Source organism: Perissodus microlepis, chromosome 5, assembly GCF_051167445.1.
Source record: "Perissodus microlepis isolate ML-2025 ecotype Zambia chromosome 5, ASM5116744v1, whole genome shotgun sequence".
Classification (NCBI taxonomy): Eukaryota; Metazoa; Chordata; class Actinopteri; order Cichliformes; family Cichlidae; genus Perissodus; species Perissodus microlepis.
In genome coordinates, this window is record NC_140465.1 from 34,550,479 (window position 1) to 34,621,682 (window position 71,204).

Here is a 71,204-nt window from a genome sequence, read left to right on the forward strand (position 1 = left end):
ACAATAACACCACCATTAAACAAAACAAAACCAACAGCACAGAACAAAACAGACAACCCGGCTCAAGAATACAAATAAAAAAATAGAAAATCCGGACACTTTCATTATGAGATTAGCAGGATTCATATGTAAAATAGCAGTGACATGCTTGTATTATACCAGGGCACGTGAAAAAATAGCAGAAATATCCAAACCAATGTACGCTATAAATGGGTCCCATATTTTATGAAACTTCTTTTCAAGTCTGGTGCAAAAGCCTTAAAGATGGTCCATCAGCGCCATAAATAAATAAAGAATATTCAATTCAAATCTACCTGATGTCGCACTCTAGTCCCGACGAACTATCCTATAATTAATTGTTTTAATAATTCTTTGATGACACAAACACACTTAACCAAAAATCATATAAATCATTCACGGATATTGTAAATATGTCATAACTCATCCTTCTAAAATCTCCGTAAATTTCATTGTTGATTTTTCGAACTCCAAGATTTGAAACATTAAAGTCTGCGATCTTCTTTTTGATCTTAACAACAAAATATTCAGTCTCACATCACTGACCTCCCAATTGTACAAATTCTGTGGATGCTAACAATGAGGAGCGCAGTTAGACACATTGGTCTTACTCAGAAATACATCCTGGCTTATGAGACAGTTCAATAGGTACTCTGACCCAGTGCTGCATAAAATGGCGAATACGGAGCGACGGAAATGCCAAAAAATACTCGAGGAGAATGAAGCTCCACATCGTTATTCCCTTGTTTTACACCCAGAAATGTGTTCAATAAGATCCATCACTACAGGGTTCAGTTAAACACAGCTAGCAAATAATATGTTGCAAGAACTTTCCCATTACCTGTTTAAAATAATAATACTGAATAGTCTTTACTCACTCAAGAGTTGATCTACGTTGACTAACTTAAAAGACTAATTTCCTCAGTGCAGTTTTTATTTTGTTACTGAAACGTAAGTCAACTAAACAACAGTAAAAATCCTTTGTTAACATATTTCTTATTCCAATATATATATTAGGGCTGCCACGATTAGTGACTAGTCACGATTACGTCGACTATCAAAATCATCGACGGCTAATTTAATAGTCGACGCATCGTTTGAAGCTTTGTAAGATCCTGAAAGACGCACGCATAAGTAGGTTTTAAGAGTGTAATAACGGACTGAAACAGAAGATGGCAGCAATACATCTACGAGGATGCCAGCTTCCGTTAAACCCCGAAGTAGAAGAAGCAACCAACTTCGTTGCTATGTTCAAATTCAGGGGCCGCATCCTTCGGAGGCTGCATTTGTAGGCCGATTACTTTACAGCGATGCGACGAAGGCTGTCCAAATTCAAGGACTCCTCCAAATGCGTCCTCCTTTTCCCCAGATTTGAAGGATGGGTCTGGTGTAAAACCTTCGTGGCCCAACCTATCCCAGCCAATTCCTGTTTCCAACAATGGCGGCAACTACTTTTACTTTTTTTAATATTACACTTAATACTCTTTCTGGGTCACAAAATAAACTTTTAACATATTTTCAGGTGAGAAAGTAGCTGTGTAAACTTCAAATATTTGCTCGTTTTATCAAGATATTACATACTTGCAAGACTGCTTTGACGTTTTCTGAGACATCTGTTATCCACCAGCTCGATAGCTAGCCGGGAGCTCCAGGGTCACTAGAGCCGCCGAGAACGGCACAACTCCCAGCATATCATTTTCAGATCACCGCGGTCTTTCGCTACTCAGGTTAAACGTAAAATATAAGTGACTTAGATAATCTAAGTCACTTGGATAATTATCTAAGTGACTTAGATTATCTAAGTCACTTACATATTATATATTATATATTATCTAAAGTCATTAGATTAGATATAGATAAAATAAAACTTTATTAATCCCTCGGGTGGGTTCCTCCTTTGTTTTCACACAGCTGAATAAACGTCAAACAAAAAACTGATTAAACAGAAGTGTGAGATGGTCGAGATAATACACCAGTGTCCTGTTATATTTTAGATAGCAAGAAGCAGACAGCTGAGTTTATTAAACTCCACCGAGACAGCGGTGACGCAAATCTGAAGGCTAGACTGTCTAATTTCACAGCCATTTACTTCTGGCCTACCGGACCTCCTGAGGACCCGGCCCACGTAGACCGCGAAGACCGGGTCCTCAGGAGGATGCAGCCCATGAATTTGGACACGACCAGTGTTGCCAACATAGCAACTTTGTTGCTATATTTAGCGAGTTTTCAGACCCCCTTAGGGATTTTTTTTCTAAAAAGCGACTAGCGACAAATCTGGCGACTTTTTCTGGTGTTATTGGAGACTTATTTATGACGACAGTCAGTTCTTCTTTTACTCTTATGCTGTTTTGTGGATCACAAGGTTTGAAACTATTTATAAACACACACACACCCACACACACACACACACAAAGTAACTCCACCAGAGTTATTTTATTGAATAAATCTTTAAAGTTTTAGTTTTTTTCAGCTGCAGTGCCAGTGATGTTTAATGCTCTAAGAGTAAAGGATAAATATAAAAACTCAAGTCTACGTGTAAACCTGATGTAAATATGCGCTTTGTTTTAATATTGTATATTACGCTAATGTTTAAAAAGCAATAAAACTGCTGTAACATTTTCCCAGCTAACAGAAAAAAATCAAATCAAATAAAGTTTAGTGTAATCATTTCTTGCTAATAATCGGGAAAACGCAGAAATATTAGACTCTACTGGAAAACCGACGGACGTTCATGTTTGCACAAAAACCTCTGACAGATCTTCCAGGAATAGCGACACTATTTTTCGGAGAACTGACAGGAGAGTGGGTGGTGATTTCATACCTGCTGATCTCTAAGCGCCATAGTCACCCAGGTAAGAAGTGAATCATCTTCGTAGAAAACAAAACCTCGAAATTACCAGAATGAAACAAAATCCTACTTTCTAGTAAAGGCCTCAGATGCAGGTGTGCCACAAGTAAATCACAGTGCAGCACTAATGGATTAACACTGTATCTGAGTGAAGAAGTTATAACGTGCATGCATTAGTTGTAGGGCTGAACATCCTCAAATCATATCCTCCAGAGACCCCGCCTGTTCATTATGTCCTCTGCAGTGGGCACGCAAATCACATAAAGTTACTCTGACAAATACTTTTTACCTCAGTTCTCAGGAGGATACAAAAGTGTGTGCAGAACAATAACATTTAGCGAACCGTTTAATTTATTGTTTTCGTGTTAGTGGAGAAGTGTGACTACCGACCGCACAGCAGACTATGTGTCGTGTTAAAAACCATTTCTCTGGTCCCCTCCCCAATCAGACCAGGAGTGACATGTTCAGCCAGATGTTCTCCTTAAATTGCTGGCTGTGTGAGTGGTGTCCAAAAACCGATGTGAGCTTCACAGATAATTGGCAAACCTTCTGGAGGAAACCTGATCTTGTTAGGAGAGACGGCATCCATCCCACTTTGGATGGAGCAGCTCTCATTTCTAGAAATATGGACAAATTTATTAAACCCCCCAAAATTTGACTATCCAGAGTTGGGACCAGGAAGCAGAGTTGCAGTCTTACACACCTCTCTGCAGCTTCTCTCCTCCTGCTATCCCCCCCCCAAAAAAAACCATCTCCATAGAGACTGTGTCAGCTCCCAAACAGACAAAAAACAAACTAAAAACCAGCAACAAACAACTTAAACATAAAAAATCAAAAAGAAAGAACAATACAGTATCCACATCTGAACCAAAGAGTAAAACAGTGAAATGTGGATTATTAAACATTAGGTCTCTCTCCTCCAAGTCTCTGTTAGTACATGACTTAATAATTGATCAACAAATTGATTTACTCTGCCTTACAGAAACCTGGTTGCAGCAGGATGATTATGTTAGTTTAAATGAATCAACACCCCCGAGTCATTCTAACTACCAGAAACCTCGAAGCACAGGCCGACGGGGCGGTGTGGCAGCAAGTTTTCACACCAGCCTGTCAATCAATGACCAAGACAGACTTTTAATTCATTTGAAAGCCTGATGCTTAGCCTCGTCCACCCCAGCTGTGAAACTCAGAAACCAGTCTTACTTGTTATCATCTATCGTCCACCTGGGCCTTACACAGAGTTTCTCTCTGATTTCTCAGACTTTTTATCTGATTTAGTTCTGAGCTCAGATAAAATAATTATTGTGGTGATTTTAACATCCATGTAGATTCTAAAAATGACAGCCTCAACATGGCATTTAATCTGTTATTAGACTCAATTGGCTTCTCTCAAAATGTAAAAGAACCCACCCACCACTTTAATCACACTCTAGATCTTGTTTTAACATATGGCATAGAAACTGAACATTTAACAGTGTTTCCTGAAAACCCTCTCCTGTCTGATCATTTCCTGATAACATTTACATTTACAATAATTGATTACACAGCGGTGGAGAGGAGACTTTATCACAGTAGATGTCTTTCTGAAAGCGCTGTAACTAAGTTTAAGAATATAATCCACCCACTGTTATCATCTTCAATGCCCTGTACCAACATAGAGCAGAGCAGCTATCTGAATGCGACTCCAACAGAGGTCGATTATCTTGTTAATAATTTTACCTCCTCACTACGTACGACTCTGGATACTGTAGCTCCTGTGAAAACTAAGGTCTCTAATCAGAAGTACCTGACTCCATGGTATAATTCTCAAACACGTAGCCTAAAGCAGATGACTCGTAATCTGGAGAGGAAATGGCGTGTCACAAATTTAGAGGATCATCATTTACCCTGGAGAAATAGTTTGTTGCTTTATAAGAAAGCCCTCCGCAAAGCCAGAACATCTTACTATTCATCACTGATTGAAGAAAATAAGAACAACCCCAGGTTTCTCTTCAGCACTGTAGCCAGGCTGACAAACAGTCAGAGCTCTGTTGAGCCAACCATCCCTTTAACGTTAACTAGTAATGACTTCATGAACTTCTTCACAAATAAAATTTTTATCATTTGAGAAAAAATTACCAATAATCATCTCACAGATGTAATATTATCTACAGCTACTCTTAGTACCATTGATGTTAAGTTAGACTCTTTTTCTCCAATTGATCTTTCTGAGTTAACTTCAATAATTACTTCCTCCAAACCATCAACGTGTCTTTTAGACCCCATTCCTACAAAACTGCTCAAAGAAGTCCTGCCATTAATTAATACTTCGATCTTAAATATGATCAACCTATCTCTAATAATCGGCTATTTACCACAGGCCTTCAAGCTGGCTGTAGTTAAACCTTTACTCAAAAAGCATCTCTAGACCCAGCAGTCTTAGCTAATTATAGGCCAATCTCCAACCTTCTTTTCATATCAAAAATCCTTGAAAGAGTAGTTGTCAAACAGCTAACAGATCATCTGCAGAGGAATGGTTTATTTGAAGAGTTTCAGTCAGGTTTCAGAGCTCATCACAGCACAGAAACAGCTTTAGTGAAGGTTACAAATGATCTTCTTATGGCCTCTGACAGTGGACTCATCTCTGTGCTTGTCCTGCTAGACCTCAGTGCAGCGTTCGATACTGTTGACCATAATATCCTATTAGAGCCATTAGAACATTTAATAAGTTTTCTTCGTCCCACTCCTTTTCAGGTAATTTTTGTTTTTTGTTTTGTGCACTTTATGTTCAATATATGTATTTTGTTGTGCCTGAAATGAATAAATAAATGAATGAATGAATGAATGAACATGCTGTAGGTATTGCAGGTACTGTGCTGCAGTGGTTTGTATCATATCTATCTAATAGACTCCAATCTGTTCATGTAAATGGAGAGTCCTCTTCACACACTGAGGTTAATTATGGAGTTCCACAGGGTTCAGTGCTGGGACCAATTCTGTTTACATTATACATGCTTCCCTTAGGCAGTATCATTAGAAGACATAGTTTACATTTTCACTGCTATGCAGATGACACCCAGCTCTATCTGTCCATGAAGCCAGATAACACACACCAATTAGTTAAACTGCAGGAATGTCTTAAAGACATAAAGACCTGGATGGCTGCTAAGTTTCTGCTTCTTAATTCAGATCAAACTGAGGTTATTGTACTCGGCCCTGAAAATCTTAGAAATATGGTATCTAACCAGATTCTTACTCTGGATGGCATTACCTTGGCCTCCAGTAACGCTGTGAGGAACCTTGGAGTCATTTTTGACCAGGACATGTCCTTCAATGCACATATTAAACAAATATGTAAGACTGCGTTCTTCCATTTGTGCAACATCTTTAAAATTAGAAATATCCTGTCTCAGAGTGGTGCTGAAAAACTAGTTCATGCATTTATTACTTCCAGGCTGGACGACTGTAATTCATTATTATCAGGATGCCCTAAAAACTCCTTGAAAAGCCTTCAGTTAATCCAAAATGCTGCAGCAAGAGTACTGACAGGGACTAGAAAGAGAGAGCAGATTTCTCCTGTTTTGGCTTCCCTTCATTGGCTTCCTGTTAAATCCAGAATTGAATTCAAAATCCTGCTCCTCACATACAAGGTCTTAAATAATCAGGCCCCATCTTATCTTAATGACCTTGTAGTACCATATCACCCTATTAGAGCACTTCGCTCTCACACTGCAGGCCTACTTGTTGTTCCTAGAGTATTTAAAAGTAGAATGGGAGGCAGAGCCTTCAGTTTTCAGGCCCCTCTTCTGTGGAACCAGCTTCCAGTTTGGATTCAGGAGACAGACACTATCTCTACTTTCAAGATTAGGCTTAAAACTTTCCTTTTTGATAAAGCATATAGTTAGGGCTGGACCAGGTGACCCTGAATCCTCCCTTAGTTATGCCGCAATAGACATAGGCTGCCGGGGATTCCCATGATGCATTGAGTTTTTCCTTTCCAGTCACCTTTCTCACTCACTATGTGTTAATAGACCTGTCTGCATTGAATCATATCTGTTATTAACCTCTGTCTCTCTTCCACAGCATGTCTTTATCCTGTCTTCCTTCTCTCACCCCAACCGGTCACAGCAGATGACTCCGCCCCTCCCTGAGCCTGGTTCTGCTGGAGGTTTCTTCCTGTTAAAAGGAAGGTTTTCCTTCCCACTGTCGCCAAAGTGCTTGCTCATAGGGGGTCACATGATTTTTGGGTTTTTCTCTGTATCTACCTTACAATATAAAGCGCCTTGAGGCGACTTTTGTTGTGATTTGGCGCTATATAAATAAAATTGAATTGAATTGAAAGAAAAGACATGCATCGTCCTCGTCATCCTGCTATGTCTGCAGCGGCTCCTGAAATGCAAGTCTATGACCCATCTGTTTGATCAACAGCTGTTGTAAAACAATGTTAACATCACAGATGAAAACAACAAGTGTTGCACCCATTCTGGCGTATTCGTACAGAAGGTAGTCTGTCTGAGGTTATTCCAGCTGCACCTGTGTACTACCAGTGAAATAATTAAATTCAGATCAGGAGAATGATTAACATACCAGTGATCTGTGAAAGCGGAGGCTTCCCAGGGAGTAAAAATCCACTGAGTAACAACAATCTATTATACTGAGACCGAGGCAGCAGAGAGTCAATGAGACTGATACCTACCATAGTTAAGGGAAAAGGATGTACAAAAGGATGTGAGGAGGAAATTACAAAGACAACAACACCTGGTATTTCCTGTTTGCTTCAATCCAAATTACTTAATATTTTCCTAAAATGTTTGAGCCTTTATGTCAGCGCCTGTCAAAGAGAAGGTTCCTTTTTACGGACATTCAGGATGTTACAAAAGAACTCAGGATAACACAGAGGCACCTGAAAGGCCTCTTAGGTCATTGATTGAAACTGTCAGGGAGTTCAGCCTCTGAAGGACACAAGAAAGTTGCGTTTTCACCGCTGTTTTATTTAAAGTGGGTATGTTCAGTAGGGTGTACATATTGTGCAGCACACTCCTGTTAAAAGTGAGTTCTTTTGTCCCATCCTGGCCAAGTGCTACTCATAACATGAAGCAACTTGTGAATTAGGTTCTTTTTATTGAACATATTTTCTGTGAGTGAATGATATCCAAAAAAATTACCTTGAGCTAATGGACAGAAAGGTTCTGAAACTAAGTAATACTACTCAACAAACCGTGAATACTAAAAGCATAAAACTTTCTTAATGAAGACCAAGCCAAATCATTAAAATAGAGTTAATAAAATTAAACTACTGACTTAAAATGCAAAATCAGAAGTTATATGGCCTGTATTTGTATAGCGCTTTACTAGTCCCGAAGGACCCCAAAGCGCTTTACACATCCAGTCATCCACCCATTCACACACTGGTGATGGCAGCTACATTGTAGCCACAGCCACCCTGGGGCGCACTGACAGAGGCGAGGCTGCCGAACACTGGCGCCACCGGGCCCTCTGACCACCACCAGTAGGCAACGGGTGAAGTGTCTTGCCCAAGGACACAACAACCGAGACTGTCCAAGCCGGGGCTCGAACCAGCAACCTTCCGATTACAAGGTGAACTCCCAACTCTTGAGCCGCGATCGTTAAGTAAAAAGGTTCCTCGAGACATGAAAACAAAATACAGCCAACATACAAACACTAAGCTACAAAGAGAGTAAAGAGGATGGAAAACAATGTTTGCGTGTGAGACCAAATTTTTTTCATGTATAAAAATCAAAGCTTCACACACACTACCTTCCTCAACAACGTCCTCAAGAATCATTTTGGCAAACACTGTGACGTTACACTGTTTCCTTCCTGTCATATTTTTAAGGGAAGACTGTGCAGCAACAATGGCAACAAAGTGACTCATGACACTTGATTTCTTCCTGGCTTCTGTTTGGCCACAGCAATATGTGGTACTCATATAAAATGTTGTGATATGGATAGGTAGTGTGAGTATTGTAATTTCACAAAACATATAATCATATGGAAGCATATTTCTGTCAATACAGTTAACGCTTAAATTTAAAAAACAAAAAACAAACAAACAAACAAACAAAAGCAAACACTAAAATAGAACCAAATCAAACATGCTGATCTACCTGCTATGGTGACCCGTCAGAATAATCCCTCACAAAATATGTGGGTATTCTTAAACTTCAGTAGAAACTCAATTATTCAAGTACAGTCGATTTACAAATAAAGGACTAGTCATAAGTGGCACTCATACATCTGTTTTCTCGAGTACCCCAGCCTGCCCATGGTTATTGTAAAAAATAAAAACAGCAAGAATTGGTTTAATGTAAACAGTCATTTAATTGCATCAAATATGAAAAAACAGTCCATTATTATTCAACTGGTGGAACAAAATATGCTTCAATCCCTCCATTCCTGGTTATTTAGGCAGATTCTCAATTTAACAGCTGAAATGAATCTGCAAATATTTTCCCAAACAAAACATTTATTCACTTATCAGCATGCTCTTCAACAATTTATGGTCATTTCCATTATTAAAAATGTTAATACATTTTATTTCCTGCTAATGCCCTTAGCTCAGAAGTAAAATATTTATACATACGTTCCCACTCTAAATAGAAAAATAGCCCAAGGTAGACCGTGTAGGGTATGCTATCTATACAGTGACCAAGAGAAACCAAAATAAGTTCATGTTTACCATGGAAGGTGTCCGGAAAACATATAATAAAACAACAATTATTTCTTACATAGTCTAACCTAATTTCCATGTAGTACTAATATCTTTACACTCATTTGTCTTTTCCACAGTAAATTCAGTAAAGAAGAAAAACAGAGTTATTTTTTTTATCACGTTTAACCACCTGATGTGGTTTTCTGTTAAATCTGAAGAAAAACTGAGTTTAAAAATTAACTGGAGTAACACAAATTTTAAAAATTAATAGCAAGATTGTTAAAGTTTAACACTAAACAGCCCGCCGTCCTCTCTTGGTTGGCATGTTGGATGCTTGTCCTTGCTTTCTTTTTTGCTCCTGTTGTCCTGTTGTTAATATTAGAAAGAGGAAATACAATGGGTAAAATAAGTATTGCACATGTCAACAATTTTCTAAGTTAATATATTTCTAAATGTGCTGTTGTCATGAAATTCTCACCAGATGTCAGTAACAACCCATTAAAGTTATGTGTAATAAAGAGAAATGACAAACGAAAAGGTATTGAACACATGAACAAAGGAACAGGCAAAAAGACCCTTTTAGTTTTCTTACTGTCCTTCTTCCCTGCTGTTTTTCTTTCCCTCCCCTTTTCTTGAACTTGTCTACGTCTTTCCCTTTTCTATCCCCTAGCCCTGTCTGTTCCAATTGTAATAACTGAAAAGTAAATAAATAATAAAGCTCAATCAAGTGGACCAGCATGGCAAAGCCGGAATGATCCACTTGTTTTGCATTTTAATTGGCCTTCAGACAATAATTCTGATTACTGCAGTGCCAAACGGGACAGGAACGAAAAAAAGCCATTTAGTGCAAATTAAAATCAGCTGGTTTAGTCTCAACTGATGGCTTATAGAACCATGTTTCATTACTAAGGTGTCACACAGGAAACATCTCATGAAGGATGAAGCCAATGAGCAAACTCTACACCTTTGCAGCCTTGTTGTTGCAAAACATACTGATAACACTGGTTACCGAAGAATTTCTAAACCACTGAAGGTTCCAGTTCAGGATTTGAAGACTGGGTGTATGAAAGAATGGGACAAAATCACACCTGCACCCAATGCATGTGACTAGTTTCTCCGTGCAGTAGGCATCTTGATGCCGTCATCACCAACAAAGGCTTTTGTTCAAAGTATGAAATAAAATTCAGTGAGCATGTTGAAAACATTTTCCCCGTGTCATTATTAGACATAAATTATGGACATGTATACTTTGATTTCATTGAATGTGTGCATTGGATGGGCTGTTACTGACATCTGGTGAGAATTTTATGTCAATAGCACCTTTAGAAATATATTTCCTTAATTCAGTTTTATTTATACAGGGTCAAATCACAACAACAGTCACTTCAAGGTGCTTTAGATTGCAAGGTAGACCCTGTAGGGTACATACAGAGAAAAACCCAACAATCATATGACCCCCTATGAGCAAGCACTTTGGCGACAGTGGGAAGGAAAACCTCCCTTTTAAGAGGAAGAAACCTCCGGCAGAACCAGGCTCAGGGAGGGGCGGGGCAATCTGCTGCGACCGGTTGGGGTGAGTTTGAAAATCATAAAAAGTGTTCAATAGAGTGATGTTAAAGCTGACTGAATGCCGATCCCAGCCCAATAGCCAGTCCCTGATCTGCCACAGGTAGCAAAAGCAGTGATGAGTAGTCAGGATGTAGCTTCCACTTCTCCTGGTTCATGTTTCTACAGTAGACTCACGTGGCGATTGTTTTAAAGTGTCTTTGGTCTGGTTTTCATCTTTGCTTTGTGTTGCAGGCCTTGTGTTCATACCTAAAAACCAAATACTAGCACTGTATGTGTGTCCTCATTAGGATAGGGATTTATGCTGGTTCGTGGGATTGTAGCCTCAGGTTTATCCTGTTACAGTGAGATGCAAAAGCTTGGACAACCTTGTTAATAGTCATTATTTTTCCTGTATAAATCGTTGGTTGTTACAATAAAAAATGTCAGTTAAATATATCATATAGGAGACACACACCGTGATATTTGAGAAGTGAAATGAAGTTTATTGGATTTACAGAAAGTGTGCAAGAATTGTTTAAACAAAATCAGGCAGGCGCATAAATTTGGGCACTGTTGTCATTTTATTGATTCCAAAACCTTTAGAACTAATTATTGGAACTCAAATTGGGTTGGTAACCTCAGTGACCCCTGACCTACATGCACAGGTGAATCCAATAATGAGAAAGAGTATTTAAGGGGGTCAATTGTAAGTTTCTCTCCTCTTTTAATTTTCTCTGAAGAGTAGCAACATGGGGGTCTCAAAACAACTGTCAAATGACCTGCAGACAAAGAATGTCCACCATCATGGTTTAGGGGAAGGACACAGAAAGCTGTCTCAGAGATTTAAGCCGTCTGTTTCCACAGTTAGGAACATATTGAGAAAATGGAAGACCACAGGCTCAGTTCAAGTTAAGGCTCGAAGTGGCAGACCAAGAAAAATCTCGGATAGACAGAAGCAACGAATGGTGAGAACAGTCAGAGTCGACCCACAGACCAGCACCAAAGACCTACAACATCATGTTGCAGCAGATGGAGTCACTGTGCATCGTTCAACCATTCGGCGCACTTTACACAAGGAGATGTTGTATGCGAGAGTGATGCAGAGGAAGCCTTTTCTCCACCCACAGCACAAACAGAGACGCTTGAGGTTTGCTAAAGCACATTTGGACAAGCCATTCTGGAATAAGGTGCTGTGGACTGATGAAACTAAAATTTAGTTATTTGGGCATAACAAGGGGTGTTATGCATGGAGGAAAAAGAACACAGCAAGAAAACACCTGCTACCTACAGTAAAATATGGTGCTGGTTCCATCATGCTGTGGGGCTGTGGGGCCAGTGCAGGGACAGGGAATCTTGTCAAAGTTGAGGGAAACATGGATTCCACTCAGTATCAGCAGATTCTGGAGACCAATGTCCAGGAATCAGTGACAAAGCTGAAGCTGCGCCGGGGCTGGATCTTTCAACAAGACAACGACCCGAAACACTGCTCAAAATCCACTAAGGCATTCATGCAGAGGAACAAGTACAACGTTGTGGAACGTTCATCTCAGCCCAGACCTGAATATTATTGAAAATCTGTGGTGTGAGTTAAAGAAAGCTGTCCATGCTCGGAAGCCATCAAACCAGAATGAACTACAGATGTTTTGTAAAGAGGAACAGTCCAAAATACCTTCAACCACAATCCAGACCTTAATTGGAACCTACAGGAAGCGTTTAGAGGCTGTAATTTCTGCAAAAGGTGGATCTACTAAATATTGATTTCATTAATTTTTTTTGTGGTGCCCAAATTTATGCACCTGCCTGATTTTGTTTAAACAATTCTTGCACACTTTCTGTAAATCCAATAAACTTCATTTCACTTCTCAAATATCACTGTGTGTGTCTCCTATATGATATATTTAACTGACATTTTTTATTGTAACAACCAACGATTTATACAGGAAAATAATGACTATTAACAAGGTTACCAAACTTTTGCATCCCACTGTATATGGTATTTATGAGACATTTTGTTTAAGGTAATTTTATAGAGAATCGCAAAAGAAATGTAATGTGTAGTATAAGTACTTAGTTTCTCCTGGAAGTAATGGTAGTAATGTACTGCATTACTTTTAATAAGAGTGTTCTGTGTAATATGTGTAATATGTTACTCTTTTGAGTTATGACCTCAATGCTGATCATAGCATTGAGGTCAGCATGCAAAACCTTTGACCACACAGCATGTAATTAATTTGCACAAATATATTCATTTAGAGACGGTGGTGACCCTTAAAGCGGAGCCAATGAGAACTCAATGATATCGATAATGGCATCAGAATCACTAAATTTTTATCAATCTCCATTCCTGCTGTCAAATATAAATAAAGTAAGAGTCAGAGATGAAAAAATAATAACCTTTTTTCTTAGATTGTCCTTCCCCAGACGCATCTTTGGTCTTCAGCTCCACCTCCACAGGGTAATGGTCACTGATGCCCAGGGCCTTAAAAAGTTGAATGACAACACTCATGGTGTCCTTTAAAATGCTAAAACCTGTCAAATTATTTCTATCTTTGAGCTTAGAAAAAAACTCACCTCCTCATCGGTCAGGTCAAACTCCTGCTGGAAGTTGAAGGACTTGGCCGAGTTGGGGACGATGGCGTTCAGCATGGTCTGTCCATACACAACAATTCTGTTTGACAAAGAGGAGACGCATTTCTTTTAAACAGTTAAGAACTTCATTTCTGTCTGTCTACTTTATAGCGTGAAGCGCCAATAGTTTTATTTCTCCATTTTCTGTCTCAAATTGAAATTCACTGATGCCAATATTATTTCTTATGTGAGAGGCACTCTGAGAAAAAAATCTTTAAAATATTAAGAGTCTGAGACTACATACCTCCACTACAGCTATACTGATTTATTTCCTGAATTCCTGCACTTTTTTCGCACAAATTTAATGTAAAGACAGGTAGATTTAATCAGAATTCGTGAGTCATCCAGCCTCATGTGCACGTTCTCAATACAGACAAAACAGACAAACTCTAACAAACAAATAACAACTAACTCTTATTTCCTTTTGGTCATTATGCACAATTTTTCAAAACACCAGAAGCAAAGAAATAGAAATTAGAAATATCCCAAAAGGTCGTGCCATTATATAGTGATTATATAAAGATTTTTAAACTCGGGCATAGAAAGTGCTATGTGTGTGTCACCTGTCGTAGGTGTTATCATTTTTGTTGCTAGCTGTGGTGTCGACATTGTCATCAATGAGCCAGTTGTAGGAAGAAGAGCAGATGCGGATCTTTTCCTTCTTCTTCTTGGAGAGATATCGTCCATCAGCATTAAAGTCCCCCAAAATTATTATATTCTGCCAAAAAATGCCAAAAGAATGCAGAACTCACTTAGTACAATGACAGATGTTTGTTACAGCCAGTATGTGACACTCTAATGTCTAATGGTATTAATGTATTCTTTAAATAACAGCACAGAGATTTATATGGTAGGATATATTCATTATTATGCGATCCCGTGAAGAGCTGTCATTTATTGAGCATCACTTCACTGTAGGATACAAAGATTTATGCACTTATGTTTTTAAAGTTTTCTTTTCATTTGTTAATGAGCAAAGCAGCTTGAAGACATCCTTCCTTATCGGTCTGTCTAAAGGATGACAAAATCAAGTAGTTAAAAATATATTATAATCTGAGTCACTATATGGATTAACAAGGTGAGATATTCAGGATCTTCTTTAAAACAAAGGTCAGATAAAGTTATTTATTAAGATTCTGACTGAAGGGAGTTTGATCCGTGTCCTGTTTTGGAGCTTAGTTCACAGTTCGTTGTTTATTCACTGCTTGGTTAGGTTTAGGAACTAAAAGTAATTGTTTAGTTTTAGAAAGATATTGTAGTATTGTAGTATTTCAGCTTGAAGTTTTCTGCTGTAAGAGAAAATATTCAGCTATATTCTACAAATATTCTAAAAGGCAACAAATCCCAGGTAATTTCATGCACATACGTGTCACACACCAGGCCGCATAGTCAAGAACTTAAACTTACTATGAAGTATGTAGTTAGTATAATCACTGCAATACCTGGCCAGGTGTTGCTAGTGTTGCTTATTTGAAATAAGCCAAACCCTCTCTTTATTGCAGAAACAAACTGTGACTCAAGCAGGCTGGGGAAAGGCAGGGTGGAGTGGGTCATCATGCATTTTTTTTAATTTACTATAACGCCCCTTGAAACAACTGTTGTGTTGAATTGGCTCTATACAAATAAAACTGAATTGGTCTGAATTTTTTAATCAAAACATAAAACTTACATCAGTTTTCCATTTCTTCCTGATGTCTTCAACTACATCATGCAGCTCGTCCAGCTCCTTCAGAGAGTCCTCTGGCTTTGTGTGGACTGGGATCAGGACCAGATCGTCCACAACTGAAATACAGTTTTTTATATTTAGATGAGAAGGTGGAGTGCTACACTATCAGGCATCACTGTCAGGCTCAGGTAAGAGGCTCCCTCTGTACAGAGACACCTGCCAGTATAATAACAAATTTAATTAATATCAGAGTGATGTAATTATGTTATTCTAGTCAATGAATTCCAAAACATAATATCAGTGTTATCCTGACTGTTGACTGTTTGACTACACTGCCAAGGTTGTTAGTGTGAAAAATATGAAGTAAGAATCTAAAGGACAGAAATGGCTAATACAGGGTATAACCTGTGTTTATTGGGCACTGACCCACTAGTGATGTTGTAGGGCTCCAGTAGGAGGAACCACACTTTTATTTCCCTCACAGGACAGATGAGTGAAGGTGAAAACTGTGTTGTGGGTCTTTATTGGTCTCCCTTTACTGTTTCTCCTGTTTAATGTAACTGCCGTACACAAAGGCCAATGAACTTAGCAACACATGTTATTATTAAGTGTTACTTCATTGTTATTGTTAATTGTGAGAGAAAGAGGGGAATTTTGAACTTTTTTTTTAGCATTTTATTTTTCAGACAAACTCTTACTGTGTTCACTATGTTACGTCCCTCTGCAGCCTCTAATCTGCTCAGTGTGTTCAGCTGGTGCTAATTGGCCACACCTAGTCAGGTGTGGATAAAAGCATACCTGAGGCAAGCGTCCAGGGAGCTCACTAGTCTTTGCCTTGGTGGTACCAGCCATTTGAGCCAACCTGCTATGCCATTTTAAGACAAATGGCAACACTCTGGTATTCGTCTCCTTTTTTATGTTGCGGCTTTTGAGCCGGGTCGTAACATAAGTGGGGGCTCATCCGGGATAGGTCCCGGGATCTTTGGACATTTTAGTGGAGATTGAATATCAGTTTTTTGTATTTCTTTTAAGTGGGTGAGTGAAGGTGTTCACTGTGATTGAGCAAACTCCCTTTAGTCAGTGTGTTTCAGCTGGGTGGCTGTGCTGCCCTTCCAGCGAAGCACTTGTTTGTTGTTTTGCTTTGTTGTTTTAATTTGTTGTGTTTGGTGGCTATCCTGGGTGGGGGTACGCTTCAGAGTTTGGTAGGAGACTATATCTCTGGTCTGCTGCCTGCTCTCAAGTTCGCGTTTAAAGTTGCCTCGAGCCTGGTACACCACTGAAGACTAGGGTAGGTAAAGTTAGGGTTTTGTTGTTTTTTGTGTTTTAGGCTGGGAGTTGCACATGCGGCTTTTGAGCCGGGTCGTAACAACTAGCTCTTGCTTTTGTTTCACAGATAGTCATCCTATCATGGCTTCCATTTAGGCACAGAGAGAGATTTACTATGACACTCAAACATAATTTCTTTACTGTAAGAAGTCAAAATGTCAGCTCAAATAGACAAGTTAAAATGATGCGTTTGTTCCAACTTACAGTTCATGTTACGCACTACCTAAAATAATGTTTTTGTGAAATCTATATGAAGTATAATAACTCGGTGTGGAAACTGTGCTACTGACTCTGTATTCATGTAAAGAAAATGTGGATGAGGTTGGACTGTTTCTAACTGAAGCTTAGTAGCTGCTTCTTCATCTCCCCTCCCTATGCCCCTGTTTAAGTGCACAACACTGATTAGTTTGAAGTAAGAGACTGATAAAATACCAGGATTCAGTCATCAAAACTGGGGGCAGACTTTCTGGACAAACAGTACTATACAAATGTTCCAAAACATACCAACAACACAGAGTCCATCTGAGCAGTTCAGTTACTCGAGTACGTGAAGGTGAAGTCCAAAGCCCAGTCTACAGATGGTGGGAAAGAACAGTCCTAATACTTTGTTATTGTACTTAAGTAGAATTTTTTTAGGTATCTCTACTTTATGTGAGCATTTATTTTTATGACAACTTTTTACTTTTATTCCCTACATTTTCAAAAAATTATCTGTACTTTCTGCTTTACATTTTCAAAGGGGACTCATTAACTTTGGTTCATCTATAGCTTTTATTCTCAGGGGTTAAAGTGGGCTGGAAGGAGTGAAGGTGTCCGTAAGTCGTGATTGCGGTATTACAGAATCTAGCTTGTGCTAGAAGCATGAAGTGTGGTTTTTTTTAAGTGGCAGGTAGGGCTGCCACGATTAGTCGACTAGTCACGATTACGTCGACTATTAAAATCGTCGACAACTGATTTAATAGTCGACGCGTCGTTTAAAGCTTTGTAAGATCACAAAAGGCTTCAAGGCTCACTAGAGCCCGTGAGAACACCGGACTCCCGGAAAATCGTTTTCAAACCCCCGCCGGCGTTCGCTACTCAGGTTAAACATGATATATAAGTCACTTAGATAACTTAAAAATGTTATTGTTTGGCTTTCTTTAGTATTTTATTTGTTAAAGTAAATCGGTTTGGCTGAGAAATAAAGTTATAGTTTTTACACAGCTGAATAAACGTCAAGCAGACAACTGATTATCAGAAATGTGAGATGCTCGAGAATATACTCCGGTGTCCCGTTATATTTTAGATAGCAAGGAGCAGACGAGACTGAGTTTATTAAACTCCAACGAAACAATCTGCAGATTTCATTAAACTTTAATAAACTATCATCTTGTCTTTATTTTTAGTTAGCACATACCTTAAACACTTCAAGCTGTAAGCTAATGATAGTTATATAAGAGCAGATGCTGCTGGTGCAATAAGCTGCACGTTTTACGTCCAGTGGATGCATGATCTGATTAGTCGACTAATTGCAAAAATAATCGGTGACTAGTCGACTATCAAAATAATCGTTTGTGGCAGCCCTAGTGGCAGGTAATTTTAAATGCAGCGCTTCTATCTGCTCAACACATCAGCACGTACACAAACTGTTTGTGTGCACTGTGTCGCTAGTTAAAGATCCAGCGGCTCTATTTCAAAGGGAGAGAAAAGAAAGAGAGCTAACTTCACTCAGAGATGGAGAAAGGTAAGAAAGACAAGACAGGAGAAGAAGAAGAGAGCTTAGATTTAAAGGTAATGGTGTTCAGTGGTGCTTGATAAACTGCAAATTTAAAGCTTGCGTGTAATATCATCATTTTAATCAAATATTGGATTCGTGTATTTTGATACTGGGAAACATCCAGCAAAACAAACTAAGCTATACTAATATTGTGTTATTCAAATGTTACATGAAAATATTAGGTAGTGCTTTGATTCCAAGAAATGTTGTGGTTTGTGATCGCATGCCACCTGTTTTGATGTGTGGCTCCTCCCATTGGTGTGTGTGTTTTTGGCTGTATCCCAATTCAGGGTCTGCAGCCTTAAAGGCCACATTTTAAGGCCGATTACGTCACAGCGACGAAGGCTGTCCCAATTCAAAGGCTGCTCGAAATGCAGCCTCAAATGCAAATCCTACATTTCACTGAATTTTAAGGATAGGTTGGCGTATCCTTCATGGACCAACATATCCCAGACTTCCTAGCGCAGCGGTGGGTGTGGATAATTTTGCCAAAAAAAACGGCGGAAGAGTAAACTTTCAAATGTAAGTGCTGAATATTATGTCACTTATTTATGTGCAAATGTTTAATAATGAAGAACATTAAAACATTATTGTTGGCCACATGTCGGCAAAGTTTTGTGACATTAGCGATGTTTCAATTCAATTCAATTTTATTTATACAGCGCCAAATCAGAACAAAAGTCGCCTCAAGGCGCTTTATATTGTACAGTAGATACAGAGAAAAACCCAACAATCATATGACCCCCTATGAGCAAGTTGTACTTACTTGGTTTTAAAGCCTTTAAAATATACGCTGTTCAATAGTTCTTACAGAGAATGTGACGATTTTATGGATAATTAAATTACATAATACACAATGATTGTTGTGTAAAACATGATTACACAACAATCATGTTTTACAGTTCTGTGGTCTCAGCCTCAGATACTTACAAATCACACAAAGCTCGTGTAGAAACAAACAAACAAATGAACAAAATGTGTTCTCTTTCATTTCTGTATGACACGTTTATTAAAATAATCAAATTACAGCATTTACATTTATGTTAGATTACTTTTAATTAACTGCTTTAGCCCAATTACAATGAAAATGTGAAAGAATCTTGTTCACGACCTGTGTAGTATGTTAACACCATTGGAAGTAAAAATAAAATAATAAAGTAAAAGTAAAATAGTTTTTTTTATAAAGCTCTGACTTGTATTATGAGTCTGTGGTCTGGGAGAGAGTCTGTAACTCTCTGTCTGCAAAATACATTTATTTATATAGTTACTTCTTCAAAAAAGTAACTGAGTTTTGCAAACAACAAAGTTTTTTGCAGCTGTTTACCTAAAAATGCAGCCAAGGCGGTTTTTTAAATAAACATTTCAAACTATTTACAGAACAATCAGCTGTTCTGCATCAAATTTGATGCCACACAAATTATTTGTGCCACTCCAAAAAATAATTTCTGTCCACTATGAGATAAAGGAGAACAACAGCCTGATACCTGCAGGCCTGACAACAGGAGATGTATCACTGCTGTAACACCTGTAACATTCAGCAGTCACCTCATTGATCTGACACACACAACAAAACTACTGATTACACTACACACTAACTACACAAGACAACACACTAACTTTAGACTCCAAACACAAAACGTTGCAAATCTCTCACATCTCAAAACACCGCTGTGACTCCTAAAACTAAGGGACAATTGGTGAAAAGTAGCAATAGCTATAAACCTATGTGCGTTACATCAGCTTTATGTTTTGTACTTGGACTAAGTAAAACTGCACTCTCCCTTTTAACCCCCCCCCCCCCCAAATAAAACGTATAAAACGCTGATTTTACCGTTTCTTCCCGCAGTAAAAATAAACAACGATAGTAATCAGGAAGAAAACCAAACACTGCATATATTTTTTTTATCATAACTCTGGTTTTACGTGACCGATCAAAACAATTTAAAAACTGGTATAAAGTCCACACTTTTCCAGTCAGTTGTTCCGTCTGTCCTGCTCACATCTCCAATGGTTGTACACGTTGTCATTCACTCCACATCAGCCACGCCGCTTTGCTCGCTAAAACACCGGTGTCGGCACATAAGGACGCTGTCATAGCCTGTCGACGTTGCTTAGCTGCGTATATACGAATGTGAATCGCATCATTGGCTGGAGCAGCCAGTCACCGGTCACTCACTGACTCACACTGCGAAACAACATGAATTTTAACTTATTTATTTAAATTTTAGTTCCGGTTAGATTTTTTTGTGCGCAACGATTGCGCACGCGCGCAGCTTAGCTGGAACGTTGCCCCGAGGCCGGGTCGTAACAGCAGCTTTGTCCAGGATAATAAGGTTAGGTTGCGTTAATGTGGATTCACAGCAAGACTGTAGTGCTCGTGGTCAGATTTAGGTGAAATTTAAACTGATAATAAACAGTGTAGTGTCAATGCAGGGGATAGACATCAGCCGTTATAGCTTGTCAAACTGTGTACATCTTATTGAATTCAGTTCTGTAAATCCACAAAGAGCAGCAGGTCAGCTGATCACAGCAAATACACTAAGAAAATTAGAAATGATTGTGAGCTGTGATTCTTTCCCCTTTGCTGAGCCAATACACAGATCTTAGGGTGTTTGGCACTTCCACTTGTTTTGTTTTGTAACTTAAAGCGTTACTCAAACACAGTAAAAAGCACAAACCTGTAGTTGGACAATCAAACCGCAGGATGAAGGGCTCTCTGGCAAAGGCATCTTCATCTCCAGCCTGATTATCTTCATACTGGTGTGAGTCCTTCAGCGTCACTTCATCTGGTCTGAGAGATAAACACGTATAGTCAGACATCAGTGTGTCTGGCCATGAACCTCACAAATTAAAGTCTGATTAATAACCACTGAGATGTTGTATTAGAGTGAACTTAGACTCACACACCTGTAGAAACAGACATACTGCTCCTTGTAGGTGTCTCGTCCCAGTTGTTTGCTGGCAGTTTTTTTGTAGGGGCGTTTTCTGTTTGTGCCGAGGAAAACAGAAGCAACTTAAACATGCAGTTTTCTACATAAAATATTATAAATAAAATAATTAAATTCACACACTATCACTGCAGGGAACTCACTCAGTTTTGTTGAGTTCTTGAAGTAACGTTTCCATGGCTTTGCCGCTCTTATCCACCACCTCCAGCAGGACAATCACACTGTACCGAGATATGATCTGGAGGAAACACATCATATAAGTGTTACACATTTTGTCATTGGTGTTGTATTTAAAGCTTTCTGTTGTAAAGGTAAAATTATTATCACCTTGGTGAGGTGTTTGACGACAGACTTGTCATGGACTTTCTTATGTCCCAGGTTCTTGCCATTAAAGGCTGCTATCTTCATTCTGACTTGATTCTGCAAGAGATCAACTCTGTTTTAGACGATCAACACACAGTGTGTGATGAGTTGTTCAAACTTCTGCTGAATCAAAACAGAGGAAGAAAATGGAGAAGCGTGGCAGAAAAAAGAAGAAACCAAAGCAAAGGGAAGAAAGAGAAACTAAAACTTAAACACTGAAAAAACTGTGGTTGGTTATTTTGCATCATGAATATACTAAAATAAGTCACTGATGACTTTCAAGCTACAACTTCCCAGGTGAAGGCCTCTACTTAACAGCACAGGAGTAACATCTGGAATTGAAAATGGAGAAGTTCCTGGCACTCCAGTTCCTCTAATGCGGTTTCTCATTACAGTAACATTTTTAAAAGTAAGTAAATTCAGAGAGCGGGGATAATATATTTTTAGGTTTTACACTTGTTTTTGAAAAAGAAATTCTACTATCACACAGTATCGTGTCCAATGTAGCTAAAACACGAAAGCCTATTATTATTATATAATATGTGATGACTGTTAAACTGTATTCTCACTGCTATATCTAAAAAACTTAATCTGAACTACCGTTTTCAAACTACAACATGAACTAAAACATAAAATCACTTATTCCAAACTAGTCTGGGCCTTCAAAGCAGTGTGAGGAGGTCGTGTGTGGTTGGGTCCTGCTCAGAATAAATGGATTTGGGCTTTCTGTACATTATTTATTAGCTCATGGGTGCAACTATAATGTCGTTACTTTGATGTATTGCTTTTTTCACCTTACTAGTGTTACTGATCTCTCAAAGTGCTTTTAACTACAAGTCACACTCAAAGGCAAATGGAGAACATTCAAACCTCACACTGAAAGGCCCGGCTCGAGTTAGCTCAATGTAGCAAAAGTAAAAATATTGCTTATGCAGCGTGGAACATTTTAATGGTTTTCAATGACAGAAATAGTTTAGTATCAATAATGCATATGTAGTATTCTGAACTACTCTAAACACTTTCAGAAGTGCAGCTCATACTACTTTCAAAAATTGGATATCTTATGAGTAAGATCAAATACTTAAAAGTTATTTAGTGCCTTTTATTTCACTTGAATAAAAACTTTTTAACTGAGGGATTCCCTGAATGCACATTAATTAACTGGCAGGATGTAACATCTTCAGCTCTTTGTTCAGTCACAGACACTGTGGGTTTTCGAGCATTACAGCAGCACAAACAGCAGTACTCAGGTTTCATTTTGACTCCCCTTATAATGAAAGCAAAAACACTGTTGCTGATTTTAAAAGCGAGTAATTCTAACTAATGCAGATACGTATTCACTTTATAAAAGCAGTAAAACTAAAAATTTTAAAATAATACTCACGAGTGTGGCTAAAACAGCAGAATGAAAAATGAAAGAAGCGGCTAATCTGCCAGCAAACAGACTGACACTGACTTCTGCAAAGACAAACTGTCTAAGCAGCAGGAAGTTCTCAACCACACACACACACAAACACACACACACAAACACACACACGCACACACATACAGCATATTGAATTTTTTGTTTCAGTTAGATTTTGGTGATTTCTAGTTCTTTGGTATTGTTCTTTGCCTAACCTGTGTTAGAAGTTTCTTGTATTTCTGTTACAATGTTCTCCTGAGGGGCTTACTCTCTCTATTTTCAAAATGTTTTTGAACTTATCTAAATTGGTTACAATTGCATTTTTTCTTAATCAACTTCCCGTCAGTGCTGACTGCTCTTCTGCATTTGGGGGCAGTGACGAGTCCATTAACATTTAATGCACTATGCAAAACGAGACAGAATACAGCACTGCTGTTCTTGCGATCATCCTTTAAACCATTACTGGGGAACAAGTTACAGGGAGTCCTTCATCAGAGCCCCTAATCAACAGGCTCCAACGTGAAGAAAAGCAAAATTTGTAGCTGCTCCATCCACCACTGTTTGTTTTACACAGAAAACAAAATCAGCAGTAATGCTCCAGACGTTGTATTAAAATATACAGATAAACTGTCAACTAGTCTGATACCATGTTTAAGCCTGCTGAAGTTAATCAAATGCTGCCATCCCATTTCACATGGAGGCGATTTCTGCAGCAAACTGGTGAATCTTAACATTTTTCAGATTAAAAGAAATAAAATAAAAATATTGTGTTAACTCAATTATATTAATATTTAAAAGAAACACTTTTTTCACAAACCAATAGACATGTACATGGACCAGTAAACCTCAGAGGCAGAGTGAAGCTCAATTTTTGTGCCTTTGTTTAGATTTAGTATATAATTTTATTTATTACTTTTTTTGCCTTTGCCTATTGACTGTGTGAGATTATTTGTATGTTTATTTGTGTTTATTTTATAAGGCAATGTTTATTTAATATTGCACGGTCTTCAGAGGGATGCAGAAAATTTGGACGGCTTGTGCCCAATGACAGGAGAGAAGAAAAGAAAAGGAGAGCGACCGTCCTGCCTGACATCACTGATCACACTTTAGACGCTCTGATTCCCCGACCAGAGTTCGTATCTAAGCCAGTGGCCATCTCTGTCTCTGTGCATCTCTCTGCAGCAGCAACAGGAGGCAGATCCTTCTCCGCCTTCTCTCACCTCACCTGCACCCTTCTCAGTTCTTTTTTTTGAAAAGGCTTCTTACATCCATTATAGAAGTGTTTTAGGTAACTTAATCCCAACTAGATCCACCAGTTTTATAGCACAGCTGCTGGAGTCCCGCGCACTGTTGAATCCAGTTTGTTGGACCAATCAGCACAGCACTGATGTTAGGTTGGACCTGCCGGTGGAGCTGCACTGGCAGGTGTGCACACTAGAGATCAACAAGCATGAAATCACCGCCCACTCTCCTGTCAGTTCTTTGAAAAAAACAAAACATCACTATTCCTGGAAGATCCCTCAGAGCTGTTTGTGCAGACAGCATTTGAAGTTCTCCAGTAGTTTTCCGTGAGGATTAGTAGGAAATTGTTAGCGGCCACTTTATTTTGTTTTGTGTGAACTCCAAGTGACAGTTTTTTAAATATAGTATGATATAGTAGCTCTGTTACGGTCTTATAGATCAAAGCGTTTAAATTCAGTGTTGTGGGTAACTGTTGAAACCTCATTAATTTAACTGGAGCAGCTGTGTTGCATTCATTCTGTATCATGCGTGTAACATCTTTGTATTATTTCTATAATTATAGTTTACTCTTCCATCCTTACTCATCCAGTAACTGCTGGTACATCAGTCAGTGTGATTGGTCAGATGTTACCTGCATGTTAGGGTGATGCAGATAAAGGAAAAAATACCCTGGGTTTGTTGAACTGTGTACAGGGTCCTGGATTCATTTGACAGGTTTTAGCTTGACAATTCCTTTTTCGTGTTCAGACATGACCTCTGGAACTGCCGCTGTTCTTATGTAGCCTACTACTCCCTTACAAAAACTACACAACTATGCATCAGGTGTTTACTTTCCTCCATCCATTTTCTTATGCTTATCTGGGCCAGCAGCCTAAGAATGGAATTGGAATTGAATAGAATTGAATTACTTTATATTCTAAAATAGTGGATCATTGTCTTAACTTCACCAAATCACAAATTAAGTCATAATAAAATACTGGTAGTTATTATCCCACATTCTTACAAAAACATGCATATGAAAAACATCAATAGAACTATTGTATCTTATTATTTAGTATATTGTATCATGTAGCTACATGTCATTTACATAAACACAAAATAACAATGATGAAAGAAAACACCCTCGAGAGGCTCCAGACTAACAAATGTGGGTTGCATACCACATTATAATCGTTTTAAATGTTGCCATAATATCAGCCAAGAATCCTTGTAGAACGAGTTGGACAGTCAACATATTGTTGTAAGATCAATATACTGTTTATACTTTCTGAAGTCTCAAAAAAAAAAAAAATCCTGGGTGATCAGTTGATTGTGCCTGCACAGAATTGTATGTGTCCAATATATGAACTTACTGTAGGGACCTGAAGCATACACCACCATGACTGTAAGCTGTCTAAATTCACTGTCTGAAGATTTTTTGTACAGGTCTGCTCGTTTCTGTAAATTATGTAAGTTTTTATCAATAAATATACACACCACCACCAGCAGCTGACTTTCCTGTTTATATCTCATCTCTGACAGCTCAGATTAAATGCACACAGTTCCAAAGTCTGATTACAGTTTAGCCACATTTCAGTGAAGCAGATCACGTTGTTGCAAGTATAATCCTGTTCGCATTTGATGTGTAGTATTGGCTCATTAATTTAACTGTTGAGAGCTCACATTTGATAGAGTGATTATTGGAAGCGGATGCCCTCTTCCTCATCTCCTTAGCCGGTGTCTGATACTTCATCGAGAGCCTAGCTTTTTTCCTTTTAGTTTCTTCTTGCATCATAATATCTTCCAGTGGAAGACAATGTTCACCTCCATCATTAATCCTGAGGGCAAGCATTCTCTCTTGAGTAAGTAAGCAATCATTTGTGTTGGAAACCAGTTTACTTGGTTTCCACGTGCCACACCATTATGGGTGTTTCCTCTCAGTACCCATATGAAGATGATTTAAAAAAAAACCCTCCAAAACTGAGGCATTTATCATAACAAGAATCTTAAGAATTACATAAGAAGAATTTTTAAATTACTGGCTGTATAGCAGTGCAATTCAAACCTGCATAAAACACACACACAGAGAGAGAGTCGGTAGCAGACACCCCCAGTAATATTTAGGATCATTACTAGTAGATCTGCACTGGGACAAAAAAACAAAAATCATCAGCATTTTTGGTCCAGGCGGCCCACTGTGCTCATTCAAAGCAGCACACAGTGCAAATATTTGTACAATTCCACAAAGCAGTGGTAAAGCTGAATAGTACAAGCAAAAAATTGAAATAGAATAAAAAAACTGTCATATAATATTCAAATTCTACTTCGAAAACCTGGCTCGATTAGACAGAAAGAAACAGGACTGATGTCAATTAAATGTTTTATTCCCTGAAAAACAAAAGAAAAAATAGTTAAACCTAATTAACTAATAGTCACTTAATGCTTTATTCTCTCTAATTACACTTTCGGTCTTTTTCTTGCTCTGTTGGTGGAAGTATGTGTTGAATCGTGGGGAAACAAGTGTATCAGCATATCAGGCAAATGACAGATTACCAGTTCAGCCCTGTATGTAAGGCCAGAAAGTACAAATGGGTGCTGTGTTCATGCTTATTTAAAAATATAAAATTGTTAATCAGATGATAACGTTGCCTCTAAGAATTTCGTATTAACCCCCTGGAAAACGCAAAGTATTTTCACGCTAGTGGAAAACTTCAGACGCTGCTCCTGTCTGCACAAAGATCTCTGAGGCTTTTTCCAGGAATTGTGATGGGGGTTTTTCGGAGAACTGACAGGACAGTGGGCGGTGACTTCATACCTGTTGATCTCTAGTGTGCATAAGATACTGTGGGATGGACCGCGGCAAGAAGTGAAACACTTTAGCCGAAAACTTCGAAGTTACCCGGATCCGACGAAATCCTGGTTCCTGGTAGAGGTCTCAGGCGCAGGTGTGCCACAGGATAAACTGGTTGGACTGTCACCGTGTCAAAGAGTAACAACACACAGTCCAGCAGATATAAAGTGTATGAATTATTTGTAGGGCTGACCATCCCTAAATCATCTGTAAATATTTACCGAACAGTTTAACGTTGGCCAGATTATAATGATCACACCATTCTTCTTCTTTTAAATCAATAACAGTGCACAACAACGAGCAAAGAAATGCATTTTAAAGATATCAAATATTGAGCGCGTTTATTTCTATACAGCTGTTTGACCATCAGTTAGGCCAGTTATAAAACTATGTTCAAACCAAAAAAGATGAGTTCAGAAGTTACATACCGGTCCTGGCGTCTTCACAGAGGAGGCAGTCTCCACAACAGGCGGCTTATACAAAAGGAACAGCGTATCAAATGAGACAGATACCTGTGACTGCTTTGCGCAAGGAGGAGAATGTTTTTGTTAGCCGAGAATGCGATTGGCTACCAATCAGGCAGTTAAAGGCAACGCCCAGGTTAAAAAAAAAGAAAAGACATGGACAGTCTGCCACACGGAAAAAGCAGAGAACAGGTCGGCAGGTAAACTGTGACTGACGGGAGAGTTTCTGCATCCCAACAGGAAACTTCTGTGCTAAACAGCGCAGTTAAAGAAAAGCTGGTGCGCACGGTGGAGCATTTAGCAGATAAATATCTACATATTTCCCCTGGGATCGGTAAAAACAAACAGAGCTGGAAAAGAACAAGTGTTCTTGGTTGTAGCTCAGGTGGTAGCGCAGGTCAGCTACTAACTGAAAAGTTCCTGGTTCGATCCCAGACTCCTCTGGTCTGCTTGCCAAATATCCTTGGGCAAAATACTAACCTCATGTTAGTCTCCGATGCATCCATCTGAGAGTGAATGATCGATAGCAAGCATTTAACAACTTGGAAACTGTGATTGGGTGAATGAATTAGTTGTATGAAGCGCTTTGAGTGCTCAGATAAGAGTAGAAAAGCGCTATATAAGAACAAGTCCATTTACCATTCTTTAGGTGGAAGCAAACACAAACTGTTTCTTTTTACTGGATATATATATATATATATATATATATATACACACACATAACCGCATTAACGCGGCAAATCTCGGTTCGCCCCGTGCGTGGGGCTGGACGGCGCTAACGCGTTGACGCCGTGCATTTTTTTAAGGCATCTGGGAAAAATATCCGGACTAAAATCTGAGCCAAATCGAACATACTGATCTACCTCCGTTGGTGACCCCTCAGCTGTGGCTTAGGGTCATTGCATTAACAAGAAGGCCAGGAGTTCGATCCCTGACTCCCCGTCAGCATCACCAAGTGTTCTAGATCAAGATACTAAACTACAAGTTGACCCAGATACATCAAAGGGTATGAATGTTTGGCAAAAAAGCTATTTATGAATGTGTGTTAATGAATGAGACCTGTAGTAAGAGTATGTTAGTAGAAAAGGACTCTTTTGCCTACCATGGTTATTATATAAATGAAAAAAAGACAGTAAAATTGTTTTAATATTAAACAGTTATTTAATTACATCAAACATGAAAAAAAAAAAATCAATGGATTCTGATTATACACCTGGAGAAAAACGATCGCTCCATTCATGGTTGTTAAGGCAGATTATTCATTTAACAGCTGAAAAGAGTCTGCAAACATTTTACCAAATAAAACATTTATCCACTTATCATTAAATGTAAATCCAAACCAGGCAGTCAAGTCATGTTCTTTCACTATGAGAACATGAGAGTTTGTTTTAGATGTGAAGGTGGGCTCACCTGCTTTGTTTTTATAGTTTTCTTGGTTCACTCAAAGCCAATTTGAGTGAACCAGTAATTAGAATAAAGTGTTGAAAGTCAGGACGACTGCCCCTGAGGATGCTGGGAGCATTAAGGGTGATGGTAATTTTGTTCTCCAGCAGTGGAGGTGGAATATTTCTGGAGCAGAGCAGGAAGAACTAAACTTTGATGAAGCTAAAAACAAAACGAACAAAGTTGTGTCCGGATTTCTAAACGTTAAAGTAAAAATACAGAGAGCGGTGATTCTTTGAGTTGTAATGGTTTCTTTCCCTCTAATAAATTCTCCTTGTTGATTTTCAGCAGGCACCCAACTCATGCTGAAGCCTAAAACTCAGATTATAGACCAGGCTTCATCACTGTGGGCGTCTTGTTTTCAGTCCAAATGTCCAGCATGTTTATTCTTTCATCTCTGAAGGCTGAGGGTCATCATCGAAGGGTCAGGGGTCACGGAATGGGTGTGTGCGTTTTAATTCGAGGGTCACTGCTCATTCTGCTGTGTGTCTGTGATGGTGGAGACTGCGCCCTGGCCTTTGCTGACATCACTGATACACGCCCACTGACCATCCATCGACTCCTTCCACAGCGTTACCTGAAAAATTCATAAATAGTTTAATAAATAAACTATAAATAAAATCAGAGTCAGCGCTCAAATCTAATTCAACTTATTCTTTAGAGTTAAATATTAGCTTTGAGAAACAGCCATAATATCCTGATACAATAAGGTTAAAAAAATAAGGGCAGAGCTCACTGCAGGTTGATAAAACCATATCAATAAAAACTCTTTTTAAAAATATATTCTTCCAGACTGCGGCATGTCTAGTTTGTATATAACCAAGTCAGACAGAAGGAAATCAAATTGTGTCTATAATTTTATGTGGATTTGGTGTAAATGTGTATTTTCTACCTTGTTGTCTCCTCCTGAAACGGCCAGTATATTTCCAGTGATCGACCAGCTGACGTGCCACACCACATCGTTGAACTTGTGGAGCAGTTTGGCCGTCCAGGTGTTGCCTGCAGGGTCGTCACACGTCCAGATAAATACTCGTCCATCCTGGAAGAATGGAAAACAATTTCCCACATAACCCCAGTGGAAGAAAAACAGAAATGGTTTGATTTTATTCAAATACTTTTTTGCAAGCTGCCAATAACTCTTGCTTTTATACGATACCACATTTTATGAAGCACTACAGATTAATGTAACCCGCTTATGAACTGGTGGATCTTTAATCTCACACTTGACTGAACCGGAGGCACACTCTGGCTCCATCTAGTGGTGAAAAACTTGTACCCAAGTTATCAAAACTTTGTTCATTCAGACATTCTAAATAGTTTATGTTTTAGGTGCTGGAAAGCAGAATAAATTGCATGTTCTGCATGTGTAATCACATCAAATCTCACCTGAGAACAGCTGGCAATGGTGCTGGTGGGAAGACCAATAGATGGAGCCCAGCCAACATCTCTCACCCAATCACTGTGAGCCTCCAGCTTCTGATCCTCCTTCCACTGCCCATCCTCCTCTCTGCAGGCAGGAAGTAACAATCAGTGACAATTAGGTTTAAGAAAAAACCCAAAAACAAAACAAAACAAGAAAACGCTTCAGACCACAAGTCACCCTGAACCACACACTCATGCAGAGCTTTATCATCTATACTTCAAGCAAGAAATGTATCTTCCTTGGATTCAGCCAATTAGGATAACCAACTAACCCAGTGTGTCTTGTGGTTTGTGGGAGGAAGGAGGAGTACCCACAAGGGTACTGAAAGAACATGCAAACTAGGCACAGGAAGGCTCTAGCCACGTTTTTAAACCAGAAGCCTTTCTGCTGTGAGGTTCCACTCACCACTACCACACTTGTCACACAAGGATCACCATGTTTGTGCTGTGGTGACATTAAATATCTAGATCAGTGAACTTTCCCCAGAGAACCGAAACTTTCTGAAGAACGAACATCTGATTTATGTTCCACTGAAATATGTTTGTACTCCTCAGGTTTCTTTTGTAGTGTTCAATGCTTCTGATTGGTCAAGTGTGCATGTCTTACACAGCTATGTTATAATAAGAATAATAATTTCTTAAATGCTTCTGAAACCTTGAGTGTGTTGCAGGAACACTGCCAGTGCTACCCATCAACCTCCTGGTATGCACCTATAGTATAAATTTGAAAATCCTTTGTGGGTTTCAGAAAAGTTGACCTTTGACCTTTTTACTGAGATTAGAACGTGTCCAAAAGTTTTAGTAGATGCACCTATGGTATGAACTGTAAAATCCTGGGTGATTTCCTTCAGAGATTTTCAGAAAACATGAGCACTTACTTCCAGAGTTTGACCAGGTTGTCGCAGCCTCCGGAGACGAAGCGCTTGACGTAGTTTGGCTTCTGTCCCGATGGCTGATCAATCAAACTGCCTGGAACTATAGCGGGAGCCCAGCTTACAGCGTTGCAGCCAATCTGCAGCAGAATCACAACAGTGTGTTACATCCAATGCAGGACGCTGCTAAAATGACATTTCAAACATTCAGAGCAGTTTGTAAGTCTCACAGTGTGAGCATTGCTGATCTTCTTGACGTCCCACTGCTGATCTCCAGTAAACGTGAGAAGCGAAATTGCTCCGTCTGAACTGCCACAGGCCAGGATTAGACCAAACTCATATGGACCCCAGCAGACTGAGTTCACTGTGGACACACAGGAGGAGACTCAATGAGACAGAGGCCTGAGGAGTCTATCAAATCTTAATGCAATAAAATGTGCTTCATTATTTCGTGAGCTGACACACCAAACTGATCTGTTAAACTTCTAATTCTACCGAGGACACAATCTACAACACCGTATTTCTGAGGAAGGGACAAAAAGAAACAAATGAAAGAGTACAAGGAGGGGAAAAAACAGCCAGAGGGACTCCAGATCAAAACACACCAACCTACTGAGAAAAATTCTCATAATCACTACAATAAAATTGAGCAATTCAAAAGAAACATAACATGTAAGATGCCACTATAAGGTAAAGTGGCTGACAGGTAGAGCCACAAACCCCCCCAAAACCCACAGAAGGAGTGAGGCGTCTGATAAAAGACACTGTGGTGAAGGGCAATTACAAAGTGGAGCTACAGAAATGAGGAACTAGAAAATGATGGTTAAAAACCATAACACTGATAGACCACAAATAACAAAAAAGGTCAGTCAATACACAACAGTGATGGCTGGATCTTCTTTTAAAAACACATTGCCCAACCCAGATTTTGTGTTTACACCTAAAGCAAAGTGATTTTCTTTGTGGTGAGAACAATAATGTGAATACAGGAAAATCCACTAAAAGTTAAAAATATTTAAATATATTTCATATATATTCAACTAGTTAGTAAAATGACTACATATACTTCAACTTTGGTGGCATTTTGCTATGAGGTTGGTTAAATACCTAAAGTTTGAGATTCAGACTTTGATTTTTCCTTCTACCATTTAGAAAGACTGTTATCAACCTCTGAGGGCAGGTGGCACCTGTTTTTTTATGTGCATTAAAGTTATATAAAAGTTTTACAGTGCAAATGCAAATTCCTTGTTGACAGTTTAACCAAAAGGCATTTCCAGTGGAAACTGGCCGACATATCCTCAGCATAACCATGTATACATTTCATTTTATTTATCGTTGTACAACATTATACCGGTATTACCGTGAATGGTATGATATGGCCCAGCCTATTATACAGACACAAAAATGTGGCAGGTTGAATAAGGAAAATGAACCAAAGGCCTTTTTGGTTAATTTCTGAAAAACCTTGGACTGAGCACCCTGGATTTATTCTTGTATCCGTGGAGATCCAGTAAATGTCCTAAGTGTTCAATAAAAGATATTAAATGTATAGTGTTGTAATTGTAAATACAAAGAACATGAATTAAATAATCTGTGAGGATCTGGTCTTTTCTTGTGTGAAGCCACCTACATGTATAAGACAAGAATAGAGATTAAACTTGTATCAAACCCACCTGACGACTCGTGTCCGGTGTACTCGTACATCTTGTCCCAGGATCCGTTCTCTTCTTTCCAAATAATGACTTTTCGGTCGTAGGAACAGGAAGCCAGGATGTTGCCGAACATTGGATGAGCCCACGCTACCTGCCACACGGGACCCTCGTGGCTACAAAACACAAGAGATGCAAATTAGTTCTGTTTTTCACTGAGTACCTGGATTTGTCACCTGGCAATTAAATTACAGCAGACAAAAGTGCCAACAAGTTATATTTCATCACCACAAGTGATACAAGTTCATTTTTTAGCTTTAGACTCTTGGTTTGCTCAACAAACTGAGGCTTCATAGTAGAGCAGGGCGATATGACCAAAAATATTTATCACGATATACATTTGAAAATTTCGATAACGATATAACTGACGATATAATTGACACTAGACAAAATATTAAAGCGATATAAAAAATTTTTACCGTGCAAATGCAAATTCCTTGCTGACAGTTTAACCAAAAGGCATTTCTAGTGGAAATTGGCCGACATATCCTCAGCATAACCATGTATAATATCCACAAAACTTAAACAGAAGTTAAACACACACAGTACGGTAATATTATGTTGAAGCACGGTACGTATCACTCCGCGAGGCTCCTGCCTACGGTAGCCGCAATGCTCCGACAATCCATCAAGCGGTGCGGCTTCGTAGCTTAGCAAAGTCGTACTAAAACATTTGACAGATTTTCGAGCGCCGTGTACATAAAATCGTTTCGAGGTCAGTAAACACAACCAGAATTCATACACAAGGCACACGGGATTATAAGGGGCACTGTCGATTTTCAGAAAAATCAAAGGATTGATTTTAAGTGTGCCGTATTTTCCAAAAAACACGGTAATAACGACGACCCGCTAGCATGCTCTACCAAAAATAGCTTTGTTGTGTATCTGACGGACGAAAGCTAAACCAGTTCCACACCAGTGAAGTTGCAGCATTTTTACAAACCAGTTCTGGTTCATCTGTTTCATTCAATGATCAGCTTTCGCCCTTCTCGTTCTCTGTCGCTGCCATGCTTTTTCCACCATGTGCATATGAAAACAAAGGCACTGCGCATGCACGTTTATCCATATTCTATAACAATATTTCATTTTCTTATCGTTGCCCAACATTATACCGGTATTACTGTGAATGGTATGATATGGGCCAGCCCTACTTCTTACCCCCTGAGGTCTGCCACAAGGATCTGCCCTCCGTTTCTGACGTCAAAGATCTTGACGGTGCGGTCAGAAGAACAGGTGGCGAGCCGAGTCCCGTAGTAGTCCATCTGGGCATCGTGCTGAAACAGACAGAGCAAAATGTAAAAACCTGAGTGAGAACCTCCACCTCTACCTTTCAATTTAAACAATATTTTATACATTTTCAGCAACAAGTCAAAGTCAAAAGTAAAATGAACTTAAAAATGCTCATGGTGATTGTTCTGTGATAGTTTAAACATCATCTAACTGAAAATAAAAAGGATAAATGCTGCAACAATGATTTAGTCAAAAGAAAATACTTTATTCTGTTAAAAGGGATAGTTCGGATACTGAGGAGCTTTTGCACATCTTCCTTTGCTGGAGAATCAGCCTTAAATCTAAATAATGTGCTTTCTGTGGCTGTAGTCAGCAGCCAAAATAAACACAATAAATCAGTTTGCAACATTAAGAGTATTTTCACAGCTGCCATCAGACTGTCCTTTCCAACAGGGAAATGAAGCTATATCTATAAATGTACTGTATTCAAAACCGGCTTTGACACAAACAGTGTCGTTACCTCATTGAACATGTTGGTCTACCACTGCCCTCTTAAGTTAGTTAATGTTATTGTGTCCCTTTCAAGTTTTTGAGGGGTTACTTCAGATAAACGTGTAAAACACAAAAGTCCTACAGCAGATGTACAGGTTACAGTTTATAACAAATGTACAGCTAAGTCAAGTTCAAATGTATCTGTGGCAACAGTCACAGGGTATCAGTGGCAAGTTGTTAATGATTTGTTTCTGAAATTATTATTTTAATAGCCTTTGCCAAAGATGGAGCTCAGCTCAATGTGCTTTATCATGTATGACTTAATGATCACAAACAACAGTGAAAATCACTGTTTGTGTGAATTAACACAAAACAGGTTCAGAGTGGGCTGATGATGTTCTGCTGTGGGTCGTCACCCACTGACAATCCTGGTTTTATTGTTAATTTAATCAACTCAAATGTTCTTTTATATGTAATTTAGTTTAGTAGTCTGGACTTTATGAAACATAGTGACATATAGTCATGTGAAAAAAAGTCAGTTTAAAAAAAACTTTAAGTAGATCTTTGAAATGAACTTAGTACACCCTATTGTTTCTATGAGATGCTACATGTCTTGGTCAGTATGTTAAATGCACAAGAGAGTACAACTGAACAAGTCTGGTTTGTTTGGAGAAAGCCTCGTCTCTCCCTAAATGGTCAGGCATTGCATTGCACAGCTACAAGCATTTCACCTCATGTCATACTGTGTATGGTTGTGTGTGTGAAAAATAAAATTTGAATTTGAATAAAGAACATGGTAGCACTTCTGGAATAATGTTCTTTGGACAGACAAGATCAGGTGTAGAAGTCTAGTGAAAACCAAAATCAGCGTATTAGCACAAACATCTCTGACCAACTGTCAGCACAATGGTTAAGAGGTGCTGATTTGGGCTTGCTGTGCAGCCACTGCACATGGAAACCCTGCAGTTACAAGTCGACCATAAACTCCTTTGTATACCAAAGTATTCTATTTATTATTTATTTATTTATAAAGCTCATTTAATAACGACAGAGAGTTGACCAAAGTGCTGCACAACGTAATAATTAAACAGTGGCATTAACAGCAACAACAGGTAAGAAAATTAAAAGAAAATTAGGATAAAAAGAATTGGTAACTCTCGTGCAGTATAAAAAGCCAAAGCGAAAATATATGTTTCAAAATGGGACTTAAAAAGACTGACAGTTGGGGCCTTTCTAATGTGGAGAGGTAGATCGTTCCACGTTTTCGGTGCCACAACCGCAAATGCCCAATTCCCTCTATGAACCATCCTAGACTTGTGTAAGGTAAAGAGTAAATGATCACTTGATCAAAGGCCTCTAGAGGACATATAAAGCTGCAAAAGGTCAGACAAATAGTCTGGTGCCTGACAATTTAGCGCTTATTAAGTCAAAAGTAAGATTTTAAATTTTATTTTAATTTTGTACTGGAAGCCATTGAAGAGAAGCAAGCACCAGGGTAAAATGTTGGTGTCTCTTCACACGAGTCAAAAGACGGGCTGCAGCATTTTGTACAAGTTGGAGCCGTGCCAAACTGGACTGACTGACACCAACATAAAGTGAATCACAGTAATCCAGTTGAAATAAGGCAAACACATGGATTGCTTCTTCCAAGTTTTTAAAGGATAAAAATAATCTCACCTTGGGTATGAGCCTTAATTTTAAAAAAAAGGACCGCTGAACAACTGAATTAATTTGTTTCTCAAATCTAATTTTGTTATCCAAGAAAACCCCCAGATATTTTTTATTCTAGAGTCAAATGTGAAGTCATCAGTCCGACAGCTAAAACTTGACTAAAAGAAGGTCATGAATTAGGACAATGATCCTAACAGAACAGTATCAGTCTCTGATGATCAGCTAGCAGTGTCAGATCGCAGCAATGTCAGTTTGTTACAACTGGGTTTAAGGACAATGGATGACACGTTACAGTGATAATATTTACTGACTTTTCATTGTACACATGTTTGTATCTCTAGTTATCACGCGTAAAAGCTCACTTACAGGTACTTAAAACAAGAAGGCTAACATCAGCTGTGATTAGCAGCTAGTTTCGGTTAAATGAAAAAGGGAAAAAAATTGAAAACTTACAATCATGTCCTCGTGAGAGGTGTCCACGGTGTTAATAACGGAAACCTGAAATGAACAAACATTATATAATCACAAATACTGCACATGAATTAAAATGTTCATTGATTTTCCTGCTACTACTAGCCACTTTGCTAAGGAGCTACTTGGACTTGGGCACGTCAGCAGCTAACGGTAACCGGGAAAATGCCACAAATGTCAGCGAACAGCTTCACCGGTGGCCTAAATGCAAAGTTATCAAACTCACCATGACCGTGACTGACACAGAAACCCCGAACAACACGAGTAATCCTCCTTTTTTAAAAGAAACCGGCTTCACCGACTACTCCGACGTGGCAACAAGTAAGATAACCGCTTCCCACAGAGTCCAACTGCACTTCATACCGGCGGAAACAACAACCAGTAAACAAGTGTTCCGCATAAGCGTTTTGACGAGATAACCTTAACCTTGTTTAGAAGCTAAATATGAACACATTCTAAATAAATTTAAATCCGATCCTTCCCAGATTAGCGAAAATATTTAAAAAAGCTACATTTTTTTCTCTTTGAACTGATTTTTAAACATACAAATATCTCTTTCATTAAATATGGTCAGTTTCTTGTCATAATTTTGTCTTTTTTTGTCAAGTGGCTCTGTTTTTGTTTCCACTCAAACCTCACACAAACTTCAATATAATAATAATAATAATTTGCTAATTATTATTATTATTATAATAATATAATAATAATTATTATAATAAATAATAATAATTATTATAATACTAATATTATTATTATAATAATTATAATATTAATTATTATTATATTATATAATAATAATAATTATTATTATTATTGTTATTATTACGTTGTGACGTGAAGAACACAGTTAACCCAAACTGTGCTGCATGTGTGAGTTATCAATAAAGTTGAGGAGAAAAAAATCTAAACGGCTACTGTAATTGTTGTTGAATTTGTTTATCAATAAAGTTGGGATAAAACTCCAAACGGTTAATGCTAACCGATAACCGTCGGCATTTTTTTCGGCAAATTAGCGTAAAAATAAGACTTGAAACTCGGTTTATCGGCACATTACCGCCTCCGTATTGCCGGTCGGACTCCGTGTGTCCACACGGCGGCGCCACAAAGCTGAACCACTTTCCCCTGCCGTCTATTTTTGGCCGGGCACGCCGAGTGTCGGGTTCCATCAGGCCGTCAGCTCTCCTCTCTGCCCCCCCTAGCCTCGCCATGTTGTCGGCTTAAATCTGGTGGCCAGTTTTCTGAGTTTACCGTAGAAAAAAAACCTTTTTCTCAGCCTGAGTGACAGCCTAAACAGTGGAAAGATGTCGAGTGTGTCTTACCACATCTCCAACCTGTTGGAGAAAATGACCTCCACTGACAAAGACTTCAGGTAAGAAACAGCGAGCAGCTCTCACAGTGAGATGACACTTTTTTAAAACCCTGACTTGTGTGTGCCATTTTACCACACAGGAGACAATAGTGCCCTCTATACAGTCTTAATTACTTTTATTTAATCGACACATCATTTATTAGTTTTCTCTACCTGAAAACAAAAAATAGATGTAACAATTTTACCTAACCAAGGTTACGTTTTCATAAAAAACTCCAAATATTATATTAATATTATTGACTAATTTAATCATTATCAAAATATGTTTGTAAATATCTGTGTCGGCTGTGATTTTTTTAAAGTATCAACTACTCAATTTCAGAAATTGGAAGTAGGGATTTTTTTGCTAACACGATAAATTCATGATCTAAATTGTTTTATATTTTGATAAAGTGAGTCGTTGTTGTCCAGGTAGATAGCAGTAGGTTCAAGAATGTTGGAGATTTTTGTTACTGTTTTATTTTGTCTTAAAAATCTTTTAATACATTGCAAAATATCTTTGGAGATGTTTTTAACACTGGAGAACACATATTGGGTTTACTGCCATGTATGACCAAGAAAAGTATATTCTGCAACTGTTTTACATGTTTTGATAACTCTTTGAGTGTTATAAACACATCTATAAGCCAACAACAACACAAGTATAGATTTGAATTACTTAATAATACCAACCTCTACCTTTCTCTTTGTTGTCATTGAATTGATGAGCTAAATATTTATTGGACAAGTAATGTGCACATCTTTACTGAGAGACCACAATTGTAACAGAAGTGTCGAAAAAGCATCTAATTAAAGAATAAATAGACATCTAAACAAATCTAGACACTTAATTCATTATTTGACCCTTTTTTGGGGCAGTAATGAAAAGAAGGATCACTGAAAGGATTCACAGATCAGTTTATTAACTTTGGTCTCTATGTGTGTGTGTGTGTGTGTGTGTGTGTGTGTGTGTGGGTGTGTGTGTGTGCAGGTTCATGGCCACCAATGACCTGATGCTGGAGCTGCAGAAGGACAGCATTAAGCTGGACGAGGACAGCGAGAGAAGAGTTGTGACCATGCTGCTCAAACTGCTGGAAGACAAGAATGGGGAGGTGCAGAACCTGGCTGTGAAATGGTAAAAATCACACTCGTACGCACAGTGTGAACCGGTGCCAGAAGTCAGTGTCCTGGTGTGTTTTCTTTCCTTAACTCCACAGTCTGGTCAGGGGTCAAAGGTTAGCTTCAACCACGGGCCCTTTAGTTCATGTAAACTGTATATTATTTATCCAGATTTATTTTTGTATTCCTAGAAAGGTGCTCTTTGTAACTATCCTCTGTGGAAGGGTTAACTAGGTTTAACCACCAGAGGGCTGTATTTTCCCCAACCCTTGAGTTATAGACTATTTTAAGTTTTACTGTATCATCTACTCCCATTTACTCGAAAGTCTGTTTCTGGAGACTTTTGTCTGTTGAATAAAGGTAATGGAAAGTGACAGCATTATATCAAAGTTCAGCGGGGAGCCTCCCACTGTTACCAAAGTGCTTGCTCATAGGGGGTCATATGATTGTTGGGTTTTTCTCTGTATGTATTATTGTAGGGTCTACCTTACAATATAAAGCACCTTGAGGTGACTGTTGTTGTGATTTGGCGCTGTATAAATAAAATAGAATTGACCTGAATTGAAATTGAATTAAATAAGGATAAAAGTGTTAATGTGTCTGTGAAGGTTCTCAGTCATCCAGGTCATCATAGTCTAAGGAGCTTGGAAAGAAAAGCGTCTGGACTTGTTTAAGTTCCTTGAAGATGTTTCACCTCTCATCCGAGAAGCTTCTTCAGTTCTAAGGTCAAATGGTGGAGAGTCCCAGATTTAAAAAAAAAAAAAAAAAAAAGTCTTCCTTAGATAGTTAGATAGTTAGTTTTTGTTAATTTTTGTTAATTTATGTTGTAATTTATGTTAGGTCAGTCTGTCTTGTCTCTGCTAGCCAGCTAACTAGGCCTCTTAGTTAGCTAGTTTAGTGTTTTCTGTTAATTTATGTTGTAAATTTATGTTGCATGTAGCACCTTGGTCCTGGAGGAACGTTGTTTCGCTTCACTGTGTACTAACTGTATATGGTTGAAGTGACAATAAAGCCAACTTGACTTGACTTGACTTGACTTAAACCCAGTGGGAGTTTCCCCCCAAAGAGGGACAAAAGACCCCCTGATGATCCTCTACCTAATCACATGAGCCAAGGTGTGAAAGCGGGTGTGGGTCCCAATCAGCCAGAGTTTCGGGTGAGCTCATTGTGAAACCTGGCCCCACCCTATCATGTGATTTTCTGAGGTCAGATGGCCCACTTCCTCCATGTAAAGGTTGGCTACAATAGGTGACACGGGGGAGCCCATGGCGCAGCCATGTTTTTGTCTGTAGAAGCCTTTGTTGTATTTGAAGTATGTTGTGGTGAGGCAGAGGTCTAACAGTGTGCAAATCTGATCGGGTGTGAAGTTGGTCCTGTCTTCCAAGGAGCTGTCTTCTTGTAGTTGTTTTCTGACAGTCTCCACTGCCTCCGTGGTGGGTATGCAAGTGAAGAGGGAGACTACATCAAAGGACACCATGGTTTCATCTGGGTCCAGGGTAAGTTTCTGGACCTTGTCGGTGAAGTCAGTGGAGTTCTTGATGTGATGTGGGGTGTTCCCCACAAGAGGTGCTAGGACAGTAGCAAGGTGTTTCGAGATGTTGTAAGTGGCTGAGTTTATGCTACTGACAATGGGTCTGAGTGGGACACCTTCCTTGTGGATCTTAGGAAGTCCGTAAATGCAGGGTATGGCATCCTCTGGGTAAAGGCGGTGATATGTAAGGCGGTCAGTGATTTTGTCCCTTTCAAGGTCTTGAAGGCAAGCTATAAGAGTGTTAATGCACTAAAATGAGAGTGGTACCTTCATTTCTGCTGGACTTAAAGTATTGATGGTGTCTGTGTAGCAGGCTGTGTGTTAGATAGCCACCTTTTTGTGTTTGCAAAGTGCTTGGTTAGATACTACAGGTCATATTTCTATCACATAATTATTTAAACCAATAGTGGTTTGATACAAAATTATGACATTTTTTAACTTGGTGTGTTTGTTTTTAAGCCTGGCGCCTCTGGTGAGCAAAGTGAAGGAGCCCCAGGTGGAGACGATGGTGGACATGCTGTGTTCAAACATGACGTCGGACAAAGAGCAGCTGAGGGACATTTCCAGCATGGGACTGAAGGCCGTGATCGCAGAGCTGCCACTCACATCCTCAGGTGAGCGCTCACTGTCCTCCCACCTGTCTCCTCGTCGTGATGATCAGCTTTTAATGGTGGATTTCCATCTTATGTTTAAGGGGCAACTTCGAGAGTATGAAGAGCATGGCATAGAAGCAAAGCTTACATTGTAGACAGTCATTCATGTTTTACTTTGATAAGTTTGTAATTTTCCTGGGACTGCATGTAAAAGTGTCTGAAATTACCTCACAGCTACAACATGCCATATTTATGTTTTCACCAAATAATAACCAATAATTGTAAATTCTCACTTTTTCGCCATTAATTTCTGCACATCTTCGCTGCCACCTGGGCTTAATTATCACAATTATTCAGCAACTACAGTCCTTAATGTGAGCTGAAATCAGGATGTCTGATCATTTGAAGGCAGTGAAAACTCAAAGTTGTTTAAACATCCTTGTTTTGGGTTGGATCAACAGGTTTGACTCTGACAGGCAGCGTGTGTAAGAAGATTACCTCCCAGCTGATTGGTGCCATGGGGAAACACGATGATGTGTCTGTGCAGTTAGAGGCCCTGGACATCCTGTCGGACATGTTGGGAAGGTAAAAACAAGATCTCGGTCCAAACGTGATGACTGTCCCACATTAGAAAAGTACCAGCTCAAACACACACACACACACACACACACACACACACACACACACACACACACACACGGTACACGTTGCTGAACTTTTAAGCTTTTCACTGTTTGCTTTTTTTCCACAGGCTGAGTGGTGCACTGGTCAGTTTCCACAGCTCTCTGCTCTCCAGCCTGCTGCCTCAGGTGAGAAACACTCAGCTGCTCAAATGTTAACTGTGGTTTTACAGTGTAGTGCTACCATGACAACCCAAATCACTGTAATTAGACATAATTATTAGTATACTTAAGATAACAGGATATTTTTCATATTATTATAAGAAACCCGTTTTTATAAGAATTGTGCACATCACTTTCTCTCATTTCACATTGCTTTCAGTATATTTACTGTATGCTTTAACAGCTTTATGATGACTTTCATTAATTTTGTTGTACAGTTTATTTGATTGTATTTTTACTCATTTGTCCCTTTATCTGCTCGTTAATGTTTCTTCATTCATTCGTCATTTGGATGCTGCAGTTAACCAGCCCCAGAATGGCGGTCAGGAAGCGCTCCATCTTAGCTCTCGGTCACCTGGTGCCCTGCTGCAGCCCTGCCCTCTTCTCCCAGCTGACAGAACACCTGATGAAAGAGCTGGCCAAGGGTCCGCCCACATCAATGACAAGGACATACATCCAGTGCCTGGCAACCATTAGTCGTCAGGGCGGCCATCGAGTCGGTGAGCTGATGCTGTGTTTATGCCGCCTTCAGTGCTGAATGGGGAAACAAACTAGTAGGACTGTGACTGGTCTTCTGAAAGCTTTCAGATGTTGATAGTCCAGCACTCCTGTATTCTGACTGTTTTTTATAGAAAGCTGAGAATACATCTTCTTAGTTTCACTAACGTAGCAAATGTTTGGTCCACACTCAGACATGTAAATGACTTTCAGATGATCTAGAATTCAATTTAGCACTGATAGCTAAGATGACGACTTTCCTCCAACTTTCCCTGTAGGGGGAAGTCGGCTCTTAGCCCTTCACCTGGTGCCCTTGCACTGTATGAAGCCCCCACATGGCTGCAGACTCGTGGATCTTTTTAAACTTTGGTTCTTCATGCATTTTTTGTGTCATTTAGTGAAGAAAAACATCTAAAGTGTAGATTCTTTTCCCATTTTTTGTGGTTTGTAGGTGAACATTTAGAGAAGTTGATCCCAATGGTGGTAAAGTTCACCGGAGTAGAAGATGATGAGCTGAGAGAGTATTGTTTCCAGGCCTTTGAAGCTTTTATACGCAGGTACACACAAAGTCATGTTTCCATCACTTTAGGGGACAATATTTTCACGCTGATTTCCCACAGAGTTATACTGACTATAACCAGAAGCTCTACAGACCTAACCCTGTTCTAATTGTTACCTTGAAGCAATACATTCACTATAGCAGTGTTTCCCAAACTTTTTTTGCTAGGCCCCCCTTTGCTTTACAAGAAAAATGCCCCCCCCCCCTTCTCGTGCACACGCACTAACACATCCTCCACACACACCCATATTTTGCTCCATTTCACACCTCAAACATTTAGTAAACAATTAAGCAAATACAAGTAAACTGCAATAAATTACAGGTAGTAATAAAATAAACTACTAACTCTTTTACTCTACATCCACACCTACACGGGTATTTTTGAAAACGCAGCTGTTTCGTCCACACGTAAACGGCGTTTGGAATCACCGAAAACTGAGATTTTTTAAAACTCCTTTTTTGCGTTTACGTGTGGACGAGGAATACAGAGTTCGTCACGCAACGTCAAAGGTATGTGCCTTTTTTCACGTCACGCTGTGCGCACGTTATTGTTTACATGAGATGAATTGCAGAATGGCAGATAGAGACAAAATACTGTTAATCTGACTATCTTCAGGTTTTACACACTTACATACACACACGCAGTTACTGTCTCTCTATTTAGAAAGGCAGCGGCGTCACGGTGTGATTATTTTATGTGTAGTTGTTTTTTTTTTTATGTGTAATAATATTTAACATTGCTATCAATACATTTTTCAAAAAATGCCTCTCTGTGCAAAATGGGTTTAAAAACATAAACAACTGTGGGATACTGTTCGTCCGTGATTTGAACAGCCCAGCGCTGCTTCCAACGCAGGGAAAAGCAATTCTGCAGGGGAGACCTACCTCGGTACTTGTGCAGGTGAAACCAAAGGGCAGATTTGCTTCATCATATTTTCAAGCCTTTGGCTTAGAATGAAGTTGGTTTGGAAACATATTCAGCGATGCTTCATCTCCTGCTATGCATTTGTGGAGGCGCCCCGTGCTAGCAGTGTCCAAGCGTTTTGTTTTTTTCCCCCCTTTTCATACCGCGCCCCCCCCTACAATGGCTCAAAAGCGCCCCCCCCCCCCCCCCCCCCCCCCCCCTAGGGGGCGGGCCCCACACTTTGGGAAGGTCTGCATTATTGGGACCTCTGTTCAGTCCATATTGTAAACAGGTCATTGTCCCCTCAGCATGACCCACAGACGTACATACCCACACTTCATGTCCTTACTGTCGCTCTTTCTGTTACTTCCTGATTGGCAGGTGTCCAAAGGAGATGTCACCTCACATTGCCACAGTGACTCAGCTTTGTCTTAAGTATATGACCTTTGACCCCAACTACAACTATGATGACAACGAGGAGGAGTATGAAGATAGAATGGACATAGATGATGAGCTTGAGGAAGGTGTGTGAGATCTGTGTGTCTGTGAATAGAAATTTAGCAGAAAAACTATTAACAGGAAGCAAATAACAGGAACATACAGAACATGATGGTAATCAATCATCATGTTTTAGGTGTCTAGTTTTGAATTAATCCAGCGATTATGATCTGTACATCCATGGTTACATTCCAAATGGCCAAATGATAACTGATCATTTGTCTGTTTTCAGTGGCGTGAACATGTGAACAAATGAGAGCTCAGAGAGAACAACAGTCCTTACCTGCAGCTGACATCACAGCAGGACAACCTTTATTCTTTAATGTTGTTTTCTTGGTTCCCAAATAGGCCTCTATGTTGGTGTTTACATTTTCATATGTATTTTAAAACATAAATATCAGTCTTTAAAGCAGGTCTTTATAACTGACATTGCATGAAATGTTCGTATGCACACAGACTACATTAAAAACACTGAAGTTAAAGACATTTAGACTGCATATGGATGATTTTTGTACCTGTGTTCTTTAAGTGAGTTTATCTGATTTAAAAAGAAGTTATTTAACTTTTCAACAAAAGCGGTTGTTTTTGTTCAGATTGAGTCTGTCGATTCTTAAAACTATTACAAACTTCACACAACAAAATGTGAGATCTTTTGAGTTTTGCTGTCTTCCATTCTTCAACTGTATGAAGCAAATCGAGTTTATTCTCGTTTCACGATTTCACTCAGAGTCAGACGACGAGTACAGTGATGACGATGACATGAGCTGGAAGGTGCGGCGCTCTTCCATCAAGTGTCTGGAGGCGTTGATCAGCACGCGTCTGGACCTCCTGCTCTCCTTCTACTCCTCCATCTGCCCCGCTCTGCTGGCACGATTCAAGGAGCGCGAGGAGAACGTCAGGGCCGACGTCTTCACTGCTTTTTCAACGTTGCTGAGACAAACACGGGTGGCATCGAGTCGCCACAGCCTCATCGTGTCTGGTTCAGATCCCGGGGTGAGAAGAGAGGAGGAGCCAGCAGTCGCCTTGCTGAAAAAACAGGTGCTGAGAAGTTTTTGGATGGAGTTTAATTGAGTTTCACAAGTAGAGCTGAAAAGTAGATAAGTTAAAATTAAATTTTTAAAGGTGTCATTGACTTACCTAAAATTCAAAGATGTTTGGTATTTAATTGAGGCAGGCTGCAGAGTCGAGACTACCTAACAGTCCAGGCAAATCACCTGATCTTTGCTCATTTCTAGCATCATATTTTTATTCTTGGACTCCATCAGAGTAGCTCTCTATGATTTACAATTCCAAATGCCTGCATGCTTATCCCATATATGAGCCTAAATAGACCCTTCACTTTCTGTCTGCAAAAACCTGCTTGAGCTCCTCCGCCTTTAAACAAACGTGTCCATATCTAAGATGTTGCAGTCTTCCAGTTCTGCTGAGCGTCTCGTAAATATGAATTGCAGAAATAAATTGTGCGGCGATTTGTGTGTCCAGGTGCCAGCGACTGTAAAAGCCCTCCACAGACAGCTGAAGGAGAAGAGCATCAAATCCCGACAGGGTTGCTTCTGTCTCCTCACTGAGCTGGCTCACACTGTACCGGGAGCCCTGGAAGAGCATATACCTGCCCTGATACCTGGTAGGCACACACATTCACACACACAACCCCATTCAACTATCTTAGTGAGGTCCTTCATTGACATAATGCTTTCCCTAGCCCCTTACCCTAACCCTAACCATTAAAAATGATTCCCTAACCCTAACCCTTACCCTAAACCTAACCATAACCTAATTGTAACCCAGACACTAAAACCACATTTTGAGCCCCAAAAATGCCTTTAAATGCCTTCAAATTTGTGAGGACCGGGTTGTGTGTCCTCACAAATGACTGTTGGTTCTCACAAGTATAGTAGAATGCAGATTTCGGTCCTCACAAAGATAGCTAGACAGGAACACACACACACATGCATTACAAATTAATTTTTAACCGTCAAACTGGTCAGAAACTTTCACTCTCTTTTCAGCAAAGTCACATAGACTTTAAGGGAGATCTTTAAGATCTTTAAGATCTAAAACTCACACATTTCCTACAACCGGCTGTTCCTAAGTTTCCCAGTAGCTTTTCTCTTTCACTTCAGCTGCTGTATTTTCGCTCCTTACTCCCACTCTTTCTATCTTTTTTTCTTTCTGTTCCTCTCCCCTCCTTCCTGCAGGCATCGTCTTCTCCCTGACAGACAAATCCACCCTGTCCACCATGAGGATCGATGCGCTCTCCTTCTTCAACGTCCTGCTCCTCTCCCACCCTCCTCAGGCCTTTCAGCCACACATGCAGGTTTCAAAAACTTCTTTTAAGGCTTTGTCTTGAAACCTGTACAGTGCCTCTCATAATGACTCGGGAGATCTGCATCTTTAAAAAGTTGAATCACTAAATTTTTCAACAATAATGAGAATGTAAAGACTAACTTGTGCTGTGACCCCTGCAGGTGCTGCTGCCCCCAGTGATTGCATGCATTGAGGACACGTTCTATAAAATCACCTCAGAGGCTCTGCTGGTCATCCAGCACCTGGTCAAAGTGATGAGACCGCAGGGACAAGCAGGAGGATTTGACCCTAAACCGTTCGTTAAAGAGGTGAAATGGCTCAGGACTGTTTTGTTTTCTGGTCTGAGGCGGTTTAATTTAATTGTGCTCCATAGCATCCTGTCTATTTATCATTTTTAATGTGTTGTGGGAGCAAAGAATTAATGAAAAACGACTGTGAATGGCAGGTTAAATACTGTGATTTGTCTAAGGAAAATGAACAAACATGACTTTGCCGGTGCTTTCCTGCTTGCCTGAATCAAAGTATTTCTACAGAATTATAGATTTTAAAAACATCTGAAACAAACTGTGATCAAAAGGTTCTGTGACTGCTCCCTCTTCATGGTCTCTGACATCGCTGGTTCATACTTTGGCACCAGGAATTTTGTGCTGCTGTGCTGGTGCCTTCACAAGGCTTTCCTGATGTGTGGAACAGGTTCTACCTTTTCTTTATAATTTTAATTTATTTATTTTTCCCAAAGGTGTTTTCTGTAACGATGAAGCGGCTCAAAGCAACAGACATCGACCAAGAAGTGAAAGAACGAGCGATTTCCTGTATGGGTCACATTGTTTGTCATCTTGGTGACCACCTGAGGGCAGAAGTTCAGGCAGTCTTGGCGATCTTTCTGGAGAGATTAAAGAATGAGATCACAAGACTAACAGCAGTTAGGACCATCACCCTCATCGCTGCCTCTCCGTTAAAGGTTTATTATGACTTTCGTTTTGTTTTTTTTAATTTAATGAACACATTATTTAATTTGAAAGATTTTAGTAACTTCCTGTCCTTTTCTACAGATCGACATGTCACCCATCCTGCCAGAAGCGCTCTCTGTGCTGGGATCTTTCCTGAGGAAGAATCAGCGGGCGTTGAAGCTCGGGACGCTGGCGTGTCTGACGGCGCTGGTCACTCATCACGCTGCCAGCATTAAACCTGCAGCCCTGGAGCCCGTGCTGAGTGAACTTCCTACTCTGGTGGATGAGAGTGACATGCATGTTTCACAGGTACAGGCACTGAACCGAACATGCACATGAATCAGGTCAAAAATTAAATCTATAGAATATAATTTTTTTTCATAAATGAATCAACGTGCATGTGCATGACATTTGAACTTGGAAAGACAGACAGTGACAGGAAGTTTTACTTTTTCAGATTGCCTTTTAGAAAGCAGTAATGTGCCTATTTTATGTCGTATTATGGTAAAAAATGTGTAATTGCAGATTTTTGGAGGTGGTTCTTTTTGTTCCATCATATAGTTCACACCAAGAAAAACATATACATTTATGAAGTGGGTTAAGGAATATCAAACATAAAGTTTAGGGATCAGATTGCATGTGTTGGTGGAAAGCTGGGATCTTATTCTGCTCATTTTGATTTTGATTTTGATTTTTTCTCCTTGTTCTCTGTTAGCGTAGCTGCGTGACTCAAAAGTTCACAGGCCGCTGAGTCAGCTTTCCTTAAAACAGGATGTTGCCTGCAGACATTGTTGGACACATAAAACATGTTGTGGTTGAATCTACCTGTAGTTTGCCTCTGTTTAGGTGTCCATCACCTTGCTGACCGGTATGGCCAAAGCCTACCCCTCGACTCTGGCTAAGATCAGCTCGTCTGTTCTGCCGGGAGTCTTCAGACTCATCCATTCACCGCTCCTGCAGGGTAGCACTCTGGAAGCAATACTCGAGTACTTGCAAGCACTGGTGCTGTCCAAAACCAGTAATCTGAGCTACAGGTGAGATAGGATGTGGTTGTGAATCTCTTTGGGTCAGATATCCTAATAACACTGGACAGATCAACAGTTTTGGAGTGGGAAAGCTGTTTAGTGCTGAGGATTATTGCTAATGGCTTATTTATGTTTTCGTTGAACTATAATGAATTTTAATCACTGATATGAATCAAATGTTTTTAAATAGTTGTTGGAAAGCCTTTAATTTAGCCCACATTTTTAAAAAAGCAGCAGTGCATCATTTCAGTGTTTCCCTCAGGCATGTAAACAGTAGTTATCTCATCAAATGCCATGAAAACCTTCCAAAAGCCACAGTTCAAATGTGTTTAAGTGATTAGAAGTCATTATTTTATATTATTAGACAGCAAGAATATGAAACAGCTGATTGAAACACCATCAGATTCCCAGGAGTCCACATTAAATCACATCCCCTGGGTGTAGACTTCAGTGTGAGTCACAGCTGAGTCAGGTCTGCTTTGTTATCTCCAAGAAATGAATATTCATGTAATTACCATCTGCAGGGGAACTCCAAAGTTTTTACAGATAAATATCAGTTCAGTATTCAGAGGGAGGAATACTCAGTCTGTTGTGTAATGTCTTCTCTGGCTCTGGAGAAGTTTGTCTGGTCTGAGAAAATAAGCCTGAGTCAGTTTGTTCTGTGTTGACTTTGAGATAATTAAACCAAACCAGGAGAATGACACAACCTGATAACATCTTCTATTTAAAGTGGCAGCAAAGCAAGTCTGCTTGTCTGAGTTTTCCCCTGAAGGTTTGTCAGATAAGAGTCAGACTCTGCACTCACAAGCTGCTAAAGTCTTGTTTAAAACATGTTAATCATGACCACAAGTGACCTGGTTAGCCTCAACTAACCCAACATTGCATCAGCAAGTCATGTTGATGTTCCTGTACTGCTGATTAACATATGAGAAAGATGTATAGTGTGTCTTCCTCCGACTGTGTGTATATTTCAGTCCATGTGACCTTCATCAGATTAATTATATTCTATCATTTGTGTACATACTGTCCATATACCTGAAAATGCTTTTTGTTCAGGCAAAGCTTGATCTTGGATCCAGACCAGATGTACATTCAGTTGGGGTGAAATGCCTCAATCACTGCAGTACACTTATTTTCTTGTATGATATATTTTTTACAGAATAATATAATAATGGTCAGCGCAAATGCTTGGTTGGATTCTACTCTGACAGATCCACGTTTTCCGTCTGCACTCTTCCTGTTTGCTCAAGATTTTCTATTTCTATCTGTAATTTTTCTTAAAGATCTTTAATTATATTGTTTGATATGAATCAGAACATTTTTCCCAGCACCTTTGTTAAACTATAACTGGAAGTTTTAATCAGATCAGTCCATTTAGTGTTAGTAACATATCAACACAAATACTACACCCAGGATTATAATCCTCTCCCCTCCTCTCCTCTCCTCTCCTCTCCTCTCCTCTCCTCTCCTCTCCTCTCCTCTCCTCTCCTCTCAGTCAGTTGCTGAAGTCTCTCATGGAGCCGTTTCACAGATCTCAGTCTTCTGCAGATGGCAGCATCGTCCATAGGCAGTCCTACCACTCAGTCGCTCGCTGTGTGGCTGCTCTGTCCTCTGCTTCTCCCAAAGAGACTCCTGGCACTGTGGCCGGCTTCATACAGCAGGTGTGAGAGTCTGGTATTTGTGCTCTGCTTTAGCTTCAATGGAGGTTTCCTCTAACAATGTGACACAAACAGACATGAGATATAAATTTGTTAGACAAATTTTGTTTGTTTGTTTGTTTTATAAAATTTGATCTGAAACTGGCCTCTTAGAAGCTACCTTTGTTTTCTTTGCTGTTATTACTTTAACACTTACCTCATTGGATTTCTGCCCTCTCCTCTCCTCAGGTGAAGAATCCCGGCTCTCCAGAGGCTGCTCGTGTCCTCGCCCTGTTGTGTCTGGGGGAGGTGGGGAGGAAGGGCAGTCTGGGAGGAAGTAAGGAGGTGCAGGGAGTCATCTTGGAGGCTTTCTCTTCCACCAGTGAAGAGGTAGGACACACTATCTATATCTGAATATTTAAATTTTTCATTCACAATGAATAAATTTATCTTTTAGTTAAAAGAAGAGCTTCTCCAAATCCGATTGTTTATTTTCCACAAAGGAAAACTGATTTTTTTCCCCCACATCACAGTTACATTTCCTTGATATTAAAACTTAATTAGTCAAAAAGTCAGTTTTGTTTTTTACCCTTTTACTGCTTTGATATCAGTGCCAGTTGTTTGTTTTACTACTTATTAGGTAAGTGCTTTTTCAGTGTCTGATAGTTGTTTCACAACAGCCAGAAACATTAGGAGGTGTGAAAACAGAGCTTAAAGAAGATTTAGAGATCTGACAATCAGTAAAAAAGATCCTTCAGAATGAGATGTTGCTTTAGCTCTGTGGAGCAAACTGTGTGGAGAGTAGAGTGGGTTAGTTCAGTCGATGAATTAAGGCGACAAAGGTTAAATAAGCTCAGACAGCCGACTGTCTGGAGATCTTGTTTGTGATTTCAGGTGAAGACGGCAGCCTCCTGCGCTTTAGGCAGCATGGCCGTCGGCTGCCTGAGCGATTACCTGCCCTTCCTCCTGAAGGAGATCTCAGCCCAGCCACGGAGACAGTACCTGCTCCTTCACTCCCTCAAAGAAGTCATCAGGTGTGTGTTCTGTTGAATGTTTGGCTAAATGTGTGTGTGTGCATTTAATTCACCATAATCTGTTGTTGTTCTCTGAAGCAGGTGATCATTGAAAAGCATCATTTATGAGTTCACTGCAGTTTAAGTGTGAATTTTGCAGTAACAGTTTAATATTTAAGCTGATAAAAATGATAGATTTTGCCAAAAAACTTTGCAAAGCTTTGCAACAAAATTTGCATGACATATGTTGAATAAAATAAGTTTAAAGTTTTCTTAAAGTTTCCTTCCTCCTCTCTCTCTTTGTTCAGTGTCTGTCCAGCCTCCAGTCTCTCGCCCCATGTAGAGTCTGTGTGGGCCTTGCTGTTTCAGAACTGTGAGTGTCAGGAGGAGGGCACCAGGAACCTGGTGGCTGAATGTTTGGGAAAACTCACTTTAGTCAATCCGGCAGCACTTCTGCCTCGACTTAAACAACAACTTAAAACTGGTAGGATGATATTTAAAAACTATTTTATACTTTTGTTTTTTATGTCAGTTTTCTGTTTTGTACAACTTAAAACCAGATTCAACAAATAATACAGAATTAACATCTTCATGAGCAATCTCTGTTTCTGTACATGGTCTTGACATTTTGTATTAATATGGCTTCAATATGAATGAGAAAAAAAATATATACAAAAATCTTTATTTTTTGTTACATTGTCTCCACAGGTTCTCCTTTAGCTCGCAGCACCGTGGTAACAGCCATCAAGTTCACTATTGTTGACCACCCGGCACCCATAGATTCACTGCTGAAAGACTGCATAGGTAAGATGAACAGTTAAAAAAATGTTTGCATCCCATGTTACATCATTACTCTTCATCTTTTTACATTAACACAGAACGTAAAGTGGGAACATTTTTCTAAGATTGAGTTTCATGGTGAAACGTTAATGGCTCACATATGCAGATTTGCAGAGGTAGCCGAGCAATTCTGGTGTTTCCCTTTGGAAAAGGCTGTGTGAAAGCAAGTTAGAGCAATGAAAAAATTCTAAACCTAAAACTTTAATTGCTGACCTGGTCCAACGGGTAGACTGGAACACTTGTAGATGGTGATGGTGCGATGAAGCTCCATGAATGTGTCGAATTTTTCCGAACAATTGCTCATTTTGAAGTAATGACATCTACTGTTCATTCGATGTACAGCAGCCCAGCTGTGATAATACATGTGGGGTGCATACCAGCGGATATCAGGTTCTGTATTTTATTTTTGCTATACACACAGACACCTCTAACCAACCATCCTCTCTGAGATTGATTTGAGAAGATGTGTGTCATTATTAGGAGATATCATGTCTAAATGCTCCCTAACTGCGGATATTTTTCACCTTGTTGGCTCCATAATGTTCTTATAATCTCCTTGCAAGCTTGTGATGATCCTCAGAGTCACGTCAGATCCAGTTCACACAGAAAATTAAAATTCTTGCATCTTTTCAACAGCTCGAGGCACATCACGAAGCAGTGATCTCATGTCAGAGAAACAAGCCTCGTTTATCTTTGGTCACGTGATACGGGTCGTTGCTGTCAGATGTAACATCACTCATTGTAGATGTATGCTCTCCCTTTCAATTCCTGAAGAATCACACTGCATTGAAATACAGGCTTGTAGTATCATTACACATAGTATAACATGTCTCATAATCAGATTGACTCGCCTTTCAAGCCAGCCTCAATCAGAATCAGAATACTTTATTAATCCCTGAGGAAATTATGTGGTTACAGTGTCCCCAAGACAATAAGAACAGCATAGAATAAGTTGTTCCTCAGCCTGCTGTCCCAGCACGCAATGGCATAGAGGATGGCGCTGGCCACTCTGGTAGAGTGTAGTGGTGTTTTTAACCCAGTCCAGCTTATTATCAACGGTTATTCTGAGGTATTTATAGTCCTCCACTTTGTCCTCCTGGATTGAAACAGGTTTCCTGATCCCCATAAAGTCCACAATCAATTCTTTGGTTTTTGTCACGTTGAGCTGCAGAGGATTCTGCACAATTGAGCAGGTAGATGAATGGAGTCCTCTGCTCCGACGCAGGGCTGGTAAGCGAAATGAAGGGGATCCTGATGTGGCCTGACTGTAGCTCATAGCAGGTCAAGGATGAGACTTTCCAAGGGTCTGTAATCCTGGGGGCCACTGGGACAGATGTCTTCCACAGCACCAGGACTGTCTGCAAACTCAAAGTCATCATGAACAGTTTATACACAGGCCTTGAGAACACGAGGACTCACCCTGTCTGGTCCAGCAGACTTGCCTGAGTGGAGTCTTCTCATTTGTCTCAAACCTGTGTGGCCATTATAGGAACTGCAGTTTTCCCCCTTCTTTGTTGGTAGCATTTTTCAGCCCCACAGGTTGATGCTTGGATGTGTTGACAGATAAGTGATACACTAACTACAGATAAGTACCTCATATGATCCCACTTAAAAACCAAAACAAAAGTTCATTTAATCTTAAATATAAACTGAAGTCTAATGCTGACTCAAATATAAAAACCCAGATGAGGCTCTGAAAAATAAAAAGCTGTGATGTCATCACTGTGTGACAGGTGACTTCCTGAAGACCCTGCAGGATGAGGACATCAATGTGCGACGTATCGCCTTGGTAATGTTTAACTCAGCAGCTCATAACAAACCGTCTCTGATCCGCGGTCTCCTGGGAAGAGTGCTGCCTCACCTCTACAAGGAGACCCAGATCAGGAAGGACCTCATCAGAGAAGTGAGTTAGCTGATTTAGAAGCAGCAGGCGTTTCTGTTCATGCTCTGTGCAGACGTTTTGCTGTTTGTGTGCTGCAGGTGGAGATGGGTCCGTTCAAGCACACTGTTGATGATGGGTTGGATGTGCGTAAAGCTGCATTTGAGTGTATGTACAGTCTTCTGGACAGCTGCCTGGAGGGGCTGGACATCCTGCAGTTCCTGGATCATGTAGAGGAAGGACTCAAAGACCACTATGATATCAGAGTGGGTGGAAAAATAGTTAAAGTAAAAATGATCCACCTTTTTACCTTCTGTCCTGTGGAATGATTTCTGGGGTGTTCAGTAGCACCAGGAATCAGAAAATAATGATTTATTTTTGATCATTTTCTCCTTGTTTTTAATATCACTGTGCAGATGTTGACCTTCCTGATGCTGGCCAGACTGGTCTCTCTGTGTCCTGCTGCTGTTCTCCAGAGGCTGGACAGGCTGGTGGAACCACTTAAAGCGACCGTCACCACCAAAGTACTCAAACAGACACACAGTCTTAGAAATCAATACTTCATTAAAACATTATGATTCAGAAAATAAAAAAAAAACTGCATGGATTGGAGTTGATGGTCCCTTAAACACAACTTACCAGAAATTATTTATAAAAACCGCATCCTTACTCTCTACGAACCTTTTTTTATAGTTTAAAGGTGAAATACACAGAGATCTTTACAAACCTGGAGTTGTAACCTTCAGTTTCCCTCTGCCTTGAAATGAAGTCTCCGTCTCCTTCCTCCACCTGCAGGTGAAGGCCGGTTCTGTGAAGCAGGAGTTTGAAAAGCAGGAGGAGCTGCGGCGCTCGGCCATGCGTGCTGTCGCCGCCCTGCTGGCTGTGCCTGAGGTGGAAAGAAGCCCCAGCATGGCCGAATTTGCCAATCAAATCAAAACCAACACTGACATGGCGTCTATCTACCAGAGCATCAAGGGAGGGGAGGGTGGGGGTGTAGGAGCCACAGAGAGCATGGATATGAGCTAGAAACATGCTGGAGATATTCATGAGAATGTTTTTATCGATGAGCTTTAGGCACAGCACATTTAACTGATCTGTGTTTGTACAGTGTCAGGTTTCATTTTCAGTTATTTTGTTCTTCATATTTTATTCCTTCCAGCAGGAGTTCGGTTTAAATTAGTTCACATGAATTAAAGTTGTAGCAGCAGCCTCCTGGGTCTTTCAGATTTTCTCATGAATTTGTTCAGGATCTAAAAAAACATACATTTGGTTTTATGCTATATGAAAATGGGACATCACAAAACCACAGCAGACATCTGTGTTTCACTCACGAAGGAAATTTGTTCACTGAGTGTGACGTGCTTTTCAGTCAGCTGTCTGTGTGAAGTGCAGACTTTTCCATAGTTTTGTAAGATTTATAAATAAATTGGTATATTAAAGTAAAACTGAGCATGATTACATCCTTTACAGGTTATTCGAGCTGGTTCTTTTAGATGTTTATAAACAAAATTTGTATTTTTCACATAAATAAACAAGGCAACTGTGACAAATCAAATTTGTATTATGTTTTTATTATATTTATAATATGTTTCTATTTAGAGTTCTGGGGTAACAAAACAACAGAGCATATAAGGATGCCATACAACTAATGCATTGTTTGCATTTTGCATTGTTATAACATTTTTGAAGTTTTTACATTATAGGATAATAAAACTGTGAAAAAAGCATGAAGGATTCGTTTTCAATGGAGCTGAGGACTGAATGGTTCAACAGAGTAATGTGAACCTCAGCTTTTAAACATGACAAGAATCCAGCAACATTCATGATCTATACTTCAGTGACACATTATTAGAAAAGAACTAGTAGTTAATTGTCCTATAAGGCAGCGGTCCTCAACCCCCAGGCCACCGACCAGTCTGTGAGTCATTTGCTACCAGGCCGCGAGAATTGAGCCTTGGGTGTGAAATTTATGGTTTTCTTTTTTTTTTTTTTTTTGCAACTGCACTGTAAGAAATGTATGTAAAAATTACCCTAAAAAACTGTAAAATGGCAACAGTAAATTACCATTAAATCAAAAAGAGTAAATGATGATGATTGACAAACGGTGATTTGCTTTTATTTTTACACTGCTAATATGTTGAAAATATATTAATTTACAGTAATATGGCACACTGTCTTTGAAAACAACAGGAACAATCTGTAACATTATCTACAATTAATCACCCTACAATTTACATAATAACTCTGTATGAATGACAATCTTTGCTGCTTTTTTCATTTGAATTTACATGTTACAACTGTATGTTAATTACTCAAAACATACCGTGCTTTTAATTTTTACCAAAATAGGATACCGTTTTGTGTTCTACATTTACATTACATTAAAAAATTTATATTAGAAAATAAACCTTCCTAAAACAGTTTGTAGAACAGTCTGAGACCTGAACCTTCTCATTATTTAAAATGCTGGCAGTGTTTATTATGAACATGCACCAGTTTAAAAGTAGATTTATACTATTGTTTTAACTTTGGTCATATATCTAATGCAATTTTAGTCTTTAGGCCTCAAAAACAACCAACAGTTGACTCTGTGCCAGCCGATGAGGTTGTACAGTGAAGTGTTGATTTGGTTGGTTACTCCAAAACCAAACGACCAGAATGGTATTCAAGAGCATACATGTTTACATGTATGTGAAAAAAGTCACAAAAACATATAACAGATCCACTTTAGCTGGTAAACCTGATGAAATGTTTGTAATATAGATTTCTGAGAGCTGAAGACCGGGGCTGTGTTCCAGAAAGCAGCTTCAACAAAGTGTAAGTGTAAATTTAAACTCGAGGAACTCAAAAGATGGTAACTCTGAGTTTCAGTTTTTAGTTCCAGAAAAGATGATCCGAAACTGATTACAATAAGCGAAAGTTTTTCATTATATTGGAACTGTTTATTGTTCTTTTTAGCTACTAAAGAATAGTTAAACACCACATGTACTGCTACTATCACTACTACTTCTTCTTAACAACATCCACACATTTCTTACCAGGTTCCAATAACACGTTCTTAATGACAGGACATAAGTTTGATCTTTGATAAAATACATTTGTAGTACCCACGATCTTGCTAAGGTTGTTCTGCTGGGAATAAATGTATCAATATAATCATATTTTTTTATTTGTTTTTGGTTATTTGCAGGTGAATTGAACCCATCATGCTGCATATGTAGCCACTTCAAAGAAGGCCTCATAACCTGCAGAGCAAAGAGAAATGTGATGTACGGTTATTGAATTTGTGTGTCTGAGAACTTCAGTTGGTTGTAGACGTCCTTCTTATACAGTTAGGACTTGTAGATAAATAGTTCAGACACTGAAATATAGTAAACATATATATATGCATATACAGGATCTTTAGTGATCCTGTCATCAGAGAGACGACGAGTAGCAGGAACTTCATCGTGTTGGTTTTGGAAGTCTGCAGTTAGTTTCCTTTGGTCACTTTGTCTCTTCAGTCTGTCGCTCGCTAGTGTTGTTTCGTAAATTTCTCTCATATAATACCTTTGTTCTTAATTTTGTTTTGAACGCAACTCTTTTCTCATCTTACTTTGCATCCTCTCATTGTATACATGATGTGGTGTATGAGAGAAAGAAAATGACAGGAAGTCTATGACACACTGGTTATGCAATCTTTTTTCACAACATCCCACTGTGTTGCGTCCCCTTTTCTTCTGAAAACACTCTAACTGTGCCTGGTTCTTTGCTTTGAGGTTAGATGAACAGAGGGTTAAAGTAGAACGTGGTCTAACTCTGGAAGAAGGCAGTGTTGGAGAGGTAGCTGCAACAACGATGACTTCATTTTGAACTAAAAGATGAACTGCAAATACCTTAAATTATTCCATACTTACAGACACAAGCATGTGATAGAAAAAAAAAATCAAAATTCAAGAGGACAGATACAGAATTTTAAAACAAATGCATTCACTTGTTTAGAACATTTATTCTGAATGCAGCGAGAGATGGTAACAAAAGGCTGCATATGCTGTACATTTTAGAGCAGTCACACACACACACACACACACACACACACACACACACACACACACACACACACACACACACACACGTGCACACTTTTTTATAAATCCACATGCAGCCAGTTGTGTACAAGTTGGCATAAGTGATTACTTATACCTAGAGCTGGGTGGTTGGCTTGCTACCAAGGTGCTGATGATGAACAACAAGCTTAAAATAAAATGTTTTGTTGAAAAAACGCAAAAGCTGACAGTTTGTCTTCGAGGAGCTTCAGCAGAACACAAAACACCTGCTGTGGGCCGTGCTAATTATCATCAGAAATACTGTTATAGTATATTAAATATTTCAGTTGTATTAATCTTCCTTGAGTATCATTCTCAATGTGACATTAGCAAACAAAACATCTTTATTTCTTCTGTAAAGTTGAGTGTTTTAACACAGACGTCTTTGGGGACCAATCGCTATGAAGACGACGTCAGGTGGTCATTAGAGGAACTGCAGTTTTTGGTTCTTCATCACTGGCTTGAATTTATGCAGTGCAGAGCAAATGTGACTTGAATGTTGCGTGACATAGATGAATATGAGTAGTCATGCATTCAGATTTTATGAATGCAGAGCGACAATCTAACATAACACATAACAACAAAACAGATTTTTCTTCATGATCCATTGCTCCTTTTCCCCCAGTCAGTAAGAGTAAATAAAGATGTCAACTCAATAACAGTTTAATAACAGCTTAGCTGACTTGTTGTAGCACGATTTGGTTGAAGTGACTTGAAACAGTAACAACACCATCACATACAAACAGAGAGCCACAGCAGGAATGACCCTGTCGTGAATCTGTGGTTCAAAAGCAAAAAACCAAATGACATTCATCTTTAAAAATCTATTATGTAAAGCAGAGGTGTCAAAAAGAAATATGAAGAAGCATACGCTCACTTAATCCCACCCTGTCCAACTAAAATCTATCTATCTATCTATCTATCTATCTATCTATCTATCTATCTATCTATCTATCTATCTATCTATTAGGGGTGCAACAATACTCGTATCGATATTGAACCGTTCGATACAGTGCTTTCGGTTCGGTACACATATGTATCGAACAATACAATTTTTTAAAATTTATTTTATCAACTTTTCTTCTGACAATGCTGTCTGCGTTGAGCGCTCAGTGGATCTGCGTTCGACTACTTCGCCTAGGCTGCACTGTCGAGTGCAGATCCACTGAGCGCAGCGCAAACTAGCAAGACAGAAGCAGGTGACCCTGAATCCTCCCTTAGTTATGCTGCAATAGACGTAGGCTGCCGGGGGATTCCCATGATGCATTGAGTTTTTCCTTTCTAGTCACCTTTCTCACTCAGTATGTATTAATAGACCTCTCTGCATTGAATCATATCTGTTATTAATCTCTGTCTCTCTTCCACAGCATGTCTTTTATCCTGTCTTCCTTCTCTCACCCCAACCGGTCGCAGCAGATGGCCCCGCCCCTCCCTGAGCCTGGTTCTGCTGGAGGTTTCTTCCTGTTAAAAGGGAGTTTTTCCTTCCCACTGTCGCCATAGTGCTTGCTCATAGGGGGTCACATGATTGTTGGGTTTTTCTCAGTATCTATTATTGTACAATAATAGAAGGACTATTGTACAATACAATATTGTATCTACTGTGCAATATAAAGCGCCTTGAGGCGACTGCTGTTGTGATTTGTGGTCCTGGTAGACTAATGCTTAAAATAAAACTTCCTTCACTGTCCCCACTTCCTGAACACAATACAAACAAGCTTTGTAACTTAAGAGGTAATGTATTATTATTTGCCTTGAACATAATTAATAATGTCTGTAATTTCACCAAATCTTCTAATTTCAGCAATTTCAATTTTATAAACAGTTCATTTGTACGATCTCTGTATTTAACATTATGAATCATTCGTACCACTTTCTTCTGTAACAAGTATAAAGGTTTTATATTACTTACATATGTATTCCCCCACACTTCAACACAATAATTGAGATTGGGGGAAATTAGTGAGAAATATAAAATACGCATTGCTTTATAATCTAGTATCTCTGACATTACTCGAAATATAAATATTTTTAACCATCTTTTTTCTAACATGTTCAATATGACATTTCCATCTTAATTCATCAGTAACTTTGGTGACAGCATAATTACTGAATGGGTTTCAGCTGCCCTGCACAGATCTTAAATGTAAACTGAATCAGTGGTAACGGCAGGAAGCTACAAGTTTTTCTAATTACTGTGGAACATGGCAACAGCAGTGCTGGTGACAATACACAGGCACGTGAACTACATGATGTATTCCTGTTTTTTCTTTTTAAAGCAACTTCACATTTAGGCTACATAAGAAAGTAGGATGTGACATTAAACCCAGCACAATACACAGAAGCTAAGAAAAAGGAAAACACAATATGAAATGTAAATATGAACAATGGCTTTAATGACCATTTAAAACATGCATTATTATAAAATATTTCTGTAGCAAATCTCGGCCTCTGTGACACACACGTACATTCACATTATGATTGTATATGAATGTTAGACAGAAAACACTTACACAGAAAAAGCGCTGTGAGTATTCAGAAAGAGTAGGTGCTATATAAGAACCAGACCATTTACCATTACCATTTAACTGCCCACTCCAGATACTGTCCCTCCCTCTGTCCACCTGCACAGTTCTGCAGGTTGAACATAAGCTGCTGAAATTCTTGGCCTCGAGCAAAGTATTCAGGCCAAGCAACTTTTTTTTGGGTCTTACTCTAAGTTTTCCTTAAGTAGGTCCAACACACAGTCTCCTGCCAAACAACAATTCAAAGTAAGAAAGATTCAGTGGAGGCCCAATTACATTAATCCTGGTGAATGAACTTATAAATCATGGACTTTAAAGTCTAATTTCGGTGCTCCTGGAGGTGGTACACACTAGTCCGAATAATTTGTACAGCTCTTTAAAATGCGAGGTCAGATTTAAGTTAAGACTGATCACCAAGCAACTGAATGAGGTCAATGAACACCAGAGGGAGGAGAGCAGGGATGTTGGAGTTAAGGAGTTAGCCAAAGTGTGTAAGGTTTTTGAGCGGGGTTTTTCTGCAGAGCACTGGAGCGTTATCAGGAGCAAGAAATCCTTCCATGGCGAGTATCGCTTTGTCATCATCTTTGCTTATATTCAGCAGCAGTTAACCAGCTGGCACATTATAAACTACCCAGATTTGTTTGTAATTACATGTTAATCTATGGATATTAATGAGTACAACATTTTTTATATTAAATAACCTCAAAAATGACTAAGTGGCAGAGCTGTCTATTATTGCTCAGGCTCATTGACTGCTGAGTGGTGTTTCTGCTCTGTTGGTCTGGATGGTTGAGAGACAGTTGGTTGGTTGGAAATTTGCTTAATTTCAGATTGTAATATATATTTACAGGCAGAGGTTTCAGTGCTCACTACCAGAGCAGCTTTGAAAGTTGATGCTAGCATAATGTGGTGAGGCAGCAACATCTGTGGGAATGCTGGGAGTGACACAAATTGAGTTTGCTGCATCTTCTGGCTGCTGGAGGCGCTCCTGTATCTCCTTGAACACACAGTCCTTCAACAAGAGAACGAAAAATGTTGTTGAAATAGTTGATTCATAATCCTAACAATAAATGCTATTCAGACAAATTGGACTTAAAACTGCAAATAAGGTAAAACATTTTTACCTAAAACTTTTACTACTGAATTTCTAGCTCAACAACACATAATAACCATCACACACATTATTGCTGTCACACAATTACAATTTGACAGAGATTAATGAACATTCTCACGTTTGAAGATAAGGATTGAAACTCCCAGAAGCACCAGCACAGTTATACACTTCATTACAGTAATGACCAGCTCGAAGACACCTGCAAAATAAACAAAAGGGTATAAACTTTAGACACTGATGGAAAAATGTCTGTTCCAGCTGGCATCATGTTTCAAACTATGTGAAGATGAGTCTGAAATCACTTTAATATTCTTAAAGGGACTAAATATAGTTTTTAATTGTCTTTAGAGAGTTACTGATTCAAACTCAGCATTTACTTTTATAATATGTTCACATGTTGAAACATTAACTTCTATATTTTTTTAAATCTTCAATAGATTAATAAAAATGTACACCTTTAAAAAATAAAATAAAAATGTCAACATCTTTTCCGCAACCAATCACCAAAACAGTCTTACTGAGTCTAGCTAATCTCAAAGCTACATAAATCAACTGTCTTATTTGCATTTGCTCTAATTTCAGGCTACACTTTATAATGTTTAAAATTCAAAAACTCAATGCAGTAGCTGGCACTGTTGTCTCACAGCAGGACTGGATCATCTTTCTGTTTGCATGACCTCTTTTTGCATCTGCACCAGTTTTTTCTGTGCTAACCTGCTGAGGTGGACTAAACAATGGACTGATCCCTGGTAGATTCCCAAGTGTTAATTAACAACACAGACATTAAAGTCATTGTAATTGTAATGTTCTGGAACTTAAAACTCAGTTTTCTATGTGAGATTGAATCAGCTCAGTTTAGAGTTCAACTAAGTTCATATTCACTTAAACATATTTTTGGGCAAAACAGTGGTCCTTCACTATAAAGCGGTTCACTTTTTGAAGCCTCGCTGTTTTGCGGATTTTTTTGTGCAATTTTGCATGGGTTGTTTTTATTTTTTATTTTTTATTTTTTACAACACATTGTGTTCTGCGTCCTGATCGACTGTAGACCATTTTCATTCAATCTCCTCCATGCTGTGTCTCCTGTTCAGCTTGTCAAATTTACATAATTCTTCCATCGCTAGCAGTGTGACTCTGAAGTACTGTGCTGTATGTTTGTAAGTTTTCTCCCCAACAAACACAACAATGTCGATGAAACTTTTCGCACCGTTTTGTCTGCTGAAAGCAGAGGAAGATGATAACTATCAGACAAAAAGTCTGACTTCTGGACATGCTAAAGGAACGTAGAAATTACCGTATTTTTCAGACCATTAGGCGCACCGGATTATAAGGCACATTAAGCAAAACAAAACAGTCAGATAAGTCAAACTTTACTCAATTCATTCTTCTTGCTTCCTCTACGTCTGTACCATTGATTCATTAATGCTGAATTCTCTGGCAGCTGCTCTATTCCCATGTTCTGGACCTGAAAACAGGGTTTGATCTTTGGTTTCGTTCTATAATACTGGACTTATTTTTCTACTAAGGTTTGAACTTTGAGAGTTTAAACAAGACAGAAAAGTGTGAAAATGTTCACGCCTGTCATAGAAAAGTGTATAAAGTGTGTCGTGAGGGGTTTTACAGCCTTAAAACATCTATATTAATTGTAAAAAATGAAGTTGGCTACTTTCTGGATTTCACCTGTCCTGGGTTATTTTTAGAAGGAGGAACCGCTGTACGGCCCTTTAATACTCAATCAAAACAACATTTTTAGGAATCGAGCTGTAATTAATCTAAATTCAGCTCACGCTCCATACCATTCACTGGTGGTAATGTACCATGAGGCTCATGTGTGACCTGCACTGTGATCACACATGTGCCCAGTCCCAGTACTTGTGTGTGAATTGGGGCATATCTGGGCCCAAGTGGGGCAGTCTACATCTAGAGTGTGGGTATATGCCTTCCTTAATGCAGGGATGCTTAAACAAAGGAGAGATTATGGCCATTTTAAATAAATGTACCAGACCACCTTGAACTTTGCAGCAACGGTATTTCATTGAAGGACTAAAATGTGCAGCCAATGGTATACGCTGCTGCATTTCATGGTGACATGGCCCAGTGTGGGCTTCTCTGACTACAGACTACCTCTGCTGGACATATGTCTCCCCAAAATACTCTTACATCGGACCCACAGGACCATGTCTGCTGGCTTAGAGGCTTCAAAGTGATCACACCCTTTGTGGACAAACACAGATTCTTACCAGAGCTCACGTGAGGAACAGCAGCTGACTGTGTGAAAGTTGGTGATGCTGTTGATGGCTCTATAAAAAAAACAGTGAGAATTATAATTAAATGTATTTGTCCAACAAAAGATTAAGACATACATCAAATATACATCAGGTAGCAAAAGTAACACTGGCCCATCATAGATATAATTTAGATAAATACACCAGTTGAATTTGGTGAAACCCTTAGAGCAACATTGTGGTCCTCGCTCCATACCATTCACTGGTGGTAATGCACCAAGAGACACATGTGTGACCTGCACTGTGGGTCCCAGCACTTGTGTGTAATTTGGGCCATATCTGGGTCCGAGTAGGGCAGTCTACACCTAGAGTGTGGGCATATGCTCTCCTAAATCTAGGCATGCCTAAACCTTTAAATAAATATAGCAGACCACTTTGCAGCAGCAGTATCTGACTGGAGGACTAAAATGTCAGCCTGTGGTATGGGCTGCTACATTTCATGACCACATTGCCCAGTGTGGGTTTCTCTGACTACAGACTTCCTCTGCTGGACATATGTCTCTCCAAAGTGCTCTCACACAGGACCCGCATGACGATGTTAGAGACTTCAAAGTCATCACTCCCTTTGTGGACAAACACGGATTCTTACCAGAGCTCTCGTGAGGAACAACAGCTGACTGTGTGAAAGTTGGTGATGCTGTTGATGGCTCTATAAACAAACAGTGAGAATAATATTTAACTGTATTTGTCCAACAGAAGATTAAGACATACATCAAATATACATCAGGTAAAGTAACACTGGTCCCTCACAGAAACACACCAGAATGTTTTGACTCTTAGATCCTGAAAAAATGTTTCCTGGATTTTTTTAATTGGTTTGATATATGTACTTAAATATATGATACATGATTAATAATAAATCCACAGCACCTTCAACCTCCAGTTTTATTTGTCTGAATGAAACTCTGTAGCTTCCATAATTTAATTCCACTCCACACCAGTAGACACCAGCGTCCTGTGAGGAAACACCACTGATGGACACGTCGAAGCCTCTGTTGGTGTTTGTGAGACTGAATTTCCCGTTTAACGTCTGACCTTTTGTTGATAAAATATCCTTACAGGTGAAATTCTCCCCTCTGCAGAAAAACTTGACCCAGGACTTGAAATAAACATCTGGATAATCACACTTGATTTTAGCTGCTCTGGTCACAGTTTGAGTAAATGGTTGCTGGCACTTTTCTGTATAAAAATAAAGACAAAACCCCCCAAACAAGGACAATAAAGTATTTGAATGTGCTTCATTATATCACAACATGTAACTTGTACTTTGTCGCACACTACTTTAACATTTTTAACTTCCTCGTCTGCTGACAAAGGTGTGAAACAGATGAAGACATGAACAAACTGTGAAATTTCCTTTCAAAAGTCTGAGATGTAAAGTAACTTCTGAGATTAAAAAACAAACAAAGTAATGTAAACATGTGTTTAACCTGTAATCTGTAATAAATCTTTACATTTCCAAACTATGATTTATGTTGTGTGATAGAAACAAACTATATAATACCAAAATACAGGTGAGGAAATCTGTTTTTAGTTATTAATTTCTTGTGTTGTACTAATAACATCAACAACAATAATAATAATTACATTTCTTACCAGATTTCAATTTCTTTATGACAGGAAATCTGTTTGAGCTTTGATCAAATTCACATCTGTACGTCCCAAAGTCTCTTTGTTTAAGCTCTCTGATGCCCACCATGAGAGTTTTATGTTTTGTATCATGGTACAGAGAAAATCTTCCTTTATCTTCCCAAACATCCTTCAGAGAGCTTTGTAAGCTTGTTCCATTGGGAATAACTACATCGATGTGGTCATATTTTTTATTTGCTTCAGGATATTTGCAGGTGAATTGAACCCATCCTTGTTTGCATGCCTCCACACCATCTGTATCATTACCACCATCTTCGTCTTCACCATAGGCAGCACAACCTGCAGATCAAAGAGAAATGTTAGTATCCTGTGATGTCCTGTTATTGAATTTTCTGTGTTTAGTTGGTTGTAGGACCCCTTCTCATACAGTTAACACTATAGATAATCAGACATCTGTGTCATACATATGTATATGTAGTGTTGCTTAGTGTGAGATATCTGTAAGTATGTGTTAGTAATGTTTTTACCTGTCGTCAGTGAGAGGATGAGTAGTAGCAGTAAGTTCATTATGTTGGTTTCAGATCTGCAGTTAGTTTCCTTTTGTCACGTTGGCTCTTCTGTGGTCGCTTAAATTTCTGCCACATAATACCTAAAGTTTCCTCACACTAACTTTTCTGTGTAATGTTATTTTGTCATAGGTTACGATATTTTCATTGGCAGTAAAGATGAGGTAAGTGTTGCGTGGGACAAAGGAAATGATCAGACGGCACGACAGATATAGCTTCATACTTTTAGTTTTTACTGCACCATCACGTCAAAGTTAGGCTATAAAGAATATTTCACAAAAGCAAAGCAACATTTATTTGTATGTGACCACATGATGTCGAATGACACTGATTCCAAAAAATTTGAACACTGTCTGAACTGGAGATGAAAGAAAATATTTTAGTCTCTTAAACCTTGACTGAAAACACCTCGAAGACAAGATGTCGAATGATGGGAAAGCGACATGTTTCCCACCACATTCATTCACAACATCAGGTAGTTTGCTGAACTCTAAAATCGTTTTAGAATATTTATAGTAGTAATGTAAATGTGAATCACTAACCAAGCCAATTTAATCAAATCTTTAATTTCACGTCACAAAAATCTGTCGTTTTCATCCTGCAAACCAGATGTTTAAGGCCCAGTTTCATCTGTAAATTGATGTAATCTGTAAACTCTGTAAACTAAAATGAGCCTGCATCATTTCTGCAGAAGCAGAGCCAGAAGCAGGAACTGTTCTAACCCTGAGAGAGGTTGGTGTTGGCAATGCAGCAAAAATAACGATGAGTTAACTTCCAACTAAAAACCTGTGGGATCAAGAAGTGGCACAAATAAACTGCTGCATGACCACAGACATGCAGAAAAACACTTATCTTGAAAGCAGGAAGTGATGCTAACTGCATCACTGTGATACACAGACCTGTTAACTTGTCACTGACAGTAAGATGAGAGTCAAAGAATGGCCTGGTAAAGGTTAATTGAGTGGTTGAGTCGACAGCACAAAGCAGACTGATTTGTTCTTAGTTTAGATAAGTTCTGGTTATTAGTTTCTTTTTTTTAAATTCCCTGATCGATTACTGATAGATGAATTGATAAAGGAATCTATGACTCTTTCTTTCTTCCACACAATGTGCTATTTACAGTCTGTGTGACCAGCTCACAGTTTATGAACCAGTCATTGTGCTAAATAAAATTACTGAGCCAGTCATCCTTCTGTGAAATACTTTCCACCAATTATGACATCATTTGCAGATTTCATCTAAACTCTTTGTTGTGTCCCCAAGACGGAGACCAGAGGAGGGTGTGGGGAGCAACAAAAGTAGAGCTGGGAGAGAAAGAAACAAGCAAAAATAATACAGAAACTTTTAAATGATAAACTTTATTCTTATCAACACAAAGAGACAGCAGTGCTGTTATATCAATATCAAAACAAAAAGGAAAAAAAAACATGACACAATTCACCAGGAAAGGAGAACATTCTATTACTAAATAAAAAAGCAAATATAATAACCTTGTGTTATCTTAAGTCAAAAGCCAAGCCAAAAACATACATAAGAAATATGCACGCACAAAAAACAGAAAGAGAAAAAAAACCCCAAAACATATTAAGAGGACCACAACAGTAGTCCGATTGCCCGAGCTGCCAACTCAGCTCGAGTGTCATTAGCATAATAGTCAACGGTGCAATAGACTCCATACTTGAAATGTGCAATCCACTTGTATTTTTATTTTTATTTTATTCCTATTTATTCTATTTATCCCTTTGTATATTTTTATCTATATATGTCTTTGTATTTATATGTGTGTGTGTGTATATATATATATATATAATATTCTGTAACTCTATAACTTCTGTCGGTGCTGTGCTTATTTGGAACCGAATTTCCCAGAGGAACCCACCCGAGGGATTAATAAAGTTTTATCTTATCTTATCTTATCTTATCTTATCTTTTTCCTTATAGATTCAAGCTGCTCTTCATATTCTTGGCCACCAGATGCCGCCAAAGAGCACTGTGTTGAAAAACTGGGTAACAAACACTTTTTCAAAACAAGCTTAATTTGCCCATCACTAGATTTCAACACTGCTCCCACAAACACAACTCAAAAATACATTACCGGGCTCTTCTTTTTCTCAACCTCGGTTTCATACACTAGAAAACAACACCTGGATTTTATAATGTCGGGGTCAATGGCTGAGTGGGTCCAGGTGCCGACTGGGGAAAAGAGCGGCAGCTGAGCCCTGGAGAGAAAAAAGAGAGAGAGTGGAAGAAAGAGCAGCACCACACACCTACACCTGCCCAGCTCCACAGAATATAACATGCTTTAAAAAGCACATTCTCACTACAACAAATTCTGACAGCTGATCTGATTTTCATTTTGGCTCAGGCTCATTGATTACTGAGTAGAGATTCTCCTCTGCTGGTCTGGATGGTTGAGTGATTGTCGGGTTGGTTGGACATTTGCTTAATGTCAAAGTAGAATATTCACAGGCAGAGGAGCTGCGTTTCAGCGCCTCACCACCAGCTTTGTCAGAGCAGCTTTGAAAGTTGATGCAATCGTAATGTGGTGAGGCAGCTACACCTGTGGGAACGCTAGCAGTGACATAAATCGAGGTCAGTGCATTTTCTGGCTGGTCTGGTTGCTGGGGGCGCTCCTGTATCTCCTCATACGTACAGTCCTTCAACTACAAAATAAAAAAATATAGTTTAAAAACTTCATATAAAATCCTAAGGATAAGCAGTACTTAAATAGAATGTCCTCAAAACTGTTAATAAAGTTAATTTCAAATTTAATACTGAGTAACCGCACATAAAACTTTTGGATGTTTATTCATCTGTATGACGATTTATTGCTGTCATGTTTTATGATAAATACACCCTACAATCATTTTCAAAATGATTAAAAAAACCCATTGCAGCAGGTTATGTTGCAATGCGCTGATTAGTTGTAATCATTAGTTGCCAGTAAAATATATTTTAAAGGAATGTATATTTTCTTTCATTATTGCCGTAATGTGAAATATATTTCATCCTTTATAACAGACGTCTGCCTGAAAAGCTTTTATGAGCCAACATCTGTGTGTCTGCAGTTCAGTCCAGGAGGTTTTAACTGGGGAGACATTTCAACTATGTTTCCTGGATTGTCACCAGTTATACATGAAAATAAATAAATAAACAAATTAAAATTCCACACTAACCTCTTTGGCATGTTGCAATGCTGCATTAGCTCCTCTGCATTTTGAAAAGGAGATTTCTGGCAGAAACGAAGCAGAAAATCAAGAAATAAGCAAAATTATCTGTTAAAGATTTGCATTTTTTCTAGTTTGATTTTTTTTAAATGTCTGATATGATGAGAACTCAACAAAGATTATATCTTTCATAACTTGAAAAAATCTATGTCAGCTAATGTCATGCATCATGTATACTGCAGATTGTTAGATAGCATTTGTACAAAAGTACAGGGATGTGTTTTTTCTTTTTTTGGATAAAAGCAGCAAACATGTTTGTGTGACTGATGATGTACAAAGGATTTAGTGAAAGTTCTTACGTCTGTAGACAAGGATGAAAACGACCAGATACACCAACCCAGTTATTATGATTAGAACTATTCCAACGTCAGAAATGCCTGCAGCGTAAACCAAACAACAATTTTCCAGCATTATTCATCATCCCAGCATTGACATCCCAAACTGTCTTTGTTGGAAAATGTGAAAGGAGCAGTTTTTAAGAAATTAAAAAAATAAAAAATGTTATATGAACATCCACAAACTTTCCCAGTTCTCATAAGCTGCAGAAGTTTTAGGATACCACATGTACTCTCTCACCATGACTCTCAGCAGATGCAGTGGGTCCTGTAGTTGAAAAAACAGCTGATGTAAATGATTGGTGGAAACCGAAGGAAACAAATGTGCATTCAGACTCTACTTTGAGGCATTAAATTAACAGAGTTTAATTAAATGATAAAATAATATCATCAATTTTGAAAAAAATAATATTTATAATTTTTAGACACCAGCTTAGAGGTTACCATCTCGTTTTCCTCTCCACTTTTTAAAGTGGCACTACAAAATGTAATGTTAGTAAAGTGAAGTGAAGTTAGCAAGTAAAAGTCTTGTGTTCGATGGGGTTCGATGGGGTCCTGGGTTCGATCCCAGTCTGCATGCCAAATATCCTTGTGCAAGATACTAACCGCTGGTTGCTCTCCGATGCATCCATCAGAGTGTGAATGTGTAAGAATGTTAGTTAGGTTGCACTGAAAACTTAGAAAAGTGCTTGTGTGAATGGGTGTGATTTGTTGAATGAACAAGTTGTATAAAGCGCTTTGAGTGCTCAGAGTAGAAAAGTGCAATATAAGAACCAGTCCATTTAACATTTTTTAACCTAATGTGGTAATACCTCATAATCAGAAAATACACATTTTTAGTGCCGAGTATAAGCACATCCTCTTTTCTTGAAGCTCGTTCTGTGTCGAACCTTTTTGGCAATTTGTTTCTTTTAAATTCTTTTAAAGTCATTT

The 71,204-nt window shown here is 39.0% G+C and overlaps 4 protein-coding genes and 1 pseudogene across 6 annotated transcripts in view; 1 reads left to right on the forward strand and 4 right to left on the reverse strand.

Moving 5' to 3' along the window:
* Window positions 1-9,167: 9,167 nt before the first annotated feature.
* On the reverse strand, window positions 9,168-27,729 carry LOC146387744 (deoxyribonuclease-1-like). 2 transcript variants are annotated; one of them, XM_084929571.1, is made up of 10 exons: window positions 27,659-27,729; window positions 21,718-21,810; window positions 21,534-21,628; window positions 21,350-21,427; window positions 21,121-21,233; window positions 15,364-15,476; window positions 14,258-14,412; window positions 13,638-13,734; window positions 13,461-13,545; window positions 9,168-9,884 (listed from the first exon to the last, which is right to left on the reverse strand). In XM_084929571.1, exons 2-10 carry the CDS (start codon window positions 21,796-21,798, stop codon window positions 9,811-9,813), a joined length of 891 nt encoding a protein of 296 aa, XP_084785697.1. In that variant the 5' UTR covers window positions 21,799-21,810; window positions 27,659-27,729; the 3' UTR covers window positions 9,168-9,810. The 2 variants fall into 2 exon arrangements, with proteins under 2 accessions (XP_084785697.1, XP_084785698.1); XM_084929572.1 differs by lacking the exon at window positions 27,659-27,729 and adding an exon at window positions 23,138-23,219.
* Window positions 27,730-28,835: 1,106 nt separating this feature from the next.
* On the reverse strand, window positions 28,836-37,370 carry sec13 (SEC13 homolog, nuclear pore and COPII coat complex component). Its single transcript, XM_084929576.1, has 9 exons — window positions 37,231-37,370; window positions 36,987-37,031; window positions 34,299-34,414; window positions 33,105-33,256; window positions 31,662-31,795; window positions 31,438-31,571; window positions 30,524-30,644; window positions 30,030-30,176; window positions 28,836-29,714 (listed from the first exon to the last, which is right to left on the reverse strand). The coding sequence occupies exons 1-9, from the start codon at window positions 37,231-37,233 to the stop codon at window positions 29,604-29,606; spliced, it is 963 nt and encodes a 320-aa protein (XP_084785702.1). The 5' UTR covers window positions 37,234-37,370; the 3' UTR covers window positions 28,836-29,603.
* A 594-nt stretch (window positions 37,371-37,964) lies between these two features.
* Window positions 37,965-56,088, forward strand: cand2 (cullin-associated and neddylation-dissociated 2 (putative)). Its single transcript, XM_084929578.1, has 24 exons — window positions 37,965-38,373; window positions 39,344-39,487; window positions 41,462-41,616; window positions 42,057-42,180; window positions 42,347-42,404; window positions 42,739-42,937; window positions 43,387-43,492; window positions 44,780-44,922; window positions 45,624-45,934; window positions 46,379-46,520; window positions 47,095-47,213; window positions 47,365-47,511; window positions 47,943-48,164; window positions 48,256-48,462; window positions 49,000-49,187; window positions 50,674-50,839; window positions 51,065-51,205; window positions 51,710-51,849; window positions 52,137-52,312; window positions 52,537-52,632; window positions 54,402-54,571; window positions 54,649-54,813; window positions 54,964-55,071; window positions 55,343-56,088. Exons 1-24 carry the CDS (start codon window positions 38,306-38,308, stop codon window positions 55,571-55,573), a joined length of 3,726 nt encoding a protein of 1,241 aa, XP_084785704.1. The 5' UTR covers window positions 37,965-38,305; the 3' UTR covers window positions 55,574-56,088.
* Window positions 56,089-62,369: 6,281 nt separating this feature from the next.
* LOC146387747 (polymeric immunoglobulin receptor-like) lies at window positions 62,370-66,710 on the reverse strand. Its single transcript, XM_084929733.1, has 5 exons — window positions 66,671-66,710; window positions 66,150-66,482; window positions 65,424-65,732; window positions 64,429-64,482; window positions 62,370-62,467 (listed from the first exon to the last, which is right to left on the reverse strand). Exons 1-5 carry the CDS (start codon window positions 66,708-66,710, stop codon window positions 62,370-62,372), a joined length of 834 nt encoding a protein of 277 aa, XP_084785859.1.
* A 1,396-nt stretch (window positions 66,711-68,106) lies between these two features.
* LOC146387748 (uncharacterized) overlaps window positions 68,107-71,204 on the reverse strand; it is a 10,250-nt pseudogene continuing 7,152 nt past the window's right edge. Inside the window, exons 5-8 of the transcript XR_014800317.1 lie at window positions 70,513-70,539; window positions 70,236-70,313; window positions 69,886-69,941; window positions 68,107-69,372 (exon numbers count right to left, since the gene is read on the reverse strand). The product of XR_014800317.1 is annotated as an uncharacterized LOC146387748 (transcript). The remainder of the gene's footprint in view (window positions 69,373-69,885; window positions 69,942-70,235; window positions 70,314-70,512; window positions 70,540-71,204) is intronic.

Coding starts and splice junctions, on each gene's coding strand:
- LOC146387744 (XM_084929571.1), bottom strand. CDS start 21,798: ATGAAGATAGCAGCCTTTAATGGCAAGAACCTGGGACATAAGAAAGTC. Junction 21,629..21,717: donor TCGTCAAACACCTCACCAAG/GTGATAATAATT, acceptor TGTTTCCTCCAG/ATCATATCTCGGTACAGTGT. Junction 9,885..13,460: donor AGGACAATCTAAGAAAAAAG/GTTATTATTTTT, acceptor TATTAACAACAG/GACAACAGGAGCAAAAAAGA.
- sec13 (XM_084929576.1), bottom strand. Junction 30,645..31,437: donor AACCTGGTCAAACTCTGGAA/GTAAGTGCTCAT, acceptor TCCTGCCTGCAG/AGAGGAGGATGGGCAGTGGA. Junction 30,177..30,523: donor CCATTGCCAGCTGTTCTCAG/GTGAGATTTGAT, acceptor CCATTCTTCCAG/GATGGACGAGTATTTATCTG.
- cand2 (XM_084929578.1), top strand. CDS start 38,306: ATGTCGAGTGTGTCTTACCACATCTCCAACCTGTTGGAGAAAATGACC. Junction 38,374..39,343: donor TCCACTGACAAAGACTTCAG/GTAAGAAACAGC, acceptor GTGTGTGTGCAG/GTTCATGGCCACCAATGACC. Junction 52,633..54,401: donor ACTGCTGAAAGACTGCATAG/GTAAGATGAACA, acceptor ACTGTGTGACAG/GTGACTTCCTGAAGACCCTG.
- LOC146387747 (XM_084929733.1), bottom strand. CDS start 66,710: ATGAACTTACTGCTACTACTCATCCTCTCACTGACGACAG. Junction 66,483..66,670: donor CATCCTCTCACTGACGACAG/GTAAAAACATTA, acceptor TTTGATCTGCAG/GTTGTGCTGCCTATGGTGAA. Junction 62,468..64,428: donor CATGGTCCTGTGGGTCCGAT/GTAAGAGTATTT, acceptor TTTATTTTGCAG/GTGTCTTCGAGCTGGTCATT.